Raw genomic sequence first — 71,226 nt, 5'->3', positions numbered from 1 at the left:
GGTGTGAAATAGGGGTGGGAGATATGGACAAAAAATAATATCTTGATATTTTTGCCAATTTTAACAATAATGATAACGATAAGACACCATAAGACACAGAGGAACATGCCCAGTGTTGCCAGGTCATTAGATGATCATCTGCTCATTTGTACATTGATGACATCATTGCTTATCATTTGCATAAAGCTGAGTGGTTGTGTCTGCTGCTGAAGAGGAGAGGGAGAGAGATGCAGCAGAGCCGGAGACTTACTCATCTGGGATTTAAGAAGTATGTTCAGGAATTAATTACAATTAAATATATCATGCTTCTCCCCTGATGGTCTGAAGACGTTACATTAATTGCTAGTCACTAGTTAGACATGAAGTCGCTAAATCTAAAGAAAGTCGGCAAGTTGTCAACAATCTACGTCTCCTGCACTTTTTCAGAGGGCAGTTTTTTAATGACCTGTTGGGGTTTCTGATTTATTTGCTTGGTATGTTTCTGCTTCTGTAAAGCACTTTGAATTGCCTTTGTCTCTGAATTAAGTTTTATAAATAAATTTCCTTGCCTTGAATGCTAAAAACAGTCTAACACGTTCAGTGTGATTTCATGGGAAGGGAAATAAATAGCACGCAGGGACATTTAGCTTCATGTCTACTCTTTTTAAGCTTTGTGGATGTCGTTTAACATCCCGTTTCACATCTGAAAGTCCGGACCAAGGTTCATGTTTTAACATTTGAGTCGGTTTGGTTTCAGCTGCAGTTATGTAGACGGGCTTCACCATCCTCTCCTATCCTCTCTCTGGTTTTGAGCTTTTTCCAGCTGACTGCTGCTCTCCCCGTGCTGCTACCTTGTTTCTCTCTAATATAAGTTGCTCTCTTTTAGGCTACAAAAACACGCATGCAGGCTAAAATTCAACCACAATGAAACTAGTTGCTAAGCTAATGTCTGCATACAGTGTAGCACAATAGTAAACACTGCAGTAGTAATGTGTCCACCTCAGCTGAGAACAGAGAATTGTCCTTTCCTTGAGCTGAGAGAAGCACTTGCTCTTTTGAATCATGACCAGATCCAGCAGGACCTGTCAACACAAGGCATTAGATGGACTTTTAATCCTCCCTTTGGCTCACACCATGGAGGGTCATGGGAGAGACTCATCCCAACCATCAAGAAGGTCCTCTACTCCATTGTTAGGCAGCAAGTCCATCAAGATGATGAGAGCCTCTGTGAAGTAGAGACTATCCTAAACAATAGACCCATCACTGCAGTTTCAGATGATCCTAGTGATCCGGAGGCCCTCACACCTAACCATCTGCTCCTGCTGAAAGGAAAACCCCTGATGCCACCAGGTGTGTTTAAGAAAGAAGAGTGCTATTCCAGACGAAGATGGAGACAGGTGCAGTACATCGCTGACCTGTTCTGGAAACGCTGGGTTAAAGAATATCTTCCCTTGATGCAGGAAAGGCAAAAGTGGAACGTGGTGAGAAAGAATCTTAAAGCAGAGGATATAGAGCTGATTGTAGATGAGACTTTGCCACGCAATTCATGGTTGATGGGAAGAATAACAGAGACCATCCCAGACAGCAGAGGCCATGTTAGATGGGTCAGGATACAAACCAGGAGCAATATCCTGGAGCGACCCATCACTAAACTATCCCTTCTTCTGGAGTCTTGACATGACTCGACTCTGACTGACCACAACACTGATCTTTCTCTTCCCTTTCCCTTTCAAGGAACCTCATTTTTAGGATTTACTGCTTACATTTTCAACCTTTTTTCAAGAGCTCTGAGTTGGACTATTTTACATGGATTTTTGTCTACATTTTTCCTTTTTTGGATAACGGACTATGGCATTTTCTTGCCCATAGAATATGGACTATATATGGACTATAAACTGTAAGAGAAATGAACTCTATTTGATGATGGCTCCGTGTTTATTATTGTAATTGTGATGATGGGAAGCCATCATTAGACACTGTTTGTAAAAGGTCATGTGATTGGATCATCCATCTGTCAGTCACTTTTTAACACTTTTCCACATTTCCTAGTTCCTCTTGATGTTCTATTATCATTATGTGGTGACTTCTTTACGACCTCCATAAGTTGCTGAGAGGCTGAGTCAGGGAACAATCACGTATGACGCCCTGTTTGAATAATTCAGTTCTACTCCTTGATATCGTTCAAAGATTTATTGTCCATTTGAAAATAGGAACCAACCAATCCCTGTGACGTTCTACATTAAGTAATAGGTGAAAAAACTATAAATAAACAACTATAAACAAACATAACATAACATGGCTCCTATTAATTATATATACAGTATTTAACACGCACTGCAACAGTTTGGATTTGTGACAGTGTTTTATTTTGGAAAGAAAAGAGATGCAGGTTAGACCACACTGGGGGGATAGTGTATGTGGGTGTTGACATGAAGCAGAATCACTTCCAGCGGGTGCTCGTTGTGTTACAGTAAGCAGCGCTCTAACGTTTGGCTTTATTTCACATTGAAAAAGCTCAGTAAAACTGTAAATCACCATTAAATCCATCAGTGAAATCAGCATATTTCAACTCCTCCCCTCAAAGAATCAGAATCAATAAGAACCAGAATCAAAGGGAAGAATCTGAATTAAAGTTGTTAAATCAAAACAACGCCCAACTCTACTCATGTGTCAACACTTTCACTAACGTTAGCTTGGAGAGCTAATGTATTAGCTGCACTGCATTGGCTTCCTGTAAAATCCAGGATTGAATTTAAAATCCTTCTCCCGACATACAAAGCTCTAAATGGTCAAGCACCATCATTCCTAGTACCTTATTGTCCCACTAGAGCATTATGCTCCCAGAACTCAGAGCTACTTGTGGTTCCTAGAGTTTCTAAAAGTAGACTGGGGGCCAGAGCCTTCAGCTACCAGGCTCCTCTTCTGTGGAACCAGCTCCCAGTCTGGGTTCGGGGGAAGAAACTGTCGTTAACTCTCCTCTTTGATAAAGCTTATAGTTAGGGAGTGAGGAGTTGCAGCGTCCGCCTAGCCCGGCCCACCTGCTTCTCTTCATAGTCGTCAGATTCATCTACCATATAATCAATGATATAATCAAAGTAGAGGGAGGCAGGCCAGTACAGCCCAACCCGGTGGGGGAGAGTTGTAGCCCGACCAGGCTCCTCTCCTTAACCTGTCTCTCTTAATTATGCTGTTATAGTTTTAGACTGCCGTTGACACACTGAGCTTCTCTATCCTCTCTCTTTCCATCTGTGTGCATCCATGTCCCAGAAATGCTTGTTACTAACCTAGCTCTGGGTGTAGAGTAAGATCCTTTTAGTTTAACATGAAACAGCCCCGAAATCACCATCACCAAACCCACCAGACTCCATGTAAATAATCAGGACTTTTAGCGTGTATAGAACCAGCATATCTCCACCAGATTCCATGTAAATAATCAGGACTTTTAGCGTGTATAGAGCCAGCATATCTCCACCAGACTCCATGTAAATAATCAGGACTTTTAGCGTGTATAGAGCCAGCATATCTCCACCAGACTCCATGTAAATAATCAGGACTTTTAGCGTGTATAGAGCCAGCATATCTCCACCAGACTCCATGTAAATAATCAGGACTTTTAGCGTGTATAGAGCCAGCATATCTCCACCAGACTCCATGTAAATAATCAGGACTTTTAGTGTGTATAGAGCCAGCATATCTCCACCAGACTCCATGTAAATAATCAGGACTTTTAGTGTGTATAGAGCCAGCATATCTCCACCAGACTCCATGTAAATAATCAGGACTTTTAGCGTGTATAGAGCCAGCATATCTCCACATGTAAAAGGGTGAATTAAGGGTTTATTTCAACCAAACCAGAGTGGTGATTGTTGGAACAGTGGAAAGATGAACCAAGTCGGCTTTTGATAGTTTTATTTAGTTTCTGTCAATTATAATTGAAGTGTGTTTAAAAATTATTAAAGAAAATACTGTTTTCTTAAATGGAGTCTGATGGGAAAATAAATCAAAATGCTTAAAATGAATCTTCTGTTATTTCTCTTTATATTTTACCATTATTTTAATTATTGAAGTGCTGTACATTATTTAATAATCAAGTAAAGTAAAAGCATCTCACGTTAAGTACAGTACTTGAGTAAATTTACTCAGTTACAGTCCACCACTGAATATTATAACGCTGATTAATAAACTGTATGCGTATCTGTTGTTTCCCCTCCTGACCACCATGTGGCGACGAGCTTTCATTTTAAACTTTTAAACTGAAAAAAACCCGGAACCGGAAGTCTCGTTTCTTCCCTGTGACCTCGGACTGGCGGGATATTTGAGTGTTTGTTACATGGATGGATTAAGGTTTGTTAGCTGCGGAGCTTACTAGTGAGTTTGGAGGCGGCGGAGCTCCAGGTAAACCCGCACACACTCAGCTAAACAGTAACGGCTTAATGCTAACGGAGCTGTTATTATGCAGTTATTAAGGTCCAGGTAAACACTAGCTGCTTAATGCTAACGGAGCTGTTATTCTGCAGTTATTAAGGTCCAGGTAAACACAACTTCCGCTGCTGCGACTTTGTTGCTCCTTCGGTGGACTCGGCGCAATTCGGGGCCGAAGTTGCAACATTGTTGCATTTTAATTTTTGTTCGGTTTGCGTCACACCGCACTTTATTAAACGCACAAATCACTGTAAACAAACGTCACGCAGTGAAAACGGCCGCTTGTTTATTGGACAGAATATCGGAAAGAAACTCGCCAACACTTCGAGAGAGAGAGAGAGAGAGAGAGAGAGAGAGAGAGAGAGAGAGAGAGAGAGAGAGAGAGAGAGAGATTTTCAAGCCGTCCCAGTAGCTGACAGTAACTAAACAGGGTGAAGCAGCGTTTAGTTTCTATGCTCCACATATGTGGAAGAAACTTCCAGAAAACTGCAGCTCCGCAGCAACTCTGTTCTTTTAAATCCAGGCTGAAGATCTTTCTTTTTGATGTTGCCTTTCTTTAAACTGCTCTTTAATTGTTCATTTCTTATACTCCACTGTAACTTTTATTCTCGTATTTTATCCGTTTTTAATTTTTTTATCATTTTAACTGCTCTTTATTGTTTTATGTAAAGCACTTTGAATTGCCCTGTTGCTGAAATGTGCTGTACAAATAAAGCTGCCTTGCCTTATAGACATCACTCACAACATCCACATACATCACAAACAGGATGATAAAATAACAAATCCACATGAATAGCATTGGCAATAAAAGAAATGATACTAAATAAAAAAAATCCACATGAATGCACTAAGGGATGTATAAGCATGAGGTGCTTGCAGTGACAGGGCAGGGACTGTTGTAACTTGCTCCAACTAAATAATGGAGCAACACTAAATTAAAAAGGTCTTTAGTTTTGTGGTTCAGATCACCACATCTCACATGTAGGGCATTTAAAGACAACCTATGTTCTATATCCACACCTAAGCGCTATACGCGCGGCTCTATTTTGCACCATTTGCAATTTAGTTATTTTTTCTTGAGTTGCATTAGACCATACTACTGAACAATAGTCAAGATTAGACCATATTAAAGCTTTAGCTACTACTTTGGTTGAGCTTTGAGCTTTAACAACAGTTAACAGTGGTTCCTGATTATTTTGTCTATTCTCAGCCAGCTGAAACTCAGAGGGACAGTCACCACTCCTCAGTTAAAAGATGTTCATGTGGGAGGAACTCTAACGGAGAAGACTCCCTCCAGAACCAGTCTGATGGACCGGCAGGGTTGGAAACTGGCCAAAAGGAGCAACCAGGACGACAGGTACACACACACACACACACACACACACACACACACACAAAACCATGACGACAGGTACGCCTGACTGACTTACAGGCAGAGGTTGTAAGGAAAGGCAACTTTACTTCTACAGCACCTTTCAGCAACACGGCAATTCAGTTCCATTCCTTCACACTTCAGTTAGTTCTCCATTAGTTCAATGTTGACAACAGGACAGTCACCAAGTTTAGTGTTAAAGGTTTGTGTCATTATGCAGTTTGACCTAAAAAGTCTTTGTTGTTTACATTCCTTTGCATTTTAGTTAGTTCAATATTAGCCTGTACACATTGTCATTTATTTATTATTTATAATATGTTCATGATGTGGCAAAAAGGTTTCTCTATTTTTGTTAATTTTTAGTTCAGATTGATCCTGAGTCTCTGACTGACACAGCCCTGTCCAAAAGCACAACCAGTTTTATTAATGTTACTCTGAGTGAGCAGTGTTACCACAACTGTTTTGATTCACAATTAAGGTTTTGTGTTTAATGTATTTTTTGTTGATGTTGAAATAGACTTTAAAACATTTGGTATTAAAAAAACGAATCGTTAAGGAACCGGCATCGAAACTGAGGTATTGATATTTGCACCGGATAGAAAGATTCTGAACCTTGAAATGTGGGCGAGAAGGAATTTTATACCGGGGCTCAAACACCTTGGCCGTGTCGTGTGTTTAAAACCTGTTTTCAACAACTGAATATGGTCGTAGATCCGCTGCAATAGTAAATATTTATTACTGCTGTTTACTAAAAATAAGTGTTTCCTTTTTTTTTTTTTTTTTTTTTTTTTTGAAAAAGCAACATTTTTTATTGACAAATTCCAAGACCCTTAAAAACCCTCTTTGCACTGGATATGCAAAAGAGCTGTTCACAGACCAGAGGGTAAATGTGATGGTACAAAGCTTACAGCAGGTCTTTACAACTACACTGTTCTGGGGGACACATTTTCAGAAGCCTAATACACAGTGAGGAGCATAGATATATCTATGGTGAGGAGAAGGAATAAAGAATGCAGACATCACCGACATGATGACGTCATTCACGTGCATATTAAGTAGCCATGCTGGGGGGGAGGAGCCGGTTTGTCTCCGGCAGCTGCTAAGTTTCCAAAGATTAGAAGCAAACTAATAAACAGTTAGACTACAAACCGACAGCTTTCATTTTAGCTTGTTGGTAACACATGTCTATTAGCACAGTAGCATGCTGTAGGCTAGTTGTGTAAAACATGTCTATTAGCAGAGTAGCATGCTGTAGGCTAGTTGTGTAAAACATGGCTGTTAGCAGAGTAGCATGCTGTAGGCTAGTTGTGTAAAACATGGCTGTTAGCAGAGTAGCATGCTGTAGGCTAGTTGTGTAAAACAGCGCAGTGGACGAGAGCACACTGGATGTTTTCTACAGAGGTGATGTAGCAGCATGTTTGCAGCTTAAAATGATCCCAAAGTTTCTGTTGTTTTCTCTCGGCTGTCTCTTCTCTTAGACCCTCTCGCTATTTTTGTCTTCCTTCATTTGTAATCTGGGCCGTCAGTCTTGTGTTTATATACTGTCTATGCTTGTCTTGTGCCCACAGAAGCATGAACCTCTTGTGCGCTAGTAATAATCCTCCGTGTGGAAACAGAGTGAGCCGTACAACCTTAATTACATTGATTCAACAAAGCTTCGAGGCAAAGAATTTTGCTTCGAGGATTTTCTGTAATCGAATTACTCAAGTTATTCGAGGAATCGTTTCAGCCCTAAGCTGCATGTATGTATGAGCCCATCTCCACCTCATCCATCTGTGAGGTTGTCAGCTTTGTGTCTGCCTGCATGTAGGACGGCTGATTTAACCGCCAGTCCTCAGTGATGTCGCGGCATGTGTCACGTAGCTCTCCGCTCTTAAAACGCTCTCAAAAGTTAGCGTTGGCTGCTTCTCGCTTACCATGGTTGCTCTGCTACCAGCCTGTGTCATGCACTGCGTGGAGCTTGTGACTATGAGTGCAGCTGAGCAGGCAGTGTCGCTGTCAAATCTGTCCCTGGGAAAAGTAACGTTGCACCGAATTGATAAAGAAACTCCGTTCCATTACCAAATTTACACTACTTTTTACCCGGAAAAGTAGTTATGTTACTGTAATGCGTTACTGTAACGTGTTACACACGTTAAACAGTTGGTCCGCCGCTCAATATGTTCGTGGGGGAACTTGTTGTGCCGTAACAATAACAACTCTGTCTTGACTTAACTTTATTCCAACCAACATGAACAGGGTGTGCCAGCTAGGGATGCACCGAACCCAGAATTCGGTTCGGAATTCGGCCGAACTTTGGGCTTTTTGACGGAGTTCGGGTACTGCCGAATGTTAGAATTTTTTTTTTGACCGAACGGTACCAAAGAGAAGTAACGAGAGGCGAAACTCGAGAAAAAGAGACAAACGTGTTGAGTTTCTGCTCTTGCCAAAGAGTATAGAAGTAACAAGAGGAAAAACTCAATAGAACGTTCCATTGCAAACAAACGCACCCATGACAGAGCTGCAGCTCCGCCATCTTGGACTGAACTATCTTGTTACTTCACTACTCTTTGTAGACGTGGTCGACGTAATGACGTAGTTGGAGCTAGTCGGAATGCAGTAGCAACCTAGCAACGGCAGTAAGCTGTGAGAAAGTGAAAATGGAACTTGTGAGCAGAAAACGTGTTGTTTGGCAGTACTTTCAGTCAAAAGAAGGCCATTTAAGTCGAGCTACATGTTCAATTTGCAATGCTGATTGGTCTCGTGGTGGCGAGGACCCTAAACTATACACAACATCGCCGCTGTTGAGACATTTGCGTGTGAAACATCTGAAAGAATAGGAGTTGTGCACGAAGGAATCTCCAGACACAGAAAAATGCACTGCTGTGGACGTTGTTTTCTTCATTAATGTGTTCACTGTGTTAAGAATGGGAGTAGGGTTCGGTTTGGGGTTCGGCAGAATCTTAACTAGTGGGTTCGGTATTCGGCAGAACCCCAAAAATCTGGGTTCGGTGCATCCCTAGTGCCAGCACACGTGTCAATCTGGACCACGACTCTTCTTCTACATTAACTTCTTATACTCTAAACTGGATTCATTGCACACAGCGCCACCTAGCGCTAAGGTTGAAACACCACATATCCCCGTTAATAAGAAAACACATGTATAGCACTAAGCAGTGTATGTCTAGTCTTCTTAAAGTGTTCTCTACGGTAACCTTTTTTTTTTTAGATTTCTTTATTTAAAAGGGACAGCGCACATTAATCAACATGAGTACGATGTCCAACATGTAAATGTGACAGATTTAGCCAAACAGGCTAATTTTCATCTTCAGTCCCTAGCAGGTTGATGACTTAAAAAACAATAAATACAATACAACAATACAAACAAGTACACATAACGTTTATTAGTCAGAGAGACTAAAGACTTTCAGACTACAGATCATCTACATCAACAGATCACATGTAGGACATTTAAAGAGGCTACTCTGTCATAATCAACACAACCGGAGACTGTGTATATATGGGTGTGATAATATTTAAATATATTGGAATCAGATCTAACAGGATGTGAGTGTTTCTGTGACTTCCTGTTCAGACGGAAGGCTGCTTCAAAAGGCTGGAAACTGTCCGACTAACTTGCTCTTTGTCTTCTCATTATTAATAATAACACAGGAGAACTGTATGGAAAGATGCTTTATGATATAAAATCACTTTCTGACTTGAGCTCCTTACCTGTGTGATGTCTATTCTTCTACAGTGAGAGCATCGCGGTGAAGAAATGCAGAACTGGAAACTGGTTTACAGCTTTGTTTAGCTGGCTTGTGGATCCAGGAACATCCCAGCGTGGTAAGATGATGGTTCACAGGCTGTATACACACCAGCCTCTGATGAAACATACACACTTCAATGTCCCGTGTGTGACGGTTCCTTTCCCCATTCTTCTTTTTTCCCAACCACAACCGTCCAGTTATTGTGGCGTTTCAGTTCCCCGTTGTTTTGTGCCCCTGCGCCCGTGGATCACGTGCCGCGAGTGGCGTCCCGTTCCGTTGTTGTGGCCGGCGTGTGGCGTTTCGTTTCCCCGTTGTCGCGTCCCCCAGAGCAGGTTCGAAAAGCGTCACCTGTACACGTTCAAAAGTCGTTGCATATACACGAAAAAAACGACAAAATCGTAACCTGTACACAAATTTATGAATCAAAATAACGTGGCTATTACACGACCTGGCGTGAGACCGGGTTGCTATATGTCCTACACTGACTTGAGTGTGAGGTTAACTCTTGCTAAATCGTGTCTCCCCCATCTGTAGCACTGTCTTTGATAATTGCGCAACCAGGCCAGATTGTTTCAGATATCTCACGAGTCCTTTTATAACGTCACTTATAACTGCCCACGTATTAAAAAATGTTTGGGTTTAAATCGGGCTTGAACTCATAATTCTAGTTCTCGGTAGGCTCGGACACAACGTGCACTGTAGACATGTGCGATTATCAACATAGTGACATGGAATGTGTTCCCAGTAGTAGCCCGAAGGTAGGTTAGTCTGTTGATTCGTTTTAATGCCGTGCTATGACTTAACATTAAACATCATCAAATGCTGTCAGTCAGCAATTTTATTTTTTAGGTTTACCATCATCCTGAGTTAACCAATCGATTACAGACTATAACATAAGACCCTCTGCAACTTGCCAAAGATATAACTGAGGTTATGAGTGACATCCTCTATTAGACAAGGACATATTTCTGATTATTTCTTTGATACGGGTATGCCAATAGATTACAGAAGAGACAGGCTATGGACTGTCAACAAAGACCAAAACAATTACAATTGAACAGAAATAGTCTGAGAAACTATTAAATTAAATAAAAAAAAAAAATAGTCTGTGACAATTTAAAGAAGCTCTTGAGTATTTCTAATATAGTCTGTGACACTTTAAATAAGCTCTTGACTATTTAGAGACGGACTGCAGAAGACATAAAATAGTAAATAGTCTGACACCCTAAGAGAGTTCTTGACTATTAAGAGATTTTTGTCTGCAGGGCTGTCCCAGGTTTTTACGAAGGTTTGCCGAAGAAATAACCTCGCTTTGTGGTGACGATCACATTGTACATTGTACGATAAAACAGGATTGGATGAGAAAACAGAGAAAAATAGCTCCGTGGGTTGCTGACGACTGGCTATCCAGGGATCAAACATCACCTGCCTCATACCTCTAACCTTAAAAAGGTTTTTCAGAGAGAAGAGGGTCAGGACAGCGGAGCGCTCTTGACTGTTTTTTTAATGTTTTTAAATTGTTTTTAATTGTTTTCTGACTGCTCTTTACATTTTATTCTTGTCTTTTAATGCTCTTTAATGTTTTATGTAAAGCACTTTGAATTGCCTTGTTGCTGAAATGTGCTATACAAATAAAGCTGCCTTTCCTTGCCTTGCCTTGCCTTGCTTATGTTGGATTTATTTGATACATCTGATTTCATATGTCGCCAAATTTGCCCTTTTTTACTGTAAGATTAAAGTTTTTATTTTTGTATTCCTCCTGAAAATGACTTTATTTTGATGTTCGATTGATAGCCTTCATCTGGCTTCAGGTTGCACTAAAAATTTTACTTGAACAGTTCAGTGTTAAACAATTTTAATAAATAAAGATTTGAACCTTATTGAAATTTGTTTTGTGTAAAGTTTTAATAATTGAGCAATGGGAAAATCGCTAATCGAAAAATAATCGCTAGATTAATCGTTTAAAAAATAATTGTTTGGGACATCCCTAGCGTGTTCTTAAACCCTATATGCTAATTTGATAACAGCAAAGAAAACATCGGCAGTATTGACAGCAAATTAGGCTACAGAATATTTCATTATATATTAACGGGTGCAATATTTGAAAATCAATAATCATTATTTTTTAAATTACATTCATATATCTGCATTTATGTCAAAATCTAGAGACAAAATGTCATTTATTAAATGTATTTGTGTCAAAATGATATATAATATCAAAATGATGTAAACACATTTGCCTGGAAACACTTCCAACACGCTTGAATGTCGCGTGAAAATTAAGCGTCAGTCCTATTTCTTGCATTTACACGTTTTCGGCGCAATCTCGAAACGTGCCGGAGACGTGCGTGTCACGCAGGCAGTGTGTAAGCTCTAACCTGTTACCATGGGAGCCGAAATAAAAACGCTCACACCACGCAACCAGCACGAAAGAGGTCTTACTCTGCCTAAACTGTCCGTCAGCCTCCCTCACCACATTATCCTTCAGCTCTGCTAAATCATTTTGGTTTTTAAGGCTGTGGACCGCGTATGCAAGGCAACATTTATTTGTTCTTGATCTTTCAGGTCTTTGCCAAATCAGCTCTAACAAACAGAATCTGTAAACCTCTTTAAAGCAGTTCAGGAGTTGATGAGTTGTGGTTCCTGATTATTTTGTCTATTCTCAACCAGCTGAAACTCAGAGGGGAACAGGAAGCCCACCAGTCACCGCCCAGCATGGAGGTGTCGTCAACGCACCTCAGTTTAACGGTGTTAACGTTGGAGGGGATCTAACGGTCCAAGTCACGCAGGGTAATGTTTCCCCCAGATTTATAAAATCAAATCAAATACATTTATGTTTAAATATGTACCGGATTAAAACATTTCTTGAAAGGTGTTTCATGTTTGTGTTTCAGCCTTGTCTCCTGACAGGACAGATGAGAAGAAAGCTGCTTCTCCCAAAAACAAAGGTATTTGTTAACAGATTTTTCACAATCAAATGACAACAAAAAAATTCACCTTACTTCTGCAAAAAAAAAAAAACTAGACTGAATTATTACACGGTTTTGATTACGTTGTTGAAGCTAAAATGTTTTTCTTCTCTGTTGTCCGTCCATCTTATACTTCACATGTTTTGTTTGCTAACATAAATCTTGTTAGCCTTCCAGCATCTGAGCATCTTGTTGGTGTAATGATCTAAAATGAATGACAGTTATTTAGGATTACTTGCACTTATATGGACCAGATATCAGTCAGTAAATCTGGACATGGATATGAAAATACCAAGGCACACTTGGACATACATACTATATTTGCTATTGTGGAAGAGTACGTGAAAATAATGTAACTATGATTTAATTCATCTTTCAGCAAACATTCAAAGGTGCTTAAAATCTTTCCTTGAAAGTACAACAAAGGATCTGTTACAAGGAACAAAGGAAGATGGACTGACTCCTTTACACAAGATCTATACGGAGCTTTACATCAGACGAGGAGGCAGTGGGGAGGTTAATAGTGAACATGAAGTGGTTAACTTGGAATGCAAAAGGAGTTCCAGTGAGGAGGAGAAAATCCAGGTCAATGACATTCTTCAACCTTTATCAAATGAAGAAAAGCCTCCTCAGAGAGTTCTGACGAAGGGAATCGCTGGCATTGGAAAATCTGTCGCTGTGCAGAAGTTCACTCACGACTGGGCAACAGGAAAAGCCAACCAAACTACTGATTTCATATTTCCATTTGCATTCAGAGACTTAAACTTGATAAAAGATAAGGATTTGAGTCTTCTGACGTTAATAGGTAAATATTTTGAAGAAGTGAAGGATTTGGAAGAGTCGGACTACAACGAATCAAGTGTTTTGTTCATCTTCGACGGCCTGGACGAAAGCCAATTACCTCTGGACTTCAACAACAATGAGATGTGCCGCAATGTTACAGAAACCACAACATTAGACGTCCTGCTGACCAACTTAATCTCAGGGAAACTGCTGCACAAAGCCTCAGTCTGGATCACAAGTAGACCAGCTGCAGCCAATAAGATTCCTCCTGAGATCTTCCACAGGGTGACCGAGGTACGAGGCTTTAATGATGAGCAGAAGGAGGAGTACTTTCAGAAGAAAGTTAGTGACAAGGAAATGGCTCAGAAGATCTCCGATCATCTTCAGTCAAAGACGCAAAGAAGTCTGTACATCATGTGCCACATCCCAGTCTTCTGTTGGATTTCAGCCACGGCTCTCCAGAGTCTCCTAACAGAAACAGAAGAAGCAGAGTTGCCCAAGACTGTGACTGAAATGTACACACACTTCCTGATCATCCAGACAAAGCTGAAGGAATATCAGGAAGGTGAAACAGACAAAGATGTGATCATGAAATTGGGAAAGCTGGCATTTGAACAGCTTCAGAAGGGCAACATACTCTTCTGTGAAAATGAGTTTAAAAGTTGTGGAATTGATCTGAAACAAGCTGTAGTTAATTCAGGAGTTTGTACACAGATCATAAGAACAGAATCTGGTATTCACAAACAAGAGATTTACTCCTTCATTCATTTAAGTGTTCAGGAGTTTCTGGCAGCTCTGTACGTGTTAGAGACTTTCTTAGATAGCGGAGAAAATCTGCTTTCCAGCCAGACAAGTGTGAAAGCGCAATCAGAGAAAGGAGAATGTCCCATCTTCCTCCTCCACCAGAACGCAGTGAATATGGCTTTGTACAGCGATAATGGACAATGGGACTTGTTCCTGCGCTTCCTGCTCGGTCTGTCGCAGGATAAAAATCAGGAGCTTCTTCAGAAACGAGTTGGATTCAAAGGAAGATGTCCACAGAGCAACCAGGAGACAATCAAGTTCATTCATGAGAATATCAAGTATCTGTCCAACAGCGTGAAGAGCATCAACCTGTTCCACTGTTTAAATGAGTTGGGTGACCAGTCTCTGGTAAAGCAAGTCCAAAAGTACCAGAGCTCAGGACATTTTGGTAAACTCTTACCTGAACATTGGTCAGCTCTGGCCTTTCAACTGCTCGTTTCTAATGAAGACCTGGATATCTTTGACCTGGAGAAATACGAAGGTTCAGAGGAAGTTCTGGAGAGGCTGCTGCCAGTGCTCAAGGCATCAAAGAAAGCTTCGTAAGTACTCAACCTCGAGAAACCCAACAGCTCTGGTCCGGTTGTGTTAGAGAACAGAGGGGAGTGTAAGTTAAATGTTGACTCTAACTTTGTTTTTAACTTTAGGTTAAGTAGCTGTATACTCACCTACAGATGTTGCGAGAACATTTCATCAGTTCTCAGCTCAAAGTCTTCTGGTCTGGAGGAGTTAGACCTGAGTGGAAACAGACTGCTGACTGACTCTGGAGTGGAGCTGCTCTCTCACGGTCTAAAAAGTCCCAACTGCAAACTCCAGAGACTCCGGTAAGAACATCCAGATGCACAGTATGTTTGTGGTGATTCATCATACAAGTAATGTGGACTTTGGGACACTTGAACTGGGAGTAGTTTACTTTTCTTTCATGTTACAGTGAACATAGATGAAAGATTCCCTTCAGATATCTTATATCATCTGGTGATAATGTACATTTACCATCTTTAATCGAGTCAGATGTTTCAGGTGGATATCAGTTTTAACTTTGTCCAGAGATAGCTCCTAGCTTAGCACAAAGACTAGAAGCAGGGGGAAACTATTACCACAGCTCCATCAAAAGAGAAAAACTCACCTCGAAGTCTGTCTGATGTACATGTTACATGTAGCTAACAAGATTCAACATGTTGAAAGGTGGAATACTTCACTTTTAATGGGGCTGCTACTATTCTTTGTGCTAAGCTAAGCTTAACACATTACGCACATAAACTAAACTGGACACACAGATGAAAATATACATAATAATATCTGACTCTGGGGATATTTAACATCTAAATTAGTGTCCAGCTGGCGAAGTGTTTGCTAAATGTTAACAGTCATTTTGTTTTTATCTTTATCTCTAGGTTAAGTAAATGTAACCTCACCGACAGATGTTGTAAGAACATTTCATCAGTTCTCAGCTCAAAGTCTTCTGGTCTGGAGGAGTTAGACCTGAGTGGAAACAGACTGCTGGACTCTGGAGTGAAGCTGCTCTCTGACGGTCTAAAAAGTCCCAACTGCAAACTCCAGAGACTCCGGTAAGAACATCCAGATGCACAGTATGTTTGTGGTGATTCATAATACAAGTAATGTGGACTTTGGAACATTTAAACTGGGAGTACTTTTCTTTAATGTTACATAGATGAAATATTCCCTTCAGATCTTATATCATGTGGTGATAATGTACATTTACCATCTTTAATTGAGTAAGATGTTAACTTTAACTTTGTCAAATAAACTTTTCAACAAAAAAATAAAGTTTAGTGCACTTAGCAGCCTTTATCAATCATCTGAGAACAATAAAATAAATTGACCATTTTAACAATAGTAGTGCTGACACACAGTTGCAACCAGCAGCATTTGATAATCTGCTTTAGTGCAGTTGACTTAGCAGCAACTAAAAAAGGGGGAAAATACAAGGTTAAGTTAGTATTTTTGTATAGTATCTTCAAGTCATTTTATAGATACAGTACAGGCCAAAAGTTTGGACACACTTTCTCATTCAATGTGTTTCTTTATTTTCATGACTATTTACATTGTAGATTCTCACTGAAGGCATCAAAACTATGAATGAACACATATGGAATTATGTACTTAACAAAAAAGTGTGAAATAACTTAAAACATGTCTTAAATTCTAGTTTCTTCAAAGTAACCACCCTTTGCTCTGATTACTGCTTTGCACACGCTTGGCATTCTCTTGATGAGCTTCAAGAGGTAGTCACCTGAAATGGTTTTCCAACAGTCTTGAAGGAGTTCCCAGAGATGCTTAGCACTTGTTGGCCCTTTTGCCTTCACTCTGCGGTCCAGCTCACCCCAAACCATCTCGATTGGGTTCAGGTCCGGTGACTGTGGAGGCCAGGTCATCTGGCGCAGCACTCCATCACTCTCCTTCTTGGTCAAATAGCCCTTACACAGCCTGGAGGTGTGTTTGGGGTCATTGTCCTGTTGAAAAATAAATGATGGTCCAACTAAATGCAAACCAGATGGGATGGCATGTCGCTGCAGGATGATGTGGTAGCCATGCTGGTTCAGTATGCCTTCAATTTGGAATAAATCCCCAACAGTGTCACCAGCAAAGCACCCCCAACACCATCACACCTCCTCCTCCGTGCTTCACAGTGGGAACCAGCCATGGAGAATCCATCCGTTCACCTTTTCCGCGTCGCACAAAGACATGGCGGTTGGAACCAAAGATCTCAAATTTGGACTCATCAGACCAAAGCACAGATTTCCACTGGTATAATGTCCATTCCTTGTGTTTCTTGGCCCAAACAAATCTATTCTGCTTGTTGCCTCTCCTTAGCAGTGGTTTCCTAGCAGCTACTTGACCATGAAGGCCTGATTCAGTCTCCTCTTAACAGTTGTTGTAGAGATGTGTCTGCTGCTAGAACTCTGTGTGGCATTCATCTGGTCTCTAATCTGAGCTGCTGTTAACTTGTGATTTCTGAGGCTGGTGACTCGGATGAATTTATCCTCAGCAGCAGAGGTGACTCTTGGTCTTCCTTTCCTGGGGCGGTCCTCATGTGAGCCAGTTTCGTTGTAGCGCTTGATGGTTTTTGCGACTGAACTTGGGGACACATTCAAAGTTTTTGCAATTTTCCGGTCTGACTGACCTTCATTATTTAAAGTAATGATGGCCACTCGTTTCTCTTTACTTAGCTGATTGGTTCTTGCCATAATATGAATTCTAACAGTTGTCCAATAGGGCTGTCGGCTGTGTATCAACCTGACTTCTGCACAAATCAACTGATGGTCCCAACCCCATTAATAAGGGAAATAATTCCACTAATTAACCCTGACAAAGCACACCTGTGAAGGTAAAACCATTTCAGGTGACTACCTCATGAAGCTCATTGAGAGAACACCAAGGGTTTGCAGAGTTATCAAAAAAAGCAAAGGGCGGCTACTTTGAAGAATCTAAAATATAAGACATGTTTTCAGTTATTTCACACTTTTTTGTTAAGTACATAATTCCATATGTGTTCATTCATAGTTTTGATGCCTTCAGTGAGAATCTACAATGTAAATAGTCATGAAAATAAAGAAAACGCATTGAATGAGAAGGTGTGTCCAAACTTTTGGCCTGTACTGTAGGTATAGATATAAAATCTAAAAAAGATTTTATAAATCAGCTAACGATTCAGTGCATTGTAAGTGATACAAGGCTACAAACGTTTCTATCATCTTCCCAAAAACTGTCCTGAAACATGTATTTTTGGTTTGTTTTGTTTGTTGACAGACAAAGCCAAATGGGAAAAAAACCTAATTATCGCAAAAGGGGGTAAAACAACTTTAGGCCATATGGTCAAAATTAAACGATTTAATAATAATGTAATAACTATAACTTATAACAATAACATATTTCACTAGTAAATTGCTGTTAAACAACAAAAACAACCACCATGGCAAAAGGGTATTTTACAACAACTTTGAATGCACGGCTACGCACCGTCTGTGTTGTTCTTCAGACAAGTAGACAACGGCAGCTGCACACTGCTTAATATACTGCTGTTGGATCTTATACAGTGAAATAAATCACACTTTACACCGTTTATCTGTCAGCATTTTAATCATGTTTAATCCATCTGCTAGCTAATGGTAGGCTAACGTTAGCTGCTAACGAGATGGCTACAGCAGTCGAGACCTCATGTAATAAATCATCTCCACGGTCTCCAGATCTCCAAAATAGAGAAAAAGGTTTTATTTTAACCTTCGACCTGATGTGGAAAACGCTGCTGATGACAGAATTAATTTGTCTGTTACACCCAGATTTCTGGCTTATGTTTGGACATTTGAAGACCCAATCAAATGAAACCACCAGAGATAATAAAGACTAGGTATTGATTGTAACCCCTGACAGTGTTTGTATTACTGTGGTATTAAACCAATGTGTTTCTCTCTCAGGTTGTCATACTGCACAGAGAGCGGCTGTGAGTCTCTGGCCTCGGCTCTGAAGTCGAACCCTTCACACCTCAGAGAACTGATGCTGGACTGTAGTGATCCAGGAGAATCAGGTCTGAAGCTGCTGTCTGATTTACAGAAGAACAACAGATACAAACTGCAGACACTGGTGGTGTCTGAGGGAGTTATTGAAACGGATCAGAACTAAAAGACAACAATGGATCATTTTCTTTCTTCTGTCCGGACCAAATGAGCTGAACTACAGATGTGAAAGTGACCTTAACACTCTGCGACCGAAAGAGTCGTATACGATTCAAAATGGCACCTTTTAATCATATTTTAATAATTTAGTAGCCTTAAGATTTATTGTCTTACCTTTTTTGCAGCTAAAAGCTAACGAGTTTGCTGTCTTTCTAGCCTTCACGGAAGGTTTGTATCCAGCCTTGAACATAATATATGTCCATAATTTTTGATTTTGATGCTAACATCCATTTTGTTTCCCATAATGCTTCGGGAGATCACTTGAAACCAATGGAAAGCAGTCATCCGAGGGAGAAGAGATAACTAACTCCAAGCCAGAATAGTAACAATGTGACCAAAGATCGTCTATTACCATTCTAAACGGTTCTACAGAGAAGATGGCATGATTGTTTTGATTTTGGGATAAATTTGGGCCTTTTTTGAAGAAACGTAAATAGTTATTTACATTAGCCCGCCTCTAAATAAAATAATAAAATAAACATAATCAACATTATAACTCATATAAACGACATTATATGAGTTATTATGTTGATTATATTTATTTTTGCACTGGATGACTCCAAATATATAGAACGGTTTTAGACAACACAAATGCTTGTGTAGCATTGCTGTGTGTGTTATATAAATAAATTTGACCTTATTATTTTGATTATTGGCATAAGTAAATGTCATTAGGGCAAAAGCGTGTGGACTTTTTTTTGAAAAAAATGTATATATTTGTATACTGTATAAGTTATAATGTTTATTTCTTCAGTTTGACTACCAAGACATGAGAAGTGTTAGAGATTGGCTTAGCTTTTATTGCTCTGTGTGATATCAATACATGTCTGTGAGGTTCATGTTCCGTTTTAAAAATGTATTTATCTTTAAGGTCCTACAACCTTGTTTAACATTCAAGTGACCTCACTGCAGCACACGTGTTCTAATAGCCCATTTTTTCCTGAAAGAAATTATGTTCATAGATTGACTGTAAACAACAGGGTTGATGTTTTACAAGCTTTTTTAGAAAATAAAATCAGATGGACAATGAATTGTAAAACCTTAGGTCTGGTAGGGGTTAAATGCATCGCAGCTCTTCTCTCTTTAAGGACTCGATGCACAAAACTCCTCAATCAGAAGTCAGAGGGTATCTGAGCAGATTACTCCTCTCTGTAACGTAAGAGCTTAATTTTCTGTGGGGGGGGACACAGAGGAACATTCCCAGTGTTGCCAGGTCTTTTCCTATGACCGTAGCTAACCATAGCTCCAAAAGTTACTAAAAGTCGCTAGATGATGTCATTCGCTCATTTGTACATTGATGACCTCATTGCTTATCATTTGCATAAAGCTGAGTGGTTGTGTCTGCTGCTGAAGAGTAGATGGAGAGAGATGCAGAAGAGCCGGAGACTTTTATTACTCAGCTGGGATTTATGAAGTATGTTATTGGAATGAATTACAATAAAATATATCTTGCTTTCCCCCTAATGGTCTGAAGACATTACAGTAATTGCTAGTCGCTAGTTAGACATGAAGTCGCTAAATCTAGAGAGAAATTTGCAAAGTTGGCAACAATCTACGTCTCCTGCACTTTTTCAGAAGGCAGTTTTTTAATGACCTGTTGGGTTTTCTGATTTATTTGCTTGGTATGTTTATGCTTCTGTAAAGCACTTCAAATTGCCTTTGTCTGTGAAAGTTAAAGTAATTTACCATGTTACTTTTGTGCAATGTTTAATGAAAGAGATGGGGCATATCATCTAAGAGGACAACGTATGTTCAAACAACCTCTTGTGTGAACTGCTGTTAAAAGCATGTGTGTTTCAGTTTGCGGGGGGACCTTATGGAATGGACTGAACCATGACATCAAACAGAGCCATAATATCATTCAGTTCAAAAATAGATTCAAGAACTCAATACTTGACCAATACAGAAAAGAAGAGATCGAAAGAGGAATGGAATTGTAATGAAAGATATTATTGTGTTGATGTATGTTATGGTAAGACCTGAGAGATTGTATGCTGTATTTGCATATTTATTTGTAATAATATGATATTGTGAAGTAGGGGCAGGACCTAATAAGCTGTTTGCTTCTGCCTGCTCCTTCTCGAATTAATCCTTTTTTTCTGGTAAATTCTGATTGTTTTAATTTTGTGGTTTTTGTTTTGTTTTCTTTTGATTGTTCAAGATAAAAAAAAAAAAAAATGAAATTAAGTTTTATAAATAAGTTCCCTTGCCTTGAATGCTAAAAACAGTTTAACACGTTCAGTGTGATTTCATGGGAAGGCAAATAAATAACACTACTTTTAGGGGGGGGGGCATTTCTGCCTTTATCAGATAGGAAAGCTGAGTTATGAGGGGGGGGGGGGACATGCAGGAAAACCGTCAAAGGTCGGACTTGAACCCTGGATCTTCTGCGTCAAGAAACAAACCTCTGCATATATGCACCCACTCTACCAAATCAGCTAACCAGCCACGTCTATGCTTTTTAAGCTTTGTGGACGGTGTTTAACGTCCCGTTTCACACCTGAAAGTCCGGACCAAGGTTCATGTTTTTGCATTTGAGCCGGTTTGGTTTCACACTGCAGTTATGCAAGCGCACTAAAGACCTCTTCGTGACAAAACTACGTCATGTGGTCATCACATACGTGAGCTGCATCTCCCGACAGTTGTAACTGATGGGTTGGTAGACGGTATCCTCTCTCTGGTTTTGAGTTTTTCCAGCTGACTGCTGCTCTCCCCATGCAGCTAACTTATTTCTCTCTCTAATATAAGCTGCTCTGTTTTAGGCTACAAAAACATACATACAGCTAAAATTCAACCGCAAGGAAACTAATATATGCAGACAGCGTAGCGCAATGGTAAACACTGCAGCAGTAATGTGTCCAACTCAGCTCAGAACAGAGAATTGTCCTTTCCTTCCATAATGTGCGTCATATTAAACTTTACCTGCATATATCACAAGTACTTAAGACTAGAAATAATTCACAAAAGAAATTCCCCATTAATTTGACTGTCAAAGCTGAAATAAAAAACAAGTTTTTTTTCATCTATAATCTCTTGAATAGAGGATAAAAGACATGCAATGATGATAACTAAATAATTATTCTGTTCATTATATTTCATATCACATGAAGTATCACTAGCAAAAAAATAAATATATATATACAGTATACAGTTTTTTTAAATCCGGTGATGAAGGTAGCGTCACGTCACCACCAGTATTGTGGTGATGCAGTTATCATTACAGCCTTAAGTAGTAGTGTTGTTATAGTGGTACTAAGTGTCAGGTGATTGAGTAGTTGGTTTACTGTGAATAGAAATATAAAAAACTGTGTGGGAATTAAAGAAATAATAGCTTTAACCCTTGTGTTGTTTTCTTGTTGACCTGCAACTTTTTGTCAAAATTTAAAACTAAAATTGGTTGACACTTTTTCTCACTTTCACGACAATTTTGTCACTTTTTCCGCAAATTTTTTCGGGGGGGTTTGGCGCTTTTTTGACATTTTTATCATTTTTTCCCACATTTTGTCCATATTTTTCATTGTTCTTGTATCTTTTTTTTTTCTTTTTCAAAATGCTATAAAATTGAATAAAACACGCAAATTCAATGAAAGTAGTGAACTGATCATTTAATTTACGGAACCATCCACGTTATTTTGAATTTATTTGACAATGTGGTTGACAGAAACACACATTTTCTGATATAAAAACAGTTTTAAAATGGGTCATTTGACCAGAGGACAACAGGATGGTTAACAGGGGAAAGTAAATGGTTTAAAAAGGTTTGTCTTGTTGTCGGTATGATTTGGGTTGGAAAATATCCAGACAATTGCGCTTTAAATCTTTTTTAAATTAGTAGAGAGCTTTTATTTTATAGTGCCAAATCATAATAAGTAATCTTTTCATACAGAGGTCTAGACCACACTCCAAGACTTTATGATTTACACAGTCCCATAATTTCCTTCATGAGCAACAGCAAGGTGCAAAATGTATGTGTTAATGTGTTAAACCTTTCTTTCAACAGGCAGGCATGTCAAACAGACCCATCTCTATGGTAGGCTTTGGTAGGAGAGATCAATTAATATTTATATTTATTAATATTTAATCTCCTAAACATTCCTATCAAACTCAGCGATATCAATCAATCATATGTTTTGCTATTTTGTGAAGATGTGTGATATGCAAAAGTAATGGTTTGAATCACTAACCTTTTCAAGCTTCATGCTCCATATGTACGTGATCTTTAAACAACCAAGCTAAGCTGAATTTAAAACTTTGAATGGTTATTAATGTACTACTCATGCATCTTTTTATTCTACTTACATTAAATCCGTAAATTAAACATTTAAAAAATGTAATAATCTGAGCATTTACTAGCTACAGATGCATGTCATTTGTCATTACTACACTTGTTGCAAAGTCCCCACTAATCATGTTCAATGGGAAATTGTATTATTATAATTATTAACATGCAAATGAGGTCCCCACCAACAATGTTAACTCTGTTTTCTAGAAGTCCCCACGTAGGATAGTCAAGTAATTACTTTATCAATTCAGATGTTTGAAGTTGTGTATAAACTAACAAGGCTATGGTGAGTATACCAGATTTTTTTCATACCTCTAGCACCTTTAGAAAGGGTGGTCCCCACAAGTGATTATTTTAAAGTTAGTCCTCATCCAACATGTAAACCAGTAGGTGTGTGTGTGTGTTTAGTGTGTGGGGTCTGTTTATGTGCGATTGTGTGTGGTGTCAGTGTGTTTTCTATGGGTGTATGTGTTTGAGATTGTGTGTGTGGTGTCTGATTTTTTTCATACCTATAGCACCTTTAGAAAGGGTAGTCCCCACAAGGGATTATTTTAAATTATGTAGTATAAATATTATGTAAACAAGTATGTGTGTGTGTGTGTGTGTATGTTGTTGTGTGTGGTGTCTGTGTGTGGGGTCGGTGTTTGTTTGTGTGTTTTCTATGTGTGTGTGTCAGTTTTAGTTTTTTTTTCATACTTCTAGTACCTTTAAAAAAAGGGGTGGTCCCCAAGTGATTATTTTAAAGTTGGTCCTCATCCAACATGTAAACTAGTATGTACATATGTGGGCGAGTGGTGCGTTTGTGTATGTGGTTGTGAGAGTGTGTGTGTGGCTCTGTGTGTGTGTTGCTGTGAGTGAGTGTGTGTGTCTGTGTTGCTGTGAGTGGGTGTGTGTGTGTCTGTGTTGCTGTGAGTGGGTGTGTGTGTGTCTGTGTTGCTGTGAGTGGGTGTGTGTGTTGTAGGCAGTGTGTGTGTTGTGAGTGTTGCTGGGAGTGTGTGTTGTGAGTGTTGCTGTGTGTTGTGAGTGTTGCTGTGTGTTGTGAGTGTTGCTGTGTGTTGTGAGTGTTGCTGTGTGTTGTGAGTGTTGCTGTGTGTTGTGAGTGTTGCTGTGTGTTGTGAGTGTTGCTGTGTGTGTTGTGAGTGTTGCGAGTGTTGCTGTGTGTGTTGTGAGTGTTGCGAGTGTTGCTGTGAGTGTGTGTGTGTTGATGTGAGTCTGTGTGTGTGTTGTGAATCTTGCTGGGAGTGTGTGTGTGTTGTGTGTGTTGCTGTGAGTGTGTGTGTGTTGCTGCGAGTCTGTGTCTCTGTGTGTGTGTGTGTGTGTGTTGCTGTGAGTCTGTGTGTGTGTGTGTGTTGTGAATCTTGCTGGGAGTGTGTGTGTGTTGTGAGTGTTGCTGTGAGTGTGTGTTGCTGTGTGTGTGTGTGTGTGTGTGTGTGTTGTGAGTCGGTGTGTGTGAGTGTGTGTGTGTGTGTGTGTGTGTGTGTTGTGAATCTTGCTGGGAGTGTGTGTGTGTTGTGAGTGTTGCTGTGAGTGTGTGTTGTTGCTGTGTGTGTGTGTTGCTGTGTGTGTGTGTTGCTGTGTGTGTGTGTGTGTGTGTGTGTGTGTGTGAATCTTGTGTGTGTGTGTGTGTTGTGAGTGTGTGTGCTGTGTGTGTGTGTGTGTGTGTGTGTGTGTGTGTGTGTTGTGAATCTTGCTGGGAGTGTGTGCGTTTTGGTCCCGCAGAATAAAAACATTTGTGTTGTGAGTGTGTGTTGCTGTGAGTGTGTGTTGCTGTGTGTGTGTGTGTTGTGAGTCGGTGTGTGTGTGTGTGTGTGTGTGTGTGTGTTGTGAATCTTGCTGGGAGTTTGGAATAAAAACATTTAAAAATATTGTATTGAAAAAGTTTGGTTTAATATTGTATTGAAAAATAAATTAACGAAAAGAATTTTAAAATTCAACAGAAGACAAAAAGAAAAGAAAGAAAAAACAGATCCAGATTATAAACATTCTTTACCAGCAGGGGGTGGAATCGCAGTGCTCGCGTAAGATTAAAATGTACAAATATTTATATATAAAAAAGGAATTTATTAGACATATCCACAAATCACGAAAGCATTCCTTTACATCCAGTGAGCTGAATCTCGTCTCTACCACCCGATAACCGTTGTTCTTCCAGCTACAAAAAGGTCTAGAAAAGTTATATTTATATATGTATATATTTCATACACATGCCCAGTGTGAGGATGAGGCTGTACAAAAACTTAAAAACTGTACACAAACAAAAAGCACACAGCGGTGATGTTGTGGATGGAATGATGAATAAATTAAGAAAATAGGATTCAGGGAAACAACAACGTTATGATGCCGATGTTTGGAATTAACCTTTCAGTCACAGATTTGGCTTTTAAAAAACAGAAAACCAGGGATGCACGGAATCCAGGATTCGGCTTCGGCTGAATATTGGGCTTCTTTACAGGGTTGGGTTTCTGCAGAACCTTAGAATTTTTTCCCAGCGAACCGAACCCTACGCTTGAACTCTTTTTGGCAGAACTTTCAGTCATAAGAATGCCATTCAAGTCCAGCTACATGTTCAATCTGTTCAATGCCGATTGGTCTGGTGGTGGCGAGGACCCTAAACTATACACAACATGGCCGCTGTTACAACATCTGGTCTGAAACATCTGGAAGAATACGAGTTGTTCATGAAGGAATCTCCAGACAGCAGCCAGAATGCAGCAACTTCAGGTACAGCAAAGGAAGGACAGTCCCTGTTTACTTCATTCATGTGTTTACTGGGTTCATGGACTGAGGATGGGAGGAGGAGGCAGCACGATCTCAACCACTGGATTCAGGGTTCAGCCGAAATCCCAAAAATCTGGATTCATTGCATCCCTAGTTTGGAATCAACCTTTCAGTCGCCAGGGTCACAGATTTGGCTTTTAAAAACAGAACCACTGACTATTTTATCAAAGTGCTTGTGTTTTATGAGAGGAAATGTTTTTAGTGTTCTTAAAGAACGAACGCGAGGCGGTTCGGTCCTTCAGGAGGAATGACGGAGAGGGAATGATTAACACTCAGGTTTAAAATAAGAGAATTAAATATCTACGAGGTCTCAGCTGAACGGGAGCAACTGATTTAAAAAGCTTTACTCTCTGAAACGCTGGCTGAGATTCAGGTTCAACGTCTAGAAGCCTGAGATCCTAAAATAATCATCCAGAGATCATTAGATACTTTAGGAACCGTTCATACTTTTTACTTTCTTTCTTGGAGATTAATGTTGTTTGTTCGTTTAGTTCCCAGAAGGATAAAACTGTTCTGTGAAGAAGTAGTTCCTGACTTCAGACACGAGACCTATGTGAACGTTTTCCTGTTCTTTCACAATAACGTAACAGGAAGTACTTTTGATCCTTTAAAGTAACTAGAAAACACACAAAAATATTTAATACTGAAAATCATGATCATGTCATTACTGATAATCTGAAAATAAACAAACCCATCAATCAAGATAAAATAATCAAGACGCCATTCAGCAGACTACGTCGAGGCTCAGCTGTTCTTTAACTTACAGTTCTACTTTCAGCTTCTTTAACTTCTAGTTCTACTTTCAGAGTCGGACAAACTCATGGATGTTTGGGAGAGGAACAGTCTGCAGGAACCGTTTTCTCTACGCAGAAAGAGTCAGAAAAGCATTCAAATCCTGAAGATTTTGTTTGAAATTAGATTTAAATAAAGCGTTAATCACGATGAGTCAAGCAGAGTTTAGTGCTCATGTCACGTAGTTTGTGAAGACAAAATATTTGTAGACTATGTGGGTTTAAAAATATTAACGTTCTGAGCAAATGAACAAAAACACCATTTGAATCCGATTTAACTACGGCTTCATTTCTGTATTTAAAACATTAACAGGAGCATTCCGGTGGATTTCAACCCGTAGCTGTGTTTGTAAATTAGGAGTGCTGTCAGTAGCGAGAAAAACTAAAACAATCAGTGCCGCCTACACCGAGTTATCCTCCTGCTAGATTTTGCACCCAACAGGCTTAAACGGGGCCAGTTTTAAACGTGTTTTTAGCCTCTAAACGTTTTCGAAATGCCATTACAAGTGCTTAGCCATGTGCAGTTATTCCTTCCAAGGGAACACCGTGAATGGGACGGCAGTAGATGTGACAGAAAGGCATAAAAGTTGTGTTAATCCTTACCTCTGTTGATTAACTGTCTCCCGGTGAAGTCAACACTAGTCAATTGCCGATCTCATGTACAATCCAATATTCCAAAATGCATTTTTTCCACAAAAAAAAAACAACAACAAAAAACGATTGGCTGAGGTTCTCTCCATAGTAATGAGTATGTATCAACAGGCTGTAACCTGACACCACAGTGGAGCGAGCAGAGCAGCAGTTCAAGAGTTCAACAGCTATCGTGCATAGGTAACCTAGCAACGGTGGAGCCTGTCGGCATAAAGCAGGGAGGAGCTCACAGAGCTGACAGACGGAGCTTGGTTAGATCAGGACTAATAAGAGACAATGGTTCCAGTTTGTGCCTTTCCAAATTGCGACAACCAAATGAAGAGATATTTGAGCTTGAGCTTTCACCGTCTACAACCTCCGCAGCCGGGAGATTTTACCGTCGTGGCTGGTTGCACTTCAGCTTGATGTGCCAACATTACGTGAGAGAGATTACAGTGTTTGCAGCGAACATTTTGATGAGGACGACTTCAACGAAAAAAGCGCCAAGTCCCGGTATCTGAAGGCAAATGCCATTCTTAAAGCGAAAAGACCGGCTGCACCCAAATTGGAGGTATGTGCCGACAGTGTCCACCGTTGCTAGGTTACCTAGCTGTTGAACTCTTGAAGTGCAGCTCTGCTCGTTTTTTTTGTGGAAAAAATGCATTTTGGAATATTGGATTGTATGAGATCGGCAATCGGCTAGTGTTGACTTCACCGGGAGACTCAGAGGTAAGGATTAACACAACTTTTATGCCTGTCACATCTTCTGCAGTCAAATTCGCGGTGTTCCCTCGGAAGGAATAACTGCACATGGCCAAGCACTTGTAATGGCATTTCAAACATGTTTAGAGGCTAAAAACACATTTAAAACTGGCCCTGTTTAAGACTGTTGGGTGCAAAATTTAGCAGGAGGATAACTCGGTGTAGGCGGCACCGATTGGTTTCGTCTTTCTCGCTACTGACAGTAGTCCTGATTTACAAACAACAGAGCTCCGGGTTGAAATCGACCGGAATTCTCCTTTAAAAAAAAAACGTACTGAACATCTGAGACACTTATCTGCTCACACAGCAGCGTACAGAAACTAGTTAAAAACAGCGTGGTGTGAGTAAGACAGATGAACAATGAGTGATGCTAAGCTAATGTTTACTCCGAGCTTTCGACCCGAGACCTGGACCGAGGTCACGTGGAGAGACGGTGGAAAGATCCAGAAACCAACAACTGTGGTGGAGAATGAGTTGAATCGGTTGTTCCTCTAATGAACAGAGGTTATGGTCATTCACACAGGGATGCACCGAATCCAGGATTCGGATTCAGCCGAATATTGGGCTTTTTGACGGGGTTGGGTTTCTGCCGAACCCTCCACTTGCGCTACGCTGGTCGACTTAATGACGCCTCAGTTGATGACAGGAAGCGGTTTACGTAGGTGGAGCGTTCAACACAATAGACTGTGAGAAAGTGGACATGAACTGGTGAGCAGAAACAGTTTCTCTTTAGAACTTTCAGTCTAAAGAAGGCCATTCAAGTCCAGCTACATGTTCAATCTGTTCAATGCCGATTGGTCTGGTGGTGGCGAGGACCCTAAACCATACACAACATGGCCGCTGTTACAACATCTGGCACGAAACGTAGACAAAGAATACGAGTTGTTCATGAAGGAATCTCCAGACAGCAGCCAGAATGCAGCAACTTCAGGTACGGCAAAGGAAGGACAGTCACGGTTTACTTCATTCATGTGTTTACTGGGTTCATGGACTGAGGATGGGAGGAGGATTCGGTATTCGGCCGAACACCAAAAATCTGGATTTGGTGCATCCCTAGTCAGAAGGAAGATGAAGAGTTGCGAGAACACGAGTCTGTGTCCGAACGCTGTCCACTCTCTCTACACACAGTCACACATCATTCTCAACCCAGCGGTAGGTTTTCTCCCAGAAACTATGAATGTTCTTTGGAAAAGATAATCGTTAAAATCCAAACAATTCCCAACGCTAGCGCTGTGGCAACATGAGACCGGTAACACACAGACCACCGAGAAGTAAAAACCCAAACTGAACCTTTAAGCTAAACCGCAGGAATCGTGGTTCAAAACGCACAGATACATAGAAACATCCATGAGTTTGTGATTCAGAGTAAGTAAGAAAAACTGTAAAAAATGTCCCAGAAACCGACTTGTTGATGAAGTCCTGAATGCGTTGTGTCAGCCCGCCAGTCTGAGAGCCTCTAAGAGTAAACCTGAAAACTTTGGTAGTGACTCCACCCAGCGACAGAAACAGACCTGACGGAGACGTTGGGACAGGAAGGGGGATCGTGAGGAGGGCGCGTGGTCATGCTCTTCATTCATACGTTCACATAAATTAATGCTGAGTCGTCCGACGGGCAAACGCTCACCCGGGACGACGCTCGGTGATAGAATAATGGCCCCTCCCACCAATAAATACCTAGACCCCGCCCACTGACAAATACTAAAATACGTCACACTGCTTCGTCCGGGTCTACAGCCGGCACGGCGAGGAACCTTCGTCTACAGTCGGAGAACAAAAACTCAATTTACACGTCTCAAACAAACAGTCTTAAAAAAAAAAAAAAATCTTTTTCAAAACTGAGCAGAGAGTGAAAGGAGAGGACAGATGAAACGCCTCGGGAAAACGAGATGGCGTGCGGCTAGTTTTTCTTCTTGACGTTGTTGTTTGAGGCGAGCCGGGGCCGCGGCGCCGGGATCAGGCTCCCCAACGGGACTCGACTCCGAGCCACTTCGAAGAGCTTGGAGAAAACCTGGAGGAAGACGAGGAGAGGTTAGGATCGGTAAGTACAAGGCTCTAAATACTAGAGGTAGACCTATTAATCGGTTTTGCCGATTAATCGGCACCGATCGTTTTGTTCGGTGGAACTATCGTTATCGGCAAAAATCCATACCGATAGTTTTTCCTGGTTGCGTCCGTTGCTGGAGCGGCTGAGAAGTGCGCGCTGTCATTCATTACCCAGCACACAGAGCTGAGAAGGGTCTGCTGGCATCATGCATTACAATAGCTCCTCTAGAGGGTCTTTCTAGCCTTTACATCATGCATTACAATAGCTCCTCTACATCATGCATTACATCATGCAGCAATAGCTCCTCTAGAGGGTCTTTCTAGCCTTTACATCATGCATTACAATAGCTCCTCTAGAGGGTCTTTCTAGCCTTTACATCATGCATTACAATAGTTCCTCTAGAGGGTCTTTCTAGCCTTTACATCATGCATTACAATAGCTCCTCTAGAGGGTCTTTCTAGCCTTTACATCATGCATTACAATAGCTCCTCTAGAGGGTCTTTCTAGCCTTTACATCGTGCATTACAATAGCTCCTCTAGAGGCTCTTTCTAGCCTTTACATCATGCATTACAATAGCTCCTCTAGAGGGTCTTTCTAGTTTACATCATGCATTACAATAGCTCCTCTAGAGGGTCTTTCTAGCCTTTACATCATGCATTACAATAGCTCCTCTAGAGGGTCTTTCTGGCCTTTACATCGTGCATTACAATAGCTCCTCTAGAGGGTCTTTCTAGCCTTTACATCGTGCATTACAATAGCTCCTCTAGAGGCTCTTTCTAGCCTTTACATCGTGCATTACAATAGCTCCTCTAGAGGCTCTTTCTAGCCTTTACATCGTGCATTACAATAGCTCCTCTAGAGGGTCTTTCTAGCCTTTACATCGTGCATTACAATAGCTCCTCTAGAGGGTCTTTCTAGCCTTTACATCGTGCATTACAATAGCTCCTCTAGAGGCTCTTTCTAGCCTTTACATCATGCATTACAATAGCTCCTCTAGAGGGTCTTTCTAGCCTTTACATCATGCATTACAATAGCTCCTCTAGAGGGTCTTTCTAGCCTTTACATCATGCATTACAATAGCTCCTCTAGAGGCTCTTTCTAGCCTTTACATCATGCATTACAATAGCTCCTCTAGAGGCTCTTTCTAGCCTTTACATCGTGCATTACAATAGCTCCTCTAGGAGGCAAAATAAAAACTATCACTGATGCCTCGTGTTGTTTATTTTCGACATGTGTTACTGCGCGCTGCACAGAGAGTATATGCTTTTTTTGTTTCAGTTTGAATGAATGTCTTTTATTGACATCAATATTTATATATTTATTTCATTTAGCATGTTTTCATGGTTCAATACAGTTTTTTTTAATTTTTATAATAAAGATCAGCACTGTTTTACTTTGAGTATTAGGTTTGTTTTTATCCAGTATCAATTCTAAATACCATCTGTTGATTAATCGGTTATCGGCAAATACAGCCCAAACTAGCTATCGGTATCGGTAAAATCCACTATTGGTCGACCTCTACTAAATACTGAAGATGGGTCTGGAAAATAAAGGGGAACTTTGTTTTTTCAACCTGGACCATATTTCCCCATGTTTCTGTGTCTAAAAGCGCTTTCTAGGGCTGCTCAATAGATAGTTTAGTTTTAATCGTCATATCAATTGCCGCAATATACGTATCGCGAAAGGCTGCGACATATCGCGATAGCAACGCAGAGATTTGGGTTAGTTGAAAGAACATAGCAGTAGAAAACTGCTTTTTAAAATGTTACTGTTCTTTTAATGGTGCCTTTCATGTTTAATTCAATGTTTAATTTGTTTTCACTTGTTTAAAAATATAAGCAATTTGTTGTATTTTAGAAGAATACTGAAAGCAGCAGAAATGCAGAACGGAGTATACTTATATTTGTTTATTTATCGCAACTAATCTCGTTATTGTTATATTCAACAACGATATTTCATATTTTCCTCATATCGTGCCACCCACGTTTAGTTCAGTCAAACTAGAGTTTGTTTGCCCCGCTGGTGTGGTTCGTCAGGGAAGGTGAGAACGTGATCCGTACTCCGAACCAACTATATATACACTCCGCAGGTCTGAGCTGATGTCTCCTGTAGTCAGGTGTGTCCTCCAGTCTGAGCTAGTGTCTCCTGTAGTCAGGTGTGTCCTCCAGTCTGAGCTAGTGTCTCCTGTAGTCAGGTGTGTCCTCCAGTCTGAGCTAGTGTCTCCTGTAGTCAGGTGTGTCCTCCAGTCTGAGCTAGTGTCTCCTGTAGTCAGGTGTGTCCTCCAGTCTGAGCTAGTGTCTCCTGTAGTCAGGTGTGTCCTCCAGTCTGAGCTAGTGTCTCCTGTAGTCAGGTGTGTCCTCCAGTCTGAGCTAGTGTCTCCTGTCCAGTCTAGTGGTGTGTCCTCCAGTCTGAGCTAGTGTCTCCTGTAGTCAGGTGTGTCCTCCAGTCTGAGCTAGTGTCTCCTGTAGTCAGGTGTGTCCTCCAGTCTGAGCTGATGTCTCCTGTAGTCAGGTGTGTCCTCCAGTCTGAGCTGAGTGTCTCCTGTAGTCAGGTGTGTCCTCCAGTCTGAGCTGTGTGTCTCCTGTAGTCAGGTGTGTCCTCCAGTCTGAGCTGAGATGTCTCCTGTAGTCAGGTGTGTCCTCCAGTCTGAGCTGATGTGTCCTGTAGTCAGGTGTGTCCTCCTGAGCTGATGTCAGGTGTGTCCTCCAGTCTGAGCTGATGTCTCCTGTAGTCAGGTGTGTCCTCCAGTCTGAGCTGATGTCTCCTGTAGTCAGGTGTGTCCTCCAGTCTGAGCTGATGTGTCCTGTCTCAGGTGTGTCCTCCAGTCTGAGGTGTGTCCTCCAGTCTGAGCTCAGGTGTGTCTCCCTGTATGTCAGGTCAGGTGTGTCCTCCAGTCTGAGCTAGTGTCTCCTGTAGTCAGGTGTGTCCTCCAGTCTGAGCTAGTGTCTCCTGTAGTCAGGTGTGTCCTCCAGTCTGAGCTAGTGTCTCCTGTAGTCAGGTGTGTCCTCCAGTCTGAGCTAGTGTCTCCTGTAGTCAGGTGTGTCCTCCAGTCTGAGCTAGTGTCTCCTGTAGTCAGGTGTGTCCTCCAGTCTGAGCTAGTGTCTCCTGTAGTCAGGTGTGTCCTCCAGTCTGAGCTAGTGTCTCCTGTAGTCAGGTGTGTCCTCCAGTCTGAGCTAGTGTCTCCTGTAGTCAGGTGTGTCCTCCAGTCTGAGCTGATGTCTCCTGTAGTCAGGTGTGTCCTCCAGTCTGAGCTGATGTCTCCTGTAGTCAGGTGTGTCCTCCAGTCTGAGCTGATGTCTCCTGTAGTCAGGTGTGTCCTCCAGTCTGAGCTGATGTCTCCTGTAGTCAGGTGTGTCCTCCAGTCTGAGCTGATGTCTCCTGTAGTCAGGTGTGTCCTCCAGTCTGAGCTGATGTCTCCTGTAGTCAGGTGTGTCCTCCAGTCTGAGCTGATGTCTCCTGTAGTCAGGTGTGTCCTCCAGTCTGAGCTGATGTCTCCTGTAGTCAGGTGTGTCCTCCAGTCTGAGCTGATGTCTCCTGTAGTCAGGTGTGTTCAGCAGCCTGCGATGCAGAGTCAATGTTTCTCTTACAGAAACAGACTCGCATCTCCGTGGTCAAACCAGCTGCAGCTAAATTTGGAGACCGACGCCGGCAGAGCAGAGCGAAGTCTCGGTGACCAGAGCAGACGTAGTAACAACGTCTGATCATTGTAATGAAATGAGCTCGTATATCCTGTATGTGTGTCTGCATGTTTTAGGTTAGAAAGACTTTGTGTTCTCGATTTCAAACAGGATTTTAAAACTGGCTTTAGGAACCTAAACAGGAAGTGAGAACTCACCTTTCGTGGAGTCCTCTGGAAGCATTGAGAGAGGAAATAAAGAGGAAGAGGAGGATGGATGAGACAGACAGACCGACAGAGAGAGAGAGCGAGTGAGGGAGACAGTGTGAGACACAGAGAGAGAGAGACAGAGAGACCAAGAGAGGGTGACAGAGAGAGACAGATAGTGAGTGAGAGAGAGAGATATAGAGAGTGAGAGAAGGTGAAGGATGACAGAAATAAATCATCAGCACAGAGTCCCAACTACCAGTGAAAGTTTCAGTTTTCAGAGACTGCTAACAGCCGTAGACTTCGAGCCTGTAGCGTACTACTATCAATCATCCCTGGGTCTCCTCTCATGTTATTAGGGCTGCCACCTCTTAGTCGATTAGTCGACTAATCAGTCGTTTTGGTCTTAGTCGACTAAGATTTCTTTAGTCGATAAGTCATTTATTATGCTTAATTATTTATTTCAGGAAACTTGTGAGCACATTTATGGTAAACACAAGATTTAAAGTGGTGCTTTTGCAGGATTAATTGTGGAGAAACTCAGTTTTACAGATGGTTAATTAACTACATTTATATTGTTCTTTTCTAGTCTTAACCACCTCTCAAAGCTCACAGCTCTGTCGATTAAATCAACTAATCGATTAGTCGACTAAATCCTATAAGTGTTAGTGGACTAAGGAGTTTTTTAGTCGGGGACAGCCCTACATGTTATATTAACAAAATAAACGTGTAACGATAAAAGCAGAGCAGAGTCCTCTCACCTGCTCCCAGAGGGTTTCGGCCACCTGGTCGATGACTGCTCCCACCTCGCGGTACTCGCCCGAGTACTTGGCGTACGCCCAGACGCAGAGCGCGGTCAGCGCGGCGCCCATCACCAGGTTACACAGCGCGGCCACGGAGCCGATGCCCACGAAGCCCGTGACCAGCGAGACCACGTACATGGCGAACATGACGGCGAACAGCGTGGCGGGCGTGCGCGCGGCGAAGAAGATGTTCTTGCCGTCGTTGTGCTTGCTGAAGTTGGCGTAGGCCTCGTCGAGCTCCGCCTCCAGCTGGTCCTGGTAGCGCCGGCAGAAGTCCTCGCCGCCCATCTTCTTCACCGAGCGGAAGTGCCTCACCGAGGCCTGGCGCTGCTCCGCGTGGCGCCGCTCCAGCTCCGCCGGGGAAACGTAGGGCTGGTCTCCGCCGCAGACCTGCAGACACGACGGGGTCACACAGCAACAGCTTTTTAACATTTGAGGAAAAAAAAAAAAAAAAAAAAAAAAAAAAGTCATCTACTTTATCAACGGCGTCCTAGACGTCTGTAGGACTCAGGGATATGGATTACAAAATCTCATATTTCTGTATTTTTTGGATGAATGGCGATAAATGATAAATATCTCAGTATTTGTTTTTACAAAGGAGGCTAAATGTTTAATTGTAAGTCAAAGCCACGTCTATTAATACAGAGCTGCAACACAAAAAATTATCCAAAATAAATAGCCAATATAAAAAAAAAAAACACTTCAGTACAGAACACACCGAGCCCCACACACACACACACACACACACACACACACACACACACACACACACACACACAAACACACCACACACACACACAAACACCGAGCCACACACACACAAACACCGAGCCACACCAGCCACACACAAACACCGAGCCACACACACAAACACCGAGCCACACCGAGCCACACACACAAACACCGAGCCCCACCACACACACACACAAACACCGAGCCACACACCGAGCCACACACACACAAACACCGGGCACACACACAAACACCGAGCCACACACAGCCACACACACAAAGCCCACACCGAGCCACACACACACAAACACCGAGCCCACACACACACACACACACACACACACAAACACCGAGCCACACACGAGCCCCACACACACCACACACACCGAGCCCCACACACACACCGAGCCCCACACACACACCGAGCCACACACACACACCGCCCACCACACACACACACACGAGCCACACACACACACACACACGAGCCACACACACAAACACCAAGCCACACACCGAGCCCCACACACACAAACACCGAGCCACACACACAAACACCGAGCCACACACCGAGCCCACACACACAAACACCGAGCCCCACACACCGAGCCACACACACACACCCGAGCCACACACCGAGCCACACACACACACAAACACCGAGCCCCACACACCGAGCCCACACACACACAAACACCGAGCCACACACCGAGCCACACACACACAAAACCGAGCCCCACACACCGAGCCACACACACACAAACACCGAGCCACACACACAGCCACACACACACAAACACCGAGCCACACACACGAGCCCCACACACACACCCACACACACCGAGCCCCACACACACGAGCCACACACACACACACACACACACGAGCCACACACACGAGCCCCCCACACACACGAGCCCCCACACACACACGAGCCCCCACACACACACACACACACACACACCGAGCCCCACACACACCCCCAGCCCCACACACACACACACACACCCACACACACACACACACACACACACCGAGCCCCACACACACGAGCCCCACACACACACCACACACACGAGCCCCACACACACACCGAGCCCCACACACACACCGACCCACACACACACACACACACACACACACAGCCACACACACACACACCGAGCCACACACACACACACACACACACACACACACACACACCACACACACACACACACACACACCAAGCCCCACGCCAAACTAACTACTTTTAATAAAAAGGATGAATATAAAGTTACCTGTTCCATGCTCTTGTTGTACAAGTCTTTGGCTCCCGCTACAGCGGCCAGGTTATTAGCTTCAGCTGTTGCCTAGGTAACAGATGACAAAACAGGCCTTAAAACACGGGACGAGTGGAGTCAACACGTTACAGATCAACAAGAGTCCTTTTACGGTCTGATCTCAATCATCATCATACTTCAACATCTGAAACTATTCAGTCAGATTCATGTGTTTTACCTTCTAACACTCCGATTTGAAGCCTTTAAAAAGCTGATTATTCAGCTTGCTTATAAAGGATGTACACAACCTGTTTTTTAGCTTTTAATATGATGACATAAACTGTCCAGCAGGTGGAGCTGTTGATCAGTGAGAATCTTTTCATGTTTGTACATCTTCAGTTCCTTTCTTTACCCATTTTTAAAGGGCACCATAGTTGGTCATTTTCAACCGGGACCTTACATTGAGAACAACAATCTTTGAAACTGGTCTCTCAGTATTGAGCGAGAACGCTGTAACCGGCAGTCAAGCTGCAGTGTAACCCTACGGGACAGTCTGCATCTGTGTCTCAGAGTGTGTGTGTGTGTGTGTGTGTGTGTGTGTGTGTGTGTGTGTGTGTGTGTGTGTGTGTGTGACCTGCAGCATGGACTTGGGGTGAGGAAGCTCCTCTCCCTGGTAAATCTTCATGTAAGCCTGAAAACAACAAACGGATAATAAATCTAGTCTGAAGCTCTGAATAAAAATGTAGAGTCTCTAAATGAAATTAAAACATTTACACAGATTACATCAGAAAGACAGACATGGAGTTGCAAAACAAAAACTTGAAAAAATGTAACATTTTAATGTTACCAGAGATGAGTTGTGAAAGTATTTTGGGATTTTGACAAACCAATCATCACTCAAGGAACATTTACTACTATTTGAGAGCTTTTAACCAGGAAGGTTTAAAAAAATGGGAAAATAAAAATCATAATTTACTGAAATTACAAAAACTAATAAACTGAAAAAGAAAATTATTCTTTCCCATAATAAAATCGGCAACCTCCTTCTCTCACTAAGTCGAGCTGGACTCACATTTTCATGCGTCTGTAAAGATGTGTTTTTCATCTACGGACTTTAATTAGGAGAACATATAGTTTGATCTGTTCAGGATATTTAAGAATTAGAGATAACTACAACACAAGTTCAGAAATGATCCAGAAAATGAAGGCCAGGGTTGCTGTTTTTTGGTAAAAAGTCATAATCTTCCCGGCCGTGAACCAAACGACACACACAGACACACACAGACACACACAGACACACACGATGAACTCACTTTGAAGTAGTGCAGCAGGTCTCTGCAGGTGATCTTCACTCCTCCGATCTCTTTCTCCACCAGGTTCTCCGGCGCGAGCAGCGTCGGGACGAGGTTCACCAGCTCCGCCTTGAACTCCTCGTCGATATCTGAGACGAGGAGAAAACAAGTCGTGTTAATACCGTGTGGTGGACACGCTGCTGTGCCCGTCGTGTTGTCGTCATGTCCATTTTATCCCTATTTGCCAACAGGTGCGATGCGTTACAGAGGCGCTGCGAGCTGTCACCGCCAGTCAAGTCAATGTTTGTTTAATGATAGTCGCATTTTGGGTTGTGCCCACAGTAATGTATATTATTTAGCACGCTTTGGTCAGGAGTTTAAGATAAAAGTAGTGGATTTCCATCTGTTGAATGACACAGCTACACAACGCTGAACAACCACAAAGATAGGCAACAGGTCTAGGTTTCACGCAAGCCGCTGGGCGTTCAGACAACAGGAAGTGAAACCGTGAGCATCCAGTCAATATGTCTTCTCTAAAACACCACGGACAAGGAGAGGCTGATCTAGGAGGTACAAAAACATGGCCGATCCTTTTTCTATCAGGACAACGCCAGAAATGAGAAGGCATGGAGTTTAACTGCGGGAGTATTAAGAGTGGAAGGTAAAGGTACTTTATTTGTCACGTACACGTAGCGAAATTCATTCTCTGCATTTAACCCATCCCTCAATGGAGCAGTGGGCAGCCAATGACAGCACCCGGGGACCAACTCCAGATCTGAGCCAGTGCCTTGATCAAGTAGCCTAGAAATCTAGACTCCCCCTAGTGGCAGCAAATTTATTTGGCAGCCAGGGGGGGGGGGTCTAGGCACTCTCCGTTGACTTTCAAGCTGCAAAAACCAAATTTTGGTCAGGCCAATCACATCGTGTATGGAGTCGGTGGGCGGGGCTTATGGCTGCTGCTGGGAACAGCGGACTTCTTGAAGACTTGGAGTTCAGCTTTTCTTTGATAAAAGAACAAAGAACAGCACAGAAATCATTCTTAAACAAGGAAGATGTGTTCGGAGTTCTGCCGACCGGATACGGCAAAAGTTTAATCTATCAACTAACTCCGCTACCTTCTTCGTTGCTCTGCCTGGTTGCAGTGCTATCCTATTACGTGCAGAGGGAATTTGAAAGACAACCGTTTATCCCGCCCCTCGGATCGAGCTCCGTCAATGGTGAGTTCCCAGACCAGACATCATGTGGGTCTGGCTTGTCAGGATATTGATCAAGGGCACTGCCTGGAGAACCTAGTACATGTTTTTGATGGTGGGGGGAAACCGGAGCACCCAGAGGAAACCCACGCAAACATGGGGAGAACATCAACTCCACACAGAAAGGCCCCAGAACGACCTGGATTCAAACACAGAACCTTCTTGCTGTGAGGCCACAGTGCTGACCACTGGGCCACCATGCTGGGTAGATACTAACTTAATAAACACGTGATTGTTGTGTATTACAAACTGTTCCTTCTCAACCGTTACGCTTGCACTCATCGATTGTTCATGTATGGTCCGAGTCTTGTTTGCTCCGTCTGTACTGTGGTTTTTAGTTGTCCGTGTCCAGCCCACGCTAATGTCCTGTACAAATGTTTCTGTCCCCATGTGCCGCAACGTTCTAGGTTTCTGCAGAACAGGAACCTGCTGGAAACCAGTTTTTAAACTGAGTCGGGCCCGTTTATATGGTAACTTAATGTTGCTTTGAACTTTCCTGTATAATAAATGATATGAAAGTACTTGTAGAGACAATAAAATCTGCGAGTCGTGGAGCAAAACGCTCCGCAGCGTGAGGTGTTCCCGGCTTGGTACGGCACATGACGGCGGAGAACCGCCGCACAGCACAGACACGCCACGGTGGTTGGGAGGGGGGGCGTCTTATTGTTTTACCGCTGAGGCGTCCGTCGAAGTGCGGGTTGGTGGCCACCTTGAGGCCCGGGTGAGGCAGGAGGAAGCAGCCGATGTTGGAGAAGCACGAGTGGATGTGTTTCCTGACGTTCTGCAGCTCCTCGTGTTGGTTCTGCTTCACCTGAACACACACACACGGAAACGGAAACACACACACGGAAACACACACACACACACACACACACACGGAAAAACACACACACACACACACACGGAAACACACACACACACACACGGAAACACACACACACACACACACGGAAACACACACACACACACACACGGAAACAGACACACACACACACACACGGAAACAGACACACACACACACACACACGGAAACACACACACACACACGGAAACACACACACACACACGGAAACACACACACACACGGAAACACACACACACACGGAAACACACACACACACACACACAGTGAGCAGCATCGAGCAGAGAGCCACGAGCAGAAAATAAAGAGCTTACAAACGCAACTTGCTGGTGTTAACCCTCGTGTCCACCGTGACTTCGTCCCTCTGGGTCAACAATTTTTTTGTGCACGTTTTTGCCGAGGGTCGTTTCTATGCTTTTGACGTTTGTTTTTAAAACGTGTCACTTTTTTACAACGCTTTTCTTCATGATCAATAAACCTTATTTATGGAACATAAAACCTCATTTTTGAGTTAAAGAAAAAATATGGAGGTATTTGGACAAATAGTTGAGATCACAGCATGTTGAGTCAATCACAGATGGGCTTATGTCAAAGTTTAGATTTTGGTTTTGAAAAAATATTTCAATTGCTATAAAAATTGTATAAAACACCCAAAGTTCTTTGAAATTAATCCTTAAATTTGACCCTCAAAGAACGGTGTGTGAACCCGTACAACGTTCCTCCATTTTTGTCCTTTTTGGCACTCCCCCCCCAATGTGTTTGGTGATTTTCTTGCCGTTGAATGCTTCTTTTCACTAGACTATCATTTATAAACACTCACATCAACTTATTAGTTTTAAACTTTATTTGTGGAATTCATGGTCATTAAACCTAATTTATATGAAAGTTCAGAGAGGGTATGCTGTTCCAGCATTTCAATTTCTCTTTCAATGCTACAAAATTGAACAAAAAAACACCCCAAATTCAATAAAAGTAGAGATCAAATCTCTTGTTGTACTTGTTTTTTTGGGTAAATAAAATTAACCCTTGTGTTGACTTCAGGTCACATTGACCAGTTTTCAATTTTTGTTTTATAATCATAAAATATGGGACGTAGAAATAAGCGTGTAGAAGAAAAATATGACAATTTAAAATGTTGGAAAAAGCAAAAACAAACTGAAAAAAGGCGTCAAAAAAAGTTCTTTTCAAGGTTGACAGGAAGACAAGACAAGGGTTAAGTAGTTCTAAAGAAATCGATATTTCTGAAATAGAAATTTAGAAAAAATGGGTCAAATTTGACCCGAAGACAACACAAGGGTTAAGTAAACACCAACAAGTTAACTAGAAGTTAAGACCCAGATTGTAAAGCCTGTTTTTATTTCATCATGCAACAAACTGTTAGTTTTACTAGTACAGTTTAGCTGGTTGACGGATAGTAAAAGGGTTAATCTCTAGGAAACACAGACTGGAGAGACTAACCTGCAGTCTCTTCTCCAGGAAGCTCTGTCCTCCCGTCAGACCGTACGGATGTTCGTAGGGGTAGCTCCAGTCTCTGATCAGGAACATCAGAGACTGAACACATGGACAGTCAGAGTTAAACACAAGTCATTTAGGAACAACATGAACTAAACATTTATGACAGTTTCCAGCTTCAGATTGGTTTGAAATCTGAAATTATAAACTGCGCAAACGTTCAGACGTAGCGTCTAATAAACAGCTCAAGAGGTTCTTTACTCGTGCTCGTTTGTTCTTCCTCATCTTAATATCTAGATTAGGTAGTATACATAGGATTAGTATTCTTAAAGTGTAGTCTGTTGAGTTGACACACACACACACAGAGAGACAGCGAGAGCGAGAGAATAAAAGACAGAGAAGACAGAAGGAAAGACAGAAGAGAGACAGAGAGAGATTGAGAGAGGAGATAGAGATGGAGAGAAGAGAGAGAGAAAGACAAAGAGCGAGAGACAGAAAGACAGACCGAGAGAATAGGAGGACGATGAACGTTTCCAGCAGATCTCACCTGAAAAGGTTTCTCGTAGACCTCCTCCATGGCCAGCCGTCCGTACTCTGTGAAGAGCTGCCGAGAGGAAACATAAAGATCACTTAGTGGGGAACACGGGTCTCATTCAGCCTCATCCGGTCCCTGAAAGCTCTTCCATTTTGCTGCTATTATATTTTCTAGTTTCTTCTCTCCTCTGGGACAGGAAACTGAAACCTCCTTCCTACTTACTTCCTTCCATCATCTTTCCTTCCATTACTTACAGTCCTTCCAGAAAAATGTGGAGTTTTTTTGTGATTGTTGCGGGGCAAAAATCCTTGATTACGCGGCACGTTTTCTTAAAAAATGCGATGGAATATTTATGCAATTTTACGCGATGAAATTGCGAGAACTTGCCAAAACTGTGGTTTGATGAAAAAAAGAGGTAAAACGCAACATTTTTCAACTTTCTGCTAAGATATATTATGGGCCTTTTTGGCAACGAAAAAGTGGGGATTATGAAATCATGCAAGCCTGCATATTTAGCACAGAAATCAGCAATTTATTAGGCGAAAGTGCACCGTATTTGAAAAAAAAAAAAAAAAAACATGCGATCGCAGTCACGTTTTTCTGGATTACTCCATCTTCCCTTTTCTTTACATCTTGCCACGTTTCTTTCATTCTTCTTTCCTCCTACATACTTCCTTTCTTCTTTCCTTCCCTCCTTACTTTACAGCTTACATAAAGTCTACAGCTTCAAACATTCATTCATTCATTCATTCATTGATTAGTCGTCACCTATTAAATTAATCTCCAACTATTCTGATAATCCATTAATCAGTTGGAGTCATTTTTTTTTATGATAAAACAAGGGCAATCTGGTGTGATGTCAACGTGTTAAATCTGAATATTGTTCTAGTGTCTTCTCTCCTCTGGGACAGGAAATTGAATATCTTTGAGTTGTGGACAAAAAAAAAGACATTTGAGGGCCTCATCTTGGTCTTTTTGGGAAACACAGATCCACATTTTCGAGACCAAAAATCATTATTATACACATTAAACAATGAAGATAGTTGCAGCCCTGATGAGGAATCCAATGTTAAATGATCCAACATGTACAGAACCATGTGGGCTTCATTTTACTCTTTGGAGGAAAAAACTGCAAGAAAATAAAATTTATAAAGACGAGTGTGTTATTTTCCTTAAAATAGGATTCATTTTTGAATTTAAACATTTCTCAATAATCGTTAACATCTGAACATCAATTAAATGTAGGAGGTTGTTGATCAAGTAAACCAGGTTAACATAAGGGGGGGGAGACAGACTGAAAGAGAGACAGACCAACACACACACAGAGAGAGAGGGAGAGAGAGAGAGAGAGAGAGAGAGAGAGAGAGAGAGAGAGAGAGACAGACAGAGACACAAAGAGAGACAGAGAGAGAGAGACAGAGAGACAGAGAGACAGACACAAAGAGACAGAGAGAGAGAGAAAGAGAGAGAGACCGAGAGACAGACAGACAGAGACACAAAGAGAGACAGAGAGAGACAGAAAGAGAGAGAGAGACAGACAGACAGACAGAGACACAAAGAGAGACAGAGAGAGAGAGACCCGAGAGAGAGAGACAAAGACATAAAAAAGATAGAGATCTATACCAGGTTAACCTCTTTCTTTCCATTTAGCCATCTTTTAAATGATCTCTCGCCGTGACGCAGATTATATTCTCTCCCTCTTTCATTATATTCTCTCCCTCTTTCATTATATTCTCTCCCTCTTTCATTATATTCTCCCCCTCTTTCATTATATTCTCTCCCTCTTTCATTATATTCTCCCCCCTCTCTCGTGTCTGCCGTTTTGACGGTTGATCGGTGAGGAGCAGCCGGGACCAAAGATGGAAGAGAACTTTCCACCGGGAGAGATTAGAGTCCGAGCTGCTTTTTGCCTCATAAGGAAGCAAGCTGGTTTTAGCCCTGAACTCACCACGGATCACCTGACACACTCACAACAAGGGTCACCTTTAACGGAGATGCTGCTGGAAATCTGTCGGATTACAAGTCGAGAATGCTGCCGCTCTGTCAGTCGGACAGGGAAGGAGGCCTTGATCTGCTGATCAACACGAGACAAACTGACCCATAACACGTTTTAGGGTTGGCCCAGATGTCCAGAGTTAGACTCCGTGTCTTAAAAAGTCCGTCATAATCTATTATTACCGGTCAATTAGGGCTCCGAAAAAACTAATGTGTGGATAATGTTCTGGATGAATGGATGAGTAGTTTGGGATCTAAAATGTGGATCAGTGTTTCTCAAAAAGCCCCAAGACGACATCTTCAAATGTCCCGTTTTGTCCACAACTCAAAAGATATCCTGTGTCCTGTCCCAGAGGAGAGAAGAAACTAGAAAATATTTCACATTTAACAAGCTGACATCACACAGTTACTGACCTGGAGATGCTGCAGGTCGTCTTCCTGGACATTTTGGGAGAGATTGTACACCTGAAACACACAGAGACCTTCATCACTTTACACCCCTAACCTCAGAAACAGGGCTGCATTGTTAAGAGTGCATGTCGGAGAACGTTAGTATTTTAGGAGCATTATTTCCATGCTGAAGTAATGCCACTGCATTAAGATAACGTCATTAATATTAATAGTGGGTTTATTGTTATTTGCTACAGAATGCTTAAAGCCTATATGTCAAGATCAAAGTGGGCCTATATAGGAACTCATAAAATACAGTTCAATCACAACAGAAAACATGCTTCATTGTGTGTGTGAATAGAGGTGAATAAATATATTAGTTTGTGTTGCAGCAAAGTGTCAGTTGTGTTTCATGGGGTGTTCGGACCTGCCCCCACTGCTAAGAAAAGTCCTGAAGGAAACACTGGGGACCCTGAAGCGTCTCGTCTGAAGCCTGACGCCGAGCTTCCACAAGCAGCCGTTTTCAAATCCGACTCGTCGCGCTGCGTCGGTGACGAGCAGCGGAGGCCGACGTGTTCACGGTTTGCAGACAGTGAGTCGTTGGTGTCGAGACGTTTCTGGCCAATCACAAACCACTGGGAACGTTTTCTACGCCAGTCACTTTGCCGCTTAACCCTCGTGTCGTCTTCCCTGTCGACCGACGAGCAACCTTTTGTTTATCTGGGTCAAAATGTAAAAAAAAATGTTTTTGCCAACATTTTGGTCGTCTTGACACTTTCTTTCCGAAATTTCTGTCAACATTTTTCTGCGCTTTTGACGTTTTTTTTGTCACTTTTCCAGGAGTTTTTGAAGATTTTCCCAAGATGTCACTTTTTTGAGATTTTTTTTCCTACGTTTTTCAACTGTTCTTTTATCAATTTTTCTTTACATGCTATAAAAATGAATTAAACTCACAAATTCAATGAAAGTAGTGAACTGATCATTTAATCACCTTGTGAAGAGCGTCGTAGGGAACCATCCACGTTATTAGGGCCCGAGCACAAAAGTGGTGCCATTATAATAATAATAATAATAATAATAATAATAAGACAAAAAACAATAGGTTCCTTTGCACTTTCAGTGCAAGGCTAACGGTGCCTTGCACTGAAAGTGCGAAGGAACCTATTGTTTTTTGTCAGATTATTATTTTTCCGAGTCCTTTGTTGCATTTTTGAGGGGGTTAGTATGCACGAAAACTCACAAAAATTTGCACACACGTCACAACTGGTGAAAATTGCAAAGTTCTGTAGTGATTGGGCTCGGGCGTTGCCAGGGGGCTCCATAGCGCCCCCTACGGTGCGCCTTAAATTAGACAAAAGTAATAAGTTAATATACCAACTTTTGAGGGAACATAGATCTCATCTTGAAGTCTATGGTGCTTTTTTAAGAAAAAATTACAAAATTCTAATATTTCCGAAATCTTGGTTTTTGTGAAAAAATCTTCATTTTACGAACACTTCTTTGAGGACTTTAGGTTGCACGAAAACTCTCAAACTTTTGCAGCCATGTGCAGAATGTTAAACTCTTTCATCTGAATTCACATTTAGGCTTGGGAGTGGTACGGTTGCTCTATAGCGCCCCCTAATTGGTTTTAGCCTTGGGCACATTTTTGACGGCCTCAATATATACGAAAACTCACAAAAATTGGCGCCCACATAAACACCTGGGAGCTCTACGAGACTGTACAGTGATTTGGGCCATACATGTAAACTGGCTCCATAGCGCCCCCTAAGGCGTGGAAGGCCTCAACTTGGACATAGTTGCGCCAATCTTCACCAGATTTAATACCCATATTGCTCTAATCATTGTGGACGTATTTCCCATTTACATTCATTAGCTCCGTCCAACCGGAAGGCAGCCATATTTAATTATGCATTTTTCAGGTGTTTTACATTCTTTCGAACTCGTCCGAGACCGTGATTTCAATCTTCTTCAATCTTTGCAGGTAGTATCTGTTGACCGTCATGACGAAAAGTTATCCAGAGAATTTTGATAGTTGAAAAAATGCGCAAGTTATAGCAACTTCCTGTCTAAACAGGAAGTTGCGTTATCTTAGCAACAGCTATTCCGATTGGCCCGAAATTTGACAAGGTTGTTCCTCATAGCCGGTTTAGCATCTGTGCCAAACTTGGTGTAAATCGGCCATTAGATGGCGTGGTTTTTCCTTTTTAACTACTCCGGGGCCGTGAGTCCAATCAGCACGAAAACTTGCATATAGACTCGGAGGACCCTCGTGACAAAAAGTTATCAAAAGAATTTTGATAGCTAAAACAATGCTCAAGTTATGAAGGACCAACTTCGTGTAGGTGGGTGTGGAAACAGGAACGGTTGTATTTTGCCAACGGCTATTCCGATGGACACAAAACTTAGAAGAGTTGTTCCTCATGTTCCAGTGATTGGCCTTTAGATGGCGCGGTTTTCATTTTTTAAATTAATTAGCAAATTTGCTTTGAGCGAAACCTATTTTTTTTAACTCCTCCTAGAGCATGAGTCCCATTTGCACAAAAATGTACACGTAGACTCTGTGGACCGTTCTGACAAAAAGTTATCAAAAGAATTTGGATAACTCACACAATGTGCAAGTTACAGAGGACCAACTTCCTGTAGAGGGCTGTCGAAAAAGGATGTGTTTATCTTACCAAGATTCATTCTGATTGCCATCAAACATGACAGATGTTCCGCATAGGGGCTTGAGCATCCATGCCAAATTTAGAGTGAATCGGCCATTAGATGTCGCTGTTAGAATTTTTTTATTAAATAGCCACATCGCGATATAGGCCTATGGGAAACCTACTTTGCCTAACTACGCCTGGGCCGTTAGTCCGATCTGCATGAAAGCTTGCATATAGACTCGGAGGACCCTCATGACAAAGAGTTATCAAAAGAATTGATAGCTAAAACAATGCGCAAGTTATGGAGGACCAAGTTCCTGTAGGTGGGTGTCGAAAAAGGAACGGTTGTATTTTGGCAAAAGTTATTCCGATTTACATGAAACTTAAAATGTGTTGTCTACATGTGATGTTGCGTCTGCCAGTATCCCCCGATGCAAGAAGCGAGGGCCCGTCATAGCTGCTTGCAGCTTTAATTTTGTTTTAAAATTTGGTTGAAAGAAAACAAATTTCTGAAGAAAATGAGGGTTAAAAAGTTGTGTTTAGTTCAAATATTGTTATGTATCGCTAGCAACCAGCTAGTCGTCATTGCTACAATGCTAATGTTACTAAAAATGTTACTACTACTACTACTACTACTACTACTACTACTACTACTACTACTACTACTACTACACTAGCTGTTAACATCCCTGTCATCCAGATCTTTTAATTTGCTCGTAATTTAAAATACAGCGCGTGTGTGTGTGTACACGGCAGAATACGTTGGAGGCACGTTCGCAAGTCTGCTCTGTCATTGGCCGACTCCGAGTCAAATTTGGGAGAGCGGGGAACATCCGGGCGCTTTCGCCGCAGTCCATAAAATTCGTTCATACCGCTGTTCTCACAGGGCCGATGCATTCAATCGCTCCGATCTACCTGTGGAAACCCAGCGTAGCAGCGGCTACAGATGCAGAGAGAGAGAGAGGGAGAGCGTAGCGTAGCAGCGTAAAGTAGCAGCGTAGCGTAGCGTAGCGTAGCAGCGATGAAGAACAGCTGACCTGGACGGAGCTCGTCATGGTGCTCAGGGCGAACAGCGTGGCGCAGTCTTTGATGGTCGACTGGCTGTCAAACGCCCCCTGTGTGTCCATTAGTAGAACTGCAACCTGCAAGAACACAACACGTTTCCATTACAACGGGATCACCTAGTGGAGTTAGTCGGATTACCTTCAACATAAACTTAAAAAGGAGGATTTAAAGGGTAACTTCATTTCTTCTTTTTTTACCTGGCCACTATTTCCTCATGTTTTTGTGTCTGAGTGACAGATGGGAACAACAAACTTGAAATCAGTTCAGTATAAAGCAGCAGATAGACCCTTTTTGTTAAAGAGTAAGAACATGAAACGGAAAAAAATCACCATCACTAAACTCCAGACTCCATTTAAATAATCAGGACTTTTATCAGCGTGAAACACACTTCATTCAAAGTGAACAGACACTAAATAAAACTATCAAAAGCCATCTTGGTTCATCTTTCCACAGTTCCAACAATCACAACTCTGGTTTGGTTGAAATAAACCCTTAATTCACCCATTTACATGTGGAGATATGCTGGCTCTATACAAGCTAAAAGTCCTGATTATTTACATGGAGTCTGGTGTAGTTTGGTGATGGTGATTTCAGGGCTGTTTCATGTTAAACTAAAAAGGATCTTACTCTTTAACTAAAAGGTCTATCTCTGTAGGGATCCTTTCCATAATGCGGTCAGACACTTCAAATAATAATGTGAGTCTGTCAGCAGCAACAACAGAACTTTCAGTGGACTCTAGCTGCTGCTGAACATTAGTCCTGTAGGGTTGCATTATAGCCCGGTTCACGCCTTCCGGTTACACCGTTCTCACTCAATACTGGACCAGTTTCAAAGATTGTTGTCCACATTAGTCACTCAGACACCAATGCTTGGGAAAATGGGGTCCAGGTTGAGAAAAAAAAAAAAAAAAAGCTAAATTACCCTTCAAAGCGGTGAGAAGATGCCGGCCGGGGCGTCGGCCTGTGAACTGACCTTGCAGCCGTCTGGTTTCTCCACCACGAACACCTCGCTCCAGGCCAGGATGCCCGTGGTCTCCCTCTCGCAGCCTCCTCGCCAGCTGAAGCCAGTCAGGGGCTCGTCGTCGCTGCCGACCCACGAACCCGACTGCACAGAGACCAGAGAAGAGAGAAGACTGTTGCTCGCCAGAGGCCTCACGATACGATATCATCACGATACTCATCTCACAATACTATTGCGATTTTAAATATAGTGCAATATTCAGCGATATACAGTACAGGCCAAAAGTTTGGACACACCTTCTCATTCAATGAGTTTCCTTTTTATTTTCATGACTATTTACATTGTAGATTCTCACTGAAGGCATCAAAACTATGAATGAACACATATGGAATTATGTACTTAACAAAAAAGTGTGAAATAACTGAAAACATGTCTTATATTTTAGATTCTTCAAAGTAGCCACCCTTTGCTTTTTTATTAATAAGGGAAATAATTCCACTAATGAACCCTGACAAAGCACACCTGTGAAGGTAAAACCATTTCAGGTGACTACCTCATGAAGCTCATTGAGAGAACACCAAGGGTTTGCAGAGTTATCAAAAAAAGCAAAGGGTGGCTACTTTGAAGAATCTAAAATATAAGACATGTTTTCAGTTATTTCACACTTTTTTGTTAAGTACATAATTCCATATGTGTTCATTCATAGTTTTGATGCCTTCAGTGAGAATCTACAATGTAAATAGTCATGAAAATAAAGAAACACATTCAATGAGAAGGTGTGTCCAAACTTTTGGCCTGTACTGTATTGCAATAGGTGACTTTTTTCCAACTTCACATTTTTCCCCAATTACAAATGATGTCCCCACAAGGAAACTTTGTTTTGAAAATCTGTTTTATCTAAAAAAAAAAAAAAAAAAAAAAAAAAAGATACATGTCTTCGTTTGTTCATCTCACTTCAAATTTCATTGCTGCAAAATGGAAAATGTGTCAAGCAGACAAACTGACCAACACATATAATAAAAGCTCGATACCTGGCGTCCGTATCAATACAGTATTAGCACAGAAAATATCAGGATCCTATGCTGTATTGATTTCCCCCCCCCACCCCTAGTCTTAACGGTTACGTTACAGACTAAACGACATGTGGGAAGAGTTTACTTCATGTAGTGGATCAATGTGTGCGTGAGAAAGGAGGCTGTGGTTGGAGCAGAGACAGGGGGAATCAAGTCATTTTACATTGATAAACTAAGACTCTGCTTTTCCCCTTCCCTTTATAGTTCCAGTTATATATCTTTTTTTGTGCATGTTTTAGGTTTACAAAGTGAAAAAGCCCAAAGTCCCCACCAAAAGGGACTTACCATCTCCAACAGAAAACTGTTCAAACTGCTCCAAACAGCTCTATTGTAGTCCAGGCTTTACTTCAGAGACAAACGTTATAATGCTCGCCTAGCTGCTAGCATGGCACGCCCTCATACTCTGCTTCTGACTGGCTAGTAGTCCTTACCTAGGTACTGTCAGGGCCCTCATACTCTGCTTCTGACTGGCTAGTAGTCCTTACCTAGGTACTGTCAGGGCCCTCATACTCTGCTTCTGACTGGCTAGTAGTCCTTACCTAGGTACTGTCAGGGCCCTCATACTCTCCTGACTGGCTAGTAGTCCTTACCTAGGTACTGTCAGGGCACGCCCTCATACTCTGCTTCTGACTGGCTAGTAGTCCTTACCTAGCTACTGAGCATGTGCAACTTCCAACAAAGATGTAATAGAAGCGTGATGTCTCACTCTGTAGCTAAAACAGAGAGCTCAACACACAGGGTAAAAAGTGGAGCTGCAGCAATGTGCAGTACAACAAAAATATGGTGTTTTTTTGACTGGGAAAAAGAAAATTGGATTTTATCTACTGGGGCAGAACCAATGTATGAAAACACTGATAATGTAGGTTTATATTCTCACAGTAATCATCATCATCATCCCTTGATTATGATTCAACACAAAATACTAAATACAGCTTAAACCTGAAAAGCTTTTGCATCGGTCCACTCTGAGTTTTCCCACCTCTGTGGAAGATTTCGGTACGAGTATTTGGTGGGAGAGTTTAGGTGTCATTCAAGAAAATTTTAAGCTTTTCAATAAAAAAAAAAAAAAAAAAACATTTTCTTCCCAAAAACATTGTGGTTCTTTGGGAGATTTTGTCTCTTTGAAGTCGCGTTGTGTCTCTTTTTCACATCATTTTGATTGTTATTACCATATCTGTGTATTTTTATTCATTCGTTCAGCTTAGGTGCTGCACCTTTAAACCTTATAATGGCCAAAAAATAAAAAAATAAATGAACTCTGCACCCTTTCCTCCAGACCTGTGCAGGAGGGGTGTAATAATGCAGCCCTGGCATGTCCTGAGCTGTGGGGGCGGGGCTTATTCCACACATAAAGATGGCCTTTTGTGTGAGGAATAAGCAGCGGTGAGCTGTGCGGAGGCCCAGAGGCACAGAGACTGCTTTGTGACGGCCTTAAATCCTCTTTACATCACGGTGAACCCCCAGAACGTTCCTCAGTGCTTACCGTAGATTAACATGGCCAAAGGTTGAGTCACAGATCAGCACATAACACTCAGTTTACTCTGAACCCGGTCAGCGGTTCACTCTGAAAGCACTCTCCTGGGTTAGAGTCTCAGTGAAAGGATGTATGAAATGTGAGAGTCACCTTAAACTAGATTATTTTGCGATCATTGGAAGATTATAAAAACATTTGGCCAGTCAACACATTACTGTCCTGTTACTCCTCATTCATAGTTTGATGTCGTGTGAAACTTTTCACTCTGAATTACTTCTCTGGTAAACACAAGATTTAAAGTGTGTGTGTGCGTGCATGTGTCTATGCGTGAGTGTGAGTGTGAGTGTGTGCGTCTATGCGTGAGTGTGCGTGCATGTGTCTATGCGTGAGTGTGCGTGCATGTGTCTATGCGTGAGTGTGAGCGTCTATGCGTGAGTGTGCGTGCATGTGTCTATGCGTGAGTGTGCGTGCATGTGTCTATGCGTGAGTGTGCGTGCATGTGTCTATGCGTGAGTGTGAGCGTCTATGCGTGAGTGTGTGCGTGCATGTGTCTACGCGTGAGTGTGTGCGTGCATGTGTCTACGCGTGAGTGTGTGCGTGCATGTGTCTACGCGTGAGTGTGCGTGCATGTGTCTATGCGTGAGTGTGCGTCTATGCGTGAGTGTGAGTGTGTGCGTCTATGCGTGAGTGTGTGCGTGCATGTGTCTATGCGCAAGTGTGCGTGTGCGTCTATGCGTGAGTGTGAGTGTGCGTCTATGCGTGAGTGTGCGTGCGCGTGTGTGTCTATGCGCGAGTGTGTTCGTGCATGTGTCTATGCGTGACTGCGAGTGTGTGCGTCTATGCGTGAGTATGTGCGTGCATGTGTCTATGCGTGAGTGTGTGCGTGTGCGTCTATGCGTGAGTATGTGCGTGTGCGTCTATGCGTGAGTATGTGCGTGTGTGTCTATGCGTGAGTGTGCGTGCGCGTGTGTGTCTATCTTGCGAGTGTGTGCGTGCGCGTGTGTGTCTATGCGTGAGTGTGTGCGTGCATGTGTCTATGCGTGACTGCGAGTGTGTGCGTCTATGCGTGAGTATGTGCGTGTGCGTCTATGCGTGAGTGTGCGTGCGCGTGTGTGTCTATGCGCGAGTGTGTTCGTGCATGTGTCTATCGTGGTATATGCGTGTGTGTCTATGCGTGTGTCTATGCGTGAGTGTGCGTGCGCGCGTGTGTGTCTATCTTGTGAGTGTGCGTGCGCGTGTGTGTCTATGCGCGAGTGTGTGCGTGCGCGTCTATGCGTGAGTGTGCATGCGCGTGTGTGTCTATGCGTGACTGCGAGTGTGTGTGTCTATGCGTGAGTATGTGCGTGTGCGTCTATGCGTGTGTGCGTGCGTGCGTGTGTGTCTATGCGCGAGTGTGTGCGTGCATGTGTCTATGCGTGACTGCGAGTGTGTGCGTCTATGCGTGAGTATGTGCGTGTGCGTCTATGCGTGAGTATGTGCGTGTGTGTCTATGCGTGAGTGTGCGTGCGCGTGTGTGTCTATCTTGGCGGTAATGCGTGCGGCGTGTGTGTCTATCTTTGCAGTGTATGCGTGCATGTGTCTATGCGTGACTGCGAGTGTGTGCGTCTATGCGTGAGTATGTGCGTGTGTGTCTATGCGTGAGTATGTGCGTGTGTGTCTATGCGTGAGTATGTGCGTGTGTGTCTATGCGTGAGTATGTGCGTGTGTGTCTATGCGTAGATGCGTGTGTGTCTATGCGTGTATGTGCGTGTGTGTCTATGCGTGAGTGTGCGTGCGCGTGTGTGTCTATGCGCGAGTGTGTTCGTGCATGTGTCTATGCGTGAGTATGTGCGTGTGTGTCTATGCGTGTGTGTCTATGCGTGAGTGTGCGTGCGCGTGTGTGTCTATCTTGGCAGTGTGCGTGCGTCGTGTGTGTGTCTATCTTGCGAGTGTGTGCGTCGCGTCTATGCGTGAAGTGTGCATGCGGCGTGTGTGTCTATCGTGACTGCAGTGTGTGTGTCTATGCGTGGTATGTGCGTGTGCGTCTATGCGTGAGTGTGCGTACGCGCGTGTGTGTCTATCGTGACTGCGGTGTGTGCGTCTATCGTGGTATGTGCGTGTGCGTCTATGCGTGGTGTCGTCTTGGCGTGTGTGTCTATCTTGAGTGTGTGCGTGCATGTGTCTATGCGTGACTGCGAGTGTGTGCGTCTATGCGTGAGTATGTGCGTGTGTGTCTATGCGTGTGTGTCTATGCGTGAGTGTGCGTGCGCGTGTGTGTCTATGCGCGAGTGTGCGTGCGCGTGTGTGTCTATGCGCGAGTGTGTGCGTGCGCGTCTATGCGTGAGTGTGCATGCGCGTGTGTGTCTATGCGTGACTGCGAGTGTGTGTGTCTATGCGTGAGTATGTGCGTGTGCGTCTATGCGTGAGTAATAAATGCGTGTGTGTGTCTATCGTGACTGCGAGTGTGTGTGTCTATGCGTGTAAGTATATGCGTGTGTGTCTATGCGTGAGTGTGCGTGCGCGTGTGTGTCTATCTTGTAGTGTGTGTGCGTGCATGTGTCTATGCGTGACTGCGGTATGCGTCTATGCGTGAGTATGTGCGTGTGCGTCTATGCGTGAGTGTGTGCGTGTGTGTCTATGCGTGAGTGTGCGTGCGCGTGTGTGTCTATGCGTGAGTGTGTGCGTGCATGTGTCTATGCGTGAGTGTGTGCGTGCATGTGTCTATGCGTGAGTGTGCGTGCGCGTGTGTGTCTATGCGTGAGTATGTGCGTGCATGTGTCTATGCGTGAGTGTGTGCGTGTGTGTCTATGCGTGAGTGTGCGTGCGCGTGTGTGTCTATATATATATATATATATATATATATATAGTGCGTCTATGCGTGAGTGTGCGTGCGCGTGTGTGTCTATGCGCGAGTGTGTTCGTGCATGTGTCTATGCGTGAGTATGCGTGTGCGCGTGTGTGTCTATGCGCGAGTGTGCGTGTGCGCGTGTGTGTCTATGCGTGAGTGTGCGTGCGCGTGTGTGTCTATGCGTGAGTGTGCGTGCGCGTGTGTGTCTATGCGTGACTGCGAGTGTGTGCGTCTATGCGTGAGTATGTGCGTGTGCGTCTATGCGTGAGTGTGCGTGCGCGTGTGTGTCTATGCGCGAGTGTGTGCGTGCATGTGTCTATGCGTGACTGCGAGTGTGTGCGTCTATGCGTGAGTATGTGCGTGTGCGTCTATGCGTGAGTGTGCGTGCGTGTGTGTCTATCGTGAAGTGTGTGCGTGCATGTGTCTATGCGTGACTGCGTGTATGCGTCTATGTGTCTATGCGTGTGCGTCTATGCGTGAGTGTGTGCGTGTGTGTCTATGCGTGAGTGTGCGTGCGCGTGTGTGTCTATGCGTGAGTGTGTGCGTGCATGTGTCTATGCGTGAGTGTGTGCGTGCATGTGTCTATGCGTGAGTGTGCGTGCGCGTGTGTGTCTATGCGTGAGTGTGCGTGCGTGTGTCATCCTCGTGTGTGCGTGCGCGTGTGTGTCTATCGTGGTGTGCGTGCGTGTGTGTCTATGCGTGACTGCGAGTGTGTGCGTCTATGCGTGAGTATGTGCGTGTGCGTCTATGCGTGAGTGTGCATGCGCGTGTGTGTCTATGCGTGACTGCGAGTGTGTGTGTCTATGCGTGAGTATGTGCGTGTGCGTCTATGCGTGAGTGTGCGTGCGCGTGTGTGTCTATCTTGCGTGTATGCGTGCATGTGTCTATGCGTGACTGCATGTGCGTCTATGCGTGTATGTGCGTGCGTCTATGCGTGAGTGTGTGCGTGTGTGTCTATCGTGAGTGCGTGCGTGTGTGTCTATCGTGTGTGTGCGTGCATGTGTCTATGCGTAGTGTGTGCGTGTGTCTATGCGTAGTATGTGTGCGTGCGTGTGTGTCTATGCGTGTGTGCGTGCATGTGTCTATCGTGAGTGTGTGCGTGTGCGTCTGCGTGAGTGTGCGTGTGTGTCTATGCGTGAGTGTGCGTGCGTGTGTGTGTCTATCGTGAGTGTGCGTAATGCGAGTGTGTGTCGTCGGGTGTGCGTGCGCGTGTGTGTCTATATGCGTGCGCGTGTGTGTCTATCGTGTGTGCTGCGTGTGTCTATGCGTGAGTGTGCGTATGCGTGTGTGTCTATCGTGACTGCGGTGTGTGCGTCTATGCGTGATGTGCGTCGGCGTGTGTGTCTATCGTGAGTGTGTGCGTGCATGCGTCTATGCGTAGTATATGCGTGTCGTCTATGCGTGAGTGTGCGTGCGCGTGTGTGTCTATGCGCGAGTGTGTTCGTGCATGTGTTTATGCGTGAGTGTGTGCGTGTGTGTCTATGCGTCTATGCGTGAGTATGTGCGTGTGCGTCTATGCGTGAGTGTGCGTGCGCGTGTGTGTCTATGCGTGAGTGTGTGCGTGCATGTGTCTATGCGTGACTGCGAGTGTGTGCGTCTATGCGTGAGTATGTGCGTGTGCGTCTATGCGTGAGTGTGCGTGCGCGTGTGTGTCTATGCGTGAGTGTGTGCGTGCATGTGTCTATGCGTGACTGCGAGTGTGTGCGTCTATGTGTGAGTATGTGCGTGTGCGTCTATGCGTGAGTGTGTGCGTGTGTGTCTATGCGTGAGTGTGCGTGCGCGTGTGTGTCTATGCGTGAGTGTGTGCGTGCATGTGTCTATGCGTGAGTGTGTGCGTGCATGTGTCTATGCGTGAGTGTGCGTGCGCGTGTGTGTCTATGCGTGAGTGTGCGTGCGCGTGTGTGTCTATGCGTGAGTGTGCGTGCGCGTGTGTGTCTATGCGTGAGTGTGCGTGCGCGTGTGTGTCTATGCGTGACTGCGAGTGTGTGCGTCTATGCGTGGTATATGCGTGTGCGTCTGCTCGTGTGTGTGCATGCGCGCGTGTGTCTATGCGTGACTGCGAGTGTGTGTGTGTGTCTATGCGTATGTGCGTGTGCGTCTATCGTGAGTGTGCGTGCGTGTGTGTCTATCTTGTATGTGTGCGTGCATGTGTCTATGCGTGACTGCGTGTGTGCGTCTATCGTGAGTATATGCGTGTGCGTCTATGCGTGAGTGTGTGCGTGTGTGTCTATGCGTGAGTGTGCGTGCGCGTGTGTGTCTATGCGTGAGTGTGTGCGTGCATGTGTCTATGCGTGAGTGTGTGCGTGTGCGTCTATGCGTGAGTATGTGTGCGCGTGTGTGTCTATGCGTGAGTGTGTGCGTGCATGTGTTTAGTGCATGCGTGTCGTCTATGCGTGAGTGTGCGTGTGCGTGTGTGTCTATGCGTGAGTGTGCGTGCGCGTGTGTGTCTATGCGTGAGTGTGCGTGTGCGCGTGTGTGTCTATGCGTGAGTGTGCGTGCGTGTGTGTCTATGCGCGTGTGTGTCTATGCGTGAGTGTGTGCGTGTGTGTCTATGCGTGACTGCGAGTGTGTGCGTCTATGCGTGAGTGTGCGTGCGCGTGTGTGTCTATGCGTGAGTGTGTGCGTGCATGCGTCTATGCGTGAGTATGTGCGTGTGCGTCTATGCGTGAGTGTGCGTGCGCGTGTGTGTCTATGCGCGAGTGTGTTCGTGCATGTGTTTATGCGTGAGTGTGTGCGTGTGTGTCTATGCGTGAGTGTGCGTGCGCGTGTGTGTCTATGCGTGTGTGTGCGTGCATGTGTCTATGCGTGAGTGTGTGCGTGTGCGTCTATGCGTGAGTATGTGCGTGTGTGTCTATGCGCGAGTGTGTGCGTGTGCGTCTATGCGTGAGTATGTGCGTGTGCGTCTATGCGTCTATCGTGTGCGTGGCGTGTGTGTGTCTATCTTGAGTGTGTTCGTGCATGTGTCTATCGTGAAATATGCGTGTGTGTCTATGCGTGTGTCTATGCGTGTGTGTGTGTCTATGCGTGTGTGTGCGTATGCGCGTGTGTGTCTATGTCTATGCGTGTGCGTGTGTGTCTAATGAGTATGCGTGGCGTGTGTGTCTATCGCGTGCGTGTGTGTGCGTGTGCGCGTGTGTGTCTATGCGTGAGTGTGCGTGCGCGTGTGTGTCTATGCGTGAGTGTGCGTGTGCGCGTGTGTGTCTATGCGTGAGTGTGCGTGCGCGTGTGTGTCTATGCGTGAGTGTGCGTGCGCGTGTGTGTGTCTATGCGTGAGTGTGCGTGCGCGTGTGTGTCTATGCGTGAGTGTGTGCGTGCGCGTGTGTGTCTATGCGTGAGTGTGCGTGCGCGTGTGTGTCTATGCGTGTCCTTGTGCATCTGTGCAACTTTGAATTTCTGGAGCAACCAGATCCCACGTGACGCATTCGTCCAATCAGCTGCCGGTTTTCATTTTTTGGGCGACAACACAGATTAGCGCGGCCTGCTGTTATGGAGACGCATTACGTCTCGTCTCTTCGGTGTGTTCGGATGCTTTTTGTGTGAGTATTTGGCATCATTATTCAAGAAAATGTTAAGGTTTTCAATAAAAGAATTGCCAAAAACATTGTGTGTCTTCGCGAGATTTTGTCTCTTTGAAATCGTGTTGTGTCTCTTTTTCACATCATTTTGGATGTTATTACCATATCGGTGTCTTTTAGTTACATTCATTCGGCTTAGGTGCTGCACCTAAAAACTTTTTTTTAGGCAAGAAAACTCTGCCCTCTTTTCTCTAGACCTGTGCAGGAGGGGTGTAATAATGCAGCCCTGGCATGTGCTGAGCTGTGGGGGCTTATTCCACACATAAAGATGGCCTAAAAGGTCTTTCAGAATGAAAAAAGCATCAGACATGACTAATGGACTAAAGAGATCTAAGTTGACTAAGACCAAAACCACCACTAGTTCACTAATCCACTAAGAGGGAGCAGGCCTACCTGTCTGTGCATGTAGCGCAGCATGAAGTCCAGCAGGAAGGACTTGCCCTTGCGGAAAGCTCCGGCCACGGAGACCACGACCACGTGGAGGTCCTGCACGGCGTCCTGCAGCAGCAGCCGCTCCAGCGCCTCCTCCTGCAGCGAGAACGAGTGCTCCTCCTCATCCGCCGACACGATCTGCACCGGCCGCGGACCACTGGCCTCTTCCTCCTGCTCCTCCTCCTCCTCCAGCAGCTCGTCCTCCTCCTGATCGCACCTCATCGGGGAGTTAAACCGGTCGCTGCCGCCTGAGAGAGGGAGGGGCCAGTTTAAAGTTGGACTCCAAAAGACTCATTACATAGATTTACACATTCAAATGACATCTTAAATCTGGTTTCTTAAAAAGGTGCTTTAAGTGATGCGTGTCCCCTGAACACACTGTAAAAAAACCTCTGTAGACAGCCCAGGCTCCACACACTGCAACAAAACCAATCTGGTCCTATGAATGAACACATATGGAATTATGTACTTAACAAAAAAGTGTGAAATAACTGAAAACATGTCTTATATTTTAGATTCCTCAAAGTAGCCACCCTTTGCTTTTTTTTATTAATAAGGGAAATAATTCCACTAATTAACCCTGACAAAGCACACCTGTGAAGGTAAAACCATTTCAGGTGACTACCTCATGAAGCTCATTGAGAGAACACCAAGGGTTTGCAGAGTTATCAAAAAAAGCAAAGGGTGGCTACTTTGAAGAATCTAAAATATAAGACATGTTTTCAGTTATTTCACACTTTGTTGTTAAGTACATAATTCCATATGTGTTCATTCATAGTTTTGATGCCTTCAGTGAGAATCTACAATGTAAATAGTCATGAAAATAAAAAGGAAACTCATTGAATGAGAAGGTGTGTCCAAACTTTTGGCCTGTACACTCTCTCTGTGTGTGTGTGTGTGTGTGTGTCTGTGTGTGACCATGTGTGTGTGTTTTGAGGCTGTGTGTGTGTGTGTGTGTGTGTGTGTGTGTGTGTGTGTGTGTGTGTGTGTGTTTTGAGGCTGTGTGTGTGTGTGTTTTGAGGCTGTGTGTGTGTGTGTTTTGAGGCTGTGTGTGTGTGTGTGTTTTGAGGCTGTGTGTGTGTGTGTGTGTGTGTGTGTGTGTGTGTGTGTGTGTGTGTGTGTGTGTGTGTGTGTGTGTGTGTGTGGTGTTTGAGGCTGTGTGTGTGTGTGTGTTTTGAGGCTGTGTGTGTGTGTGTGTGTGTGTGTGTTTTGAGGCTGTGTGTGTGTGTGTGTTTTGAGTGTGTGTGTGTGTGTGTGTGTGTGTGTGTGTGTGTGTGTGTGTGTGTGTGTGTGTGTTTGTTTGTTTTGAGGCTGTGTGTGTGTGTGTGTTTGAGGCTGTGTGTGTGTGTGTGTGTGTGTGTGTGTGTGTGTGTGTGTGTGTGTTTTGAGGCTGTGTGTGTGTGTGTGTGTGTGTTTTGAGGCTGTGTGTGTGTGTGTGGTCTCTCTACTCCCTCTCTTTCGTGAACATATGAACTTCTGCCATCAGAGAGAAGAGTCTGTGTGCCGAGATGTAAAACAAACAGACCAGAACTTATCGTTTATTCCATCGTCCATCAAGCTGCTGAATTCCCCAAATACTAAAGCTCAGCACACAGCTAAACGCAACAAACACACCAGCACTTTTAGCACTTTCAGCACTTTCATTACTACAGTTACTACTAGAGATGTTCCGATACCGATACCAGTATCGGTATCGGCTCCGATACTGCCTAAAACGCTGGTATCGGTATCAGGAAGTACTGGATTTTCTGCACCGATCCGATACCACGTAATAAAGCCCTGAAGAAAATCTACATTAAAGTAGTTTATTTATGTTCTTTTTCCGTTATAACTGACCGTCAAACTGGAGAATAAAAGAAAGTTCTGGGGCATTCATTGTTTGTGTTTGTTCATGTTTCACAAAGAGTTTAACCTGAGCCAGACCGACAACAGAGATAGAAATCATATCACATCCATACAGAGATAGTAGTATACAGCTGTTAAAACATAATGAAATATATGACACTCTGGTATCGGATCGGTGCTCGGTATCGGCCGATACGCAAGTTCAGGTATCGGAATCGGTATCGGGAAGCAAAAAAGTGGTATCGGACCATCTCTAGTTACTACTTAAGAGGTCGTGTTGTGGTCATGTCCCAGGACGCTTCATTGATCTTATCTTTATATTTTTAGGTTATGTTGATTTTGGACTGTTTTTTCTGTGACATGTTTGTGTTGTGAAGCAACAGATTGTGTCGTTATGGTCAAGACGAACTCTCCTTGACCTTTGGTAAACAAAACGCAATACATTTTCTGAGAAATTCAATCCCTTTAAGGAGCCTTTTTCCTCACGAAATAAACGTGACTGGCGCCCGGAGCGTGTGATGAGAAACACTGAAGTCAGTCACAAGAGACGGGCCGGTGTCTTCTAAAACGCTGCTGCTGCTGCGTGGAAGGGTTTGATAACAACCGCCAGAGCTTTCCACATCGTTGTACATCATTTTAAAAATAAACCCAAGGCGCTCGGCATCAGAGAGGACGCGGCATCCTTCCGTCCCCGCAGGAGGCAACGAACTCGGACAGTCAGAAGAGACCGCGAGCTACACAGGCGCTCAGCCACGAGGAAGGACACGTGTGTGTCTGTGCGTGCGTCTGTGCCAGTGTGTGTGTGTCTGTGCATGCGTCATTGCGTGTGTGTGTGTGTCAGTGTGTCTGTACGTGTGTGTCTGTGCCAGTGTGTCTGTGCGTGTGTGTCTGTGCATGCGTCATTGCGTGTGTGTGTGTGTGTGTGTGCCAGTGTGTCAGTACGTGTGTGTCTGTGCCAGTGTGTCAGTACGTGTGTGTCTGTGCCAGTGTGCCAGTGTGTGTGTGTCTGTGCGCGCGTCTCTGTGCGTGTGTGTCTGTGTGTGTGTGTCTGTGTGCGTGTGTCTGTGTGTGTGTGTCTCTGTGCGTGTGTGTCTGTGTATCTGTGTGTGTCTGTGCGTGTGTGTCTCTGTGCGTGTGTGTCTGTGTGTCTCTGTGCGTGTGTGTCTGTGCGTGCGTCTATGTGTGTGTCTGTGCCAGTGTGTTTGTGCGTGCGTGTCTGTGCGTGCGTGTCTGTGTGTGTCTGTGCGTGTGTGTCTCTGTGTGTCTCTGTGCGTGTGTGTGTGTGCGTGTGTGTCTGTGTGTCTCAGTGCGTGTGTGTGTGTGTGTGCGCGTGTGTGTCTGTGTGTCTCTGTGCGTGTGTCTGTGTGCGTGTGTGCGTGTGTGTGTGTGTGTGTGTGTCTGTGTGTGCGCGTGTCTGTCTGTGTGTCTCTGTGCGTGGGTCTCTGTGCGTGTGTGTGTCTGTGTGTGTGTGCGTGTGTGTCTCTGTGCGTGTGTCTCTGTGCGTGTGTGTCTGTGCGTGTGTGTCTGTGTGTCTCTGTGCGTGTGTGTGTGTGTGTGTGTGTGCGTGTGTGTGTGTGTCTGTGCGTGTGTGTGTGTCTGCGTGTGTGTGTGTGTGCGTGTGTGTGCGTGTGTGTCTCTGTGCGTGTGTCTCTGTGCGTGTGTGTGTGTGTGTGTGTGTGTGTGTGTGTCTGTGCGTCTGTGCGTGTGTGTGTGTGTCTGTGTGTGTGTGTGTGTCTGTGCGTGTGTGTGTCTGTGTGTCTCTGTGCGTGTGTGTGTGTGTCTGTGCGTGTGTGTGTCTGTGTGTCTCTGTGCGTGTGTGTGTCTGTGTGTCTCTGTGCGTGTGTGTGTGTGTCTGTGCGTGTGTGTGTCTGTGTGTCTCTGTGCGTGTGTGTGTCTGTGTGTCTCTGTGCGTGTGTGTGTGTGTCTGTGCGTGTGTGTGTGTCTGTGATTAATAAACTGATGCTCAGAAGCGACAGCGAGTGCAGTTCAGCTTCACAGGCGCTGAGCCACGAGGAAGCCTGCGTGCTATTATGGGATGGAAGAGCTGGCTGGGAGGTTTACAGTAAATAGACCGAGCCCAAACCAGCCAGTCTTGTCCGACAGCTCTCCTCCTACGGCAGCGCTCGCTGATGTGCAGCCAGCGGGAGGTTTCAGGGACACATAGTTCTCACTCTTCATCTGGCCGGCCAGAGCAAAAGGTTTTATCATCTTAAGCTCAAAAGGTCCATGAGGAATCTTCTCCTTATGAGGTCATAAGGAGAAAGGTTACCTCCCCTTTCTCTGCTTTGCCCACCCAGAGAATTCGGCCCCCCCCATGAGAGAGAGAGAGACATCATGGCTTTCAAACAAGCAAAGTGGTAGTTGGTCAAGACCACACCCCCACCCTCCACCTTGCCCCCCCCCCTCTCCTCAATAGCTACAGAACCAGAAATGACACATCCTAAGTCTGAATTTTGGGAAAGAGACTTCAGATACAGTATTAGGGGACCACTAAGGTCTATATAAAAGAGACTTCAGATACAGTATTAGGGGACCACTAAGGTCTATATAAAAGAGACTTCAGATACAGTATTAGGGGACCACTAAGGTCTATATAAAAGAGACTTCAGATACAGTATTAGGGGACCACTAAGGTCTATATATAAGAGACTTCAGATACAGTATTAGGGGACCACTAAGGTCTATATAAAAGAGACTTCAGATACAGTATTAGAGGACCACTAAGGTCTATATAAAAGAGACTTCAGATACAGTATTAGAGGACCACTAAGGCCTATATAAAAGAGACTTCAGATACAGTATTAAGGGACCACTAAGGTCTATATAAAAGAGACTTCAGATACAGTATTAGGGGACCACTAAGGTCTATATAAAAGAGACTTCAGATACAGTATTAAGGGACCACTAAGGTCTATATAAAAGAGACTTCAGATACAGTATTAGGGGACCACTAAGGTCTATATAAAAGAGACTTCAGATACAGCATTCATTCTTCCTGCAGCAGAAAGCTGAGGCCTCAGTCTGTCAAGTCATTACGTTGTTCGCTCACAATGACATCATTGCGTTGCATGCCGGTGCAAAACTCCAAGCTGACCGTTTTTTTATTGCAGATGAAACTAGCCGAACTAAAATGTTCAGAGTTGTATATAGGCCATAGTGGTCCCCTAATGCTCTGGCTTTAAGAGGACCAGTGATCCGGTAAATGCACTGTCCCCAATGTTCTCTCTGTGCAGAACACGAGCTGCCTGAGGAAAAATACAATGGTCTCTCAAATGTGGATCAGCGTTTCCCCAAAAGGTCCCAAGATGACCTCCTCAAATGTCTTGTTTTTGTCCACAACTCAAAAGATATTCAGTTTCCTGTAGCCTGAAGAGGACTGGCTCGGTTCTGGACCTTCAGGCCCAGCGGGCTGAATTAATCCGACTCCCCCTCTCTAAACTCTCCTAAATATCTTAACAAGCCTCAGCGAGTTTTCCCACGTTAGTTCATTAAAAGGTGCGCTATAAAAGTGCCAACAAATACAACAACCCAGATAATTACCCTGGCCACGAAATTACAAATCCCACTATGGCCACGCCAAGACCCGCCCTACAAAGCAGCTCAATTGGTTGGGGTCAGGCATTTCACCTTGAGTGGTTAAGGTTAGGATTAGCCGATTGGTCAGGCGAAGTGACCTGAACCAATGGGGTTACGTTACCTTGCGTTCTCATGGACGCCTGGCCAATAAATGCTATTGAAGGGCAGGTCTTGACAGCGTAAATGTGACGTGAGCAACGTGTCTGAAAGTGTGAAGTCTTCTGGTAGCTGTGCCGAGAGAAATCTCAATCATTCCCAATCTCACAGAGACGGAGAGTGTAGGTATATGTAAGGAGATAACATAGACACAGGCTAATTACTGATCACTAACATGCTAGTTAACATTAGTAATTACTGATCACTAACATGCTAGTTAACATTAGTAATTATTGATCACTAACATGCTAGTTAACATTAGTAATTACTGATCACTAACATGCTAGTTAACATTAGTAATTATTGATCACTAACATGCTAGTTAACATTAGTAATTACTGATCACTAACATGCTAGTTAACATTAGTAATTAAACCTAAACAGATAATGGAAGTCCAAACTGCCTGTGAGCTTCTCCTGTACTATACGGTAATTCCTCTACTGTGTGACAGTAAGTCTCGTGGTTATGACCCAATCGTTAGCCTATTGTTATAAAAGCGTTCTGCTACGGAGCCATAACGTGAGCTACAAGGTAATGGAGCCTTTTATACATTGTCGTGTTTCTTTAGAAATAAACAACGGACAAAAAGAGTCTTAAAACGCTTCACATGTAAAGTTATTCTCTGTCAAAGTGGGGCCAAAATGAATGGGAGTCAATGGGATGCTAACAGGAGGTGATGGCCAGGTAGCAACAAAATAGCGCCATAGGAGGTTCGAGGTCTGAAGCAAAGCTCACCCCCTTGTTAATATCACAGTCACATGCTGCTGCTGCCCACCCCCACCACCATTAACGTTCGCTGCCTGTTGCTGATTGGCTGAAATAGTGTTTTGTGGCTTGTGCATTCTCCTTTTCTCTTTGTTTTCCATTTACACAGCCAGGGTTCAGCATGATTTATGGTCCTGTGGAGGCTCCACGCTGAGCTTTCTCCGTAGCATACGTAAGAGGCCTAGAGTTTATACTGGTGTGTGTGTGTGTGTGTGTGTGTGTGTGTGTGTGTGTGTGTGTGTGTGTGTGTGTGTGTGTGTGTGTGTGTCTTCAGAGTGAGTAGTGGCTTTAGAATCGGCATATAAATTTAACTACCTATATTACGTAGCATAAAAATCACGCTTTAGGGTCACGTAGAGTTGTGTATCAACACCGGATTTATTTTACAGCGCTCATAAAATAGAGACCTAGGAGATATTCCCTGAATTTTCCTTAGAAACTATTGGACTAACATCACTTACTTCACCTTTAATACAACACGCTACAGAAGTGAATAAGCACATTGTGGCCGAGCTGGCCACCGGATGCCTTGTAAAGTAATTTTATAAACTTCCTCATGACAGAGATCTCCACTCTGATCAAGTCACAGCTCTCAGTCAGCCAGTCACAGAGTCACATGCTGATCACATGTCTGCATGCTGCATTTTATACACAGTCCGGGTTAACCACATTCACAACACGCATCGGTCACACTTCAGGAGACACTCAAAATCAGGGTTCATACACATTTTAACCAATACTTTTCGCCAAATTTCCATGACTATGTGTTCCTGAAAATGTCAGTCGACATTCTCCAATAAGAATACTAATCAGTGTTAGAGTTGACCCTCAGAGGTTTAACTATAAATGAATGATAATGTCTGTGGACCATAGTGGGATTCATCTTATCTCTCCCCAAATACAACGCTGAGGTTAAGACCACGTGAAAATACATTTATCAATCACATATTATTATACGGCGTTAAAAACAATTCCATGACTTTTCCAAAACTTTCTGGGTCTTTTTAGGTTTCCCAAATCTTTCCAGGCCTGGAATTTGCATTTTTCAAAATTTCCATAACTTTTCCAGTTTTTTTTCAAAACGTATGAACCCTGTAAAATGTACCTGTACCTGCCACGTTGGCTGTCAGCCAATGAGAAGTGAGGGTTTAATTAGTTGTTTTTGTCGCCGGATTTGAGCTCTAAAAAAAAAAAAAATATAAATAAATTCAAAAGATAAAAAGTTTAAATTACGAGGGTGGACACGAGGTTTGTGATTGGCTGATTTACAACTTAAGTACAGAACATACGGCCTGTCGTGTGTGTGTGTGTGTGTGTGTGTGTGTGTGTGTGTGTGTGTGTGTGTGTGTGGTTCGGGGAAAGAAAAGTTTTGTGATCGGGACGAAAAACTTATGCTACGTTTACACATGGCCGGCTATATTCGTAAACTGACATTTCAACCTCTCCGTTTTCAGGAAAGCGTTCGTTTACATGTACCCGTGTATATGCCGTCAATGCAGTCAAGAGCACACCAGACCTGTAGGTGGCGGAGTAACGAGACCTGTAGGTGGCGGAGTAACGAGACCTGTAGGTGGCGGAGTAACGAGACCTGTAGGTGGCGGAGTAACGAGACCTGCAGGTGGCGGAGTAACGAGACCTGGAGGTGGCGGAGTAACGAGACCTGTAGGTGGCGGAGTAACGAGACCTGCAGGTGGAGGTGTAACGAGACCTGTAGGTGGCGGAGTAACGAGACCTGTAGGTGGCGGAGTAACGAGACCTGTAGGTGGCGGTGTAACGAGACCTGTAGGTGGCGGAGTAACAAGACTTGTAGATGGCGGAGTAACGAGACCTATAGTTGGCGGAGTAACGAGACCTGTAGGTGGCGGTGTAACGAGACCTGTAGGTGGCGGAGTAACGAGACCTGTAGGTGGCGGAGTAACGAGAAGCTCAAGCCCACGTTAGCCAATCAGAATCCAGACAATAGCAACCACAGCAACCAATCACTTCCTTTTTCTCTCTCTCTCTCTCAGCTGCCTAAACCTCCGTTTGACTCCGTTTACGTGCTAACGCAGTTTTCCAAAATCTCCACTTTGGCCGGAGTTTTTAGAAATAATCGTGATAAAAACTGGGTTTTCGTGTAAATGAGAGGCCAAACCACAGGAAAATATCTGCGTCTTCCCTTCGGGCCTTAGAAGCAATTAAGGATCACGAGTCATCTGAAAAAGCCCCCTAACACTACACACCATCAGTTGTAAACAGGCAAAGACTGTTCTGCTGCGGTAAAGGCACCGAGGACCATGAGAGAAAACCAAAGAAAAGCTGAAAAAACTTCCAAAAAATGTGATTTTGGAATAAGAGGATAACAGCACTAGTGCATTTCTGTACGTCACATGACACCTGGCTCAGTATTTTGCCCCACGTTTTGGTCTCTGCGCAGCTTTCTGCAGCTGAAACGACACAAGCAGCTCCTGTTTACTATTCACCCATTCCTAAACTCCACTAACCCGGGTCAGACCGGACCAAAAGGTTGGGACTAGTTCATCACCCAGTCATAAACTCCACTAACCCGGGTCAGACCGGACCAAAAGGTTGGGACTAGTTCATCACCCAGTCATAAACTCCACTAACCCGGGTCAGACTGGACCAAAAGGTTGGGACTAGTTCATCACCCAGTCATAAACTCCACTAACCCGGGTCAGACTGGGCCAAAAGGTTGGGACTAGTTCATCACCCAGTCATAAACTCCACTAACCCGGGTCAGACTGGGCCAAAAGGTTGGGACTAGTTCATCACCCATTCATAAACTCCACTAACCCGGGTCAGACTGGGCCAAAAGGTTGGGACTAGTTCATCACCCAGTCATAAACTCCACTAACCCGGGTCAGACCGGACCAAAAGGTTGGGACTAGTTCATCACCCATTCATAAACTCCACTAACCCGGGTCAGACCGGACCAAAAGGTTGGGACTAGTTCATCACCCAGTCATAAACTCCACTAACCCGGGTCAGACTGGGCCAAAAGGTTGGGACTAGTTCATCACCCATTCATAAACTCCACTAACCCGGTCAGACCTGGGCCAAAAGGTTGGGACTAGTTCATCACCCAGTCATAAACTCCACTAACCCGGGTCAGACCAAAAGGTTGGGACTAGACCCATTCATAAACTCCAAACCCGGTCAGTTGGGACTAGTTCATCACCCAGTCATAAACTCCACTAACCCGGGTCAGACCGGACCAAAAGGTTGGGACTAGTTCATCACCCATTCATAAACTCCACTAACCCGGGTCAGACTGGACCAAAAGGTTGGGACTAGTTCATCACCCAGTCATAAACTCCACTAACCCGGGTCAGACTGGGCCAAAAGGTTGGGACTAGTTCATCACCCATTCATAAACTCCACTAACCCGGGTCAGACCGGACCAAAAGGTTGGGACTAGCTCATCATCACTAGGGTTGGGTAACGTTTGGATTTTTTACGATTCAGATGCCGAACCGGTACTTTTAATACGATTCCGATTCCTAAACGATTCTTAAAAAACCGAAAAATGAAAAGAAAGGCTTTTTATGGAGTTTTTTTTTTTTTTTTTTTTTTAAATTGAAAATTATTTCAATTCAACAATATATTAACGTTTAAATATTATAACTAAACCTAAGTCACCTAACACACAACTACAATAATTTAACAAATAACAGTTACACTGTTAGCTGTTAATAAATGAGTTGGTACGCCAACCAGCTTCAAACTTTAGAAGTTCTTTAGCAGAAAAATCACCATATTTGCCTCCTCTGGCGAGATAGGACACCTCTCCTGACTTATGGCATGTCCTGCACAGGAGAAGCTCTCTCAGACGGTGTCCAAGAGGTCTGTACACACCCAGGTAGGAGTTAAAAAGGGCAGACAATTTGGGGAGGCTGTCCTGCCCCCCCACCACCAGGCTACAGGCTCTGGTCCTGAACGATAGACTAGCAGAGATAGTGTAACATGTTTACTAGCGATCACGTGAATAGTTAATATGCTTTAAGTCCGTTTTGGTGAGCCCGGAGGGAAAACATGCCATTTTAAAAGTAGCTCTACATTTACGGTGGCTAGCTAACGGTAGACTACAGAGAAAGTGTGATGTTTTTACGTCCGTTTCGGAGCGTGTATAAAAAGCCGTCTATCAGCAGGGATTGTAGAGGTCATGTCGGGGAACAGCGCTGACTTCACACCGCGAGCCGGCAGTTGGGGCACACGGCAGAACAGGGAGAAAGAAAAGAAGAGTCTGCCGGATGGGAAAATATTTCAGTCGGAACCGAAATTCGCGTTCTAATCCGGTCCGAATACTACCGTTTGCGTAGGAACCGGTACCATAGTGGAACCGGGTTTCGGTACCCAACCCTAATCATCACCCATTCATAAAGTCCACTAAACCGGGTCAGACCGGACCAAAAGGTTGGGATTAGTTCATCACCCATTCATAAAGTCCACTAAACCGGGTAGAACTGGACCAAAAGGTTGGGACTAGTTCATCACCCATTCATAAAGTCCACTAACCCGGGTAGAACTGGACCAAAAGGTTGGGACTAGTTCATCACCCATTCATAAAGTCCACTAAACCGGACCAAAAGGTTGGGATTAGTTCATCACCCATTCATAAAGTCCACTAAACGGGTAGAACTGGACCAAAAGGTTGGGATTAGTTCATCACCCATTCATAAAGTCCACTAAACCGGGTAGAACTGGACCAAAAGGTTGGGATTAGTTCATCACCCATTCATAAAGTCCACTAAACCGGGTAGAACTGGACCAAAAGGTTGGGACTAGTTCATCACCCATTCATAAAGTCCACTAACCCGGGTAGAACTGGACCAAAAGGTTGGGACTAGTTCATCACCCATTCATAAAGTCCACTAACCCGGGTAGAACTGGACCAAAAGGTTGGGACTAGTTCATCACCCATTCATAAAGTCCACTAAACCGGGTCAGACCGGACCAAAAGGTTGGGACTAGTTCATCACCCATTCATAAAGTCCACTAAACCGGGTAGAACTGGACCAAAAGGTTGGGACTAGTTCATCACCCATTCATAAAGTCCACTAAACGGGTAGAACTGGACCAAAAGGTTGGGACTAGTTCATCACCCATTCATAAAGTCCACTAAACCGGGTAGAACTGGACCAAAAGGTTGGGACTAGTTCATCACCCATTCATAAAGTCCACTAAGCCGGGTCAGACCGGACCAAAAGTTTGGGACTAGTTCATCACCCATTCATAAAGTCCACTAAACCGGGTAGAACTGGACCAAAAGGTTGGGACTAGTTCATCACCCATTCATAAAGTCCACTAAACCGGGTAGAACTGGACCAAAAGGTTGGGACTAGTTCATCACCCATTCATAAAGTCCACTAAACCGGGTCAGACCGGACCAAAAGGTTGGGACTAGTTCATCACCCATTCATAAAGTCCACTAAACCGGGTCAGACCGGACCAAAAGGTTGGGATTAGTTCATCACCCATTCATAAAGTCCACTAAACCGGGTCAGACCGGACCAAAAGGTTGGGATTAGTTCATCACCCATTCATAAAGTCCACTAAACCGGGTAGAACTGGACCAAAAGGTTGGGACTAGTTCATCACCCATTCATAAAGTCCACTAAACCGGGTCAGACCGGACCAAAAGGTTGGGACTAGTTCATCACCCATTCATAAAGTCCACTAACCCGGGTAGAACTGGACCAAAAGGTTGGGATTAGTTCATCACCCATTCATAAAGTCCACTAACCCGGTAGAACTGGACCAAAAGGTTGGGACTAGTTCATCACCCATTCATAAAGTCCACTAAACCGGGTAGAACTGGACCAAAAGGTTGGGACTAGTTCATCACCCATTCATAAAGTCCACTAACCCGGGTAGAACTGGACCAAAAGGTTGGGACTAGTTCATCACCCATTCATAAAGTCCACTAAACCGGGTAGAACTGGACCAAAAGGTTGGGACTAGTTCATCACCCATTCATAAAGTCCACTAAACCGGGTAGAACTGGACCAAAAGGTTGGGACTAGTTCATCACCCATTCATAAAGTCCACTAAACCGGGTAGAACTGGACCAAAAGGTTGGGACTAGTTCATCACCCATTCATAAAGTCCACTAAACCGGGTCAGACCGGACCAAAAGGTTGGGACTAGTTCATCACCCATTCATAAAGTCCACTAAACCGGGTAGAACTGGACCAAAAGGTTGGGACTAGTTCATCACCCATTCATAAAGTCCACTAACCCGGGTAGAACTGGACCAAAAGGTTGGGACTAGTTCATCACCCATTCATAAAGTCCACTAAACCGGGTCAGACCGGACCAAAAGGTTGGGATTAGTTCATCACCCATTCATAAAGTCCACTAAACCGGGTC

General features: G+C 43.7%; 3 protein-coding genes across 17 annotated transcripts in view; 2 read left to right on the top strand and 1 right to left on the bottom strand.

The window, feature by feature from the left end:
- LOC114546308 (NACHT, LRR and PYD domains-containing protein 3-like) overlaps nt 1-21,032 on the top strand; it is a 45,967-nt gene extending 24,935 nt beyond the window's left edge. For 9 of the 10 annotated variants that reach the window (XM_028565007.1, XM_028564989.1, XM_028565021.1 and 6 more), the window contains one exon: nt 1-2,414. This exon is cut by the window's left edge and continues 261 nt beyond it. The gene's annotated coding sequence lies outside the window, so the exon portion shown is untranslated. Of the gene's footprint in view, nt 2,415-20,096 lie in introns of those variants that run through there. The other variant, XR_003691036.1, reaches the window with a different exon arrangement.
- On the top strand, nt 190-20,099 carry LOC114546351 (NACHT, LRR and PYD domains-containing protein 3-like). 4 transcript variants are annotated; one of them, XR_003691044.1, is made up of 10 exons: nt 190-268; nt 5,612-5,758; nt 9,510-9,598; nt 12,193-12,312; nt 12,417-12,470; nt 12,871-14,617; nt 14,723-14,899; nt 15,470-15,643; nt 18,512-18,937; nt 19,051-20,099. XR_003691044.1 is itself a non-coding variant. In XM_028565072.1 (9 exons), exons 1-9 carry the CDS (start codon nt 228-230, stop codon nt 18,714-18,716), a joined length of 2,754 nt encoding a protein of 917 aa, XP_028420873.1. In that variant the 5' UTR covers nt 190-227; the 3' UTR covers nt 18,717-20,099. The 4 variants fall into 4 exon arrangements, 2 of the variants coding, with proteins under 2 accessions (XP_028420873.1, XP_028420886.1); XR_003691046.1 differs by having other exon boundaries at nt 19,048-20,099; XM_028565072.1 differs by having other exon boundaries at nt 18,512-20,099.
- Nucleotides 21,033-28,996: 7,964 nt separating the features above from the next.
- On the bottom strand, nt 28,997-58,758 carry LOC114546396 (atlastin-2). 3 transcript variants are annotated; one of them, XM_028565158.1, is made up of 13 exons: nt 58,476-58,758; nt 49,146-49,277; nt 48,145-48,249; nt 44,481-44,531; nt 42,084-42,140; nt 41,543-41,635; nt 39,895-40,033; nt 37,991-38,118; nt 37,312-37,368; nt 36,696-36,767; nt 34,642-35,073; nt 33,893-33,907; nt 28,997-30,020 (listed from the first exon to the last, which is right to left on the bottom strand). In XM_028565158.1, the coding sequence occupies exons 1-13, from the start codon at nt 58,734-58,736 to the stop codon at nt 29,910-29,912; spliced, it is 1,653 nt and encodes a 550-aa protein (XP_028420959.1). In that variant the 5' UTR covers nt 58,737-58,758; the 3' UTR covers nt 28,997-29,909. The 3 variants fall into 3 exon arrangements, with proteins under 3 accessions (XP_028420959.1, XP_028420967.1, XP_028420969.1); XM_028565166.1 differs by lacking the exon at nt 33,893-33,907; XM_028565168.1 differs by lacking the exon at nt 58,476-58,758 and having other exon boundaries at nt 49,095-49,167.
- Between the last annotated feature and the right edge of the window lie 12,468 nt (nt 58,759-71,226).

Source organism: Perca flavescens, chromosome 2 (genome assembly GCF_004354835.1).
Source record: "Perca flavescens isolate YP-PL-M2 chromosome 2, PFLA_1.0, whole genome shotgun sequence".
Taxonomy (NCBI): Eukaryota; Metazoa; Chordata; class Actinopteri; order Perciformes; family Percidae; genus Perca; species Perca flavescens.
This window is presented reverse-complemented; position numbering and strand designations above follow the sequence as displayed.

Bases quoted from the DNA above. Each gene is read 5' to 3' on its own strand.
- LOC114546351 (XM_028565072.1), top strand. From the start codon at position 228: ATGCAGCAGAGCCGGAGACTTACTCATCTGGGATTTAAGAA. The intron at 12,471-12,870 runs GTATTTGTTAAC...TTCATCTTTCAG, and splicing joins TGCTTCTCCCAAAAACAAAG to CAAACATTCAAAGGTGCTTA. The intron at 14,618-14,722 runs GTAAGTACTCAA...TTTTAACTTTAG, and splicing joins AAGGCATCAAAGAAAGCTTC to GTTAAGTAGCTGTATACTCA.
- LOC114546396 (XM_028565158.1), bottom strand. From the start codon at position 58,736: ATGAGGTGCGATCAGGAGGAGGACGAGCTGCTGGAGGAGGAGGAGGAG. The intron at 42,141-44,480 runs GTCAGTAACTGT...TCCTCTCGGCAG, and splicing joins ACGACCTGCAGCATCTCCAG to CTCTTCACAGAGTACGGACG. The intron at 35,074-36,695 runs GTAACTTTATAT...TCGTGTCTGCAG, and splicing joins ACAACAAGAGCATGGAACAG to GTCTGCGGCGGAGACCAGCC.